Source organism: Arachis stenosperma, chromosome 5, assembly GCF_014773155.1.
Source record: "Arachis stenosperma cultivar V10309 chromosome 5, arast.V10309.gnm1.PFL2, whole genome shotgun sequence".
In the NCBI taxonomy this organism is placed as follows: domain Eukaryota; kingdom Viridiplantae; phylum Streptophyta; class Magnoliopsida; order Fabales; family Fabaceae; genus Arachis; species Arachis stenosperma.
Window position 1 is genome coordinate 65,458,536 of NC_080381.1, and position 72,089 is coordinate 65,530,624.

Genomic DNA, 72,089 nt, shown 5'->3' on the forward strand with positions numbered 1-72,089 from the left:
TGAGAGGCAAGGCTCTGGTGGCTACTGACCTCAGCATTTTGATTCCAGAAGGCAACGATTTCTTCATTTTTGTTTGGGTTAGGGTTTCAAAATTATTTTTGGTACTGATTTTTAGGGGATTTTTGTTTCTCTACAGCTCTGTTAGGGATTTTTGGGTCTTCTGTTGAAGCATTGGATTGACGTTGGTGCGGGGGTGATTGACGCCGATTACAGAGGACCGGTAGGGGTGATACTGTTTTACCAGTCGACGATCTCAAGTCTTCTTTCGTAACTTTACCCTCTCTCTCTCTCTCTCTCTCTCTCTCTCTCTCTCTCTCTCTCTCTCTCTCTCTGAACTCAGATCTTCTATTGCTTACTTCTATTAAGATGTTTCTCTGATCTCCGATCTCAGATTTCAGAAAAAATATGTCATAGCTTAGTTTCATAAAGCTTACATCCTTATTTGTGATTACTTATTAAGGTTCGGATTTTTCGTGTTTAACTTTCTATGCGTTGTTATCTTTTTAAAATTATTCTAGATTGTTTATATTTGTGCTCTGTTTATCTGAGATGGCTAAATTTCCTTCTCCTTTTTTCCCTTGCAACTCTATAACTGACTTAGTCGGCTGTTAGGAATTAATTAAAGTGGTTACAGTTAGCTAGTTAATTTGTTAGGTTCTTGGTTGGTGATGTAAGGAGTTAAGAGTGTCCTATTGCAAGTTAACTAGATGATGTTGGTGTAGTTGGCATAGCTTTTCCTCACTTAAATATGAACTTTTGGCTTCCATTTTTACTTAAATGATCTTTCAGTTCTGATTTTCCTATACTATATTAAATTGAATTTTGTATAGTTAGTAGTTACTTTGAGACACAAGGATGTATATTTATCATATTCTGAAGTGTGATGAATGAATTTTTGACGGTTTAGAATTTCACAATAAGATCTCGTTGCTAGTATAGTTTCTAAACCAACAAACAATCCTTTCATACAAAAAATTGTTTGTCACAAGTAACAAACCCCTAAAAAATAATAACCGAAGTATTCAAATCTCGGGTCATCTCTCAAAGGAATTGCAGGAAAGTGTTCTTGCTATTGGTTATGGGATGGATATTTTGGGGTTTTAAGTGAGAACCATGAATAGTAAATGATAATAAAGTAAATGAACTCAAACGTAAAAAGCTTTTGAGAACTAGAAGTCCTATCCTCATTGTCCTCCTCAATTGTGACATCAATTGTCCATTGCTCTACTTAGTCAACCTCTAACTATGAAGGAAAGTCAAGTGGAAATAATCAATTTGATTCCTCAAGTCCTAGTCAACTCCTAAGAAAAGACTAGCTTTAGTGGAATTCAAATCAACTAGCAACTTTCAATTGTTGATCAACCAAAGAGTTTGACAACTCAAGAGTCTCCAATTACTCTACCAAAGCCAAGAGGAGAAAAATCTACTCTAGCATCCTTCCAAGCATTTTTATCAAACACTTGGAAGGCTTAAAAGGAAAGTAAAATTGAATTGCAAGAAAAGTAAATCTACACTACCAATTGCAAGGAATTAACAACAACAAAGCAAATCAACAATAAAGGAACATGAATCATAAATTGCATTAAAAGAGAAATAGAAGAAACAAGAGTACATCAACATAAAAGTAAAGCATTACAAGGATTCAAATACAAAACTAGAGAGAGGAGAGGTAGAGGAACAAGAATTGATAAAGGAAAAGTAAATCAAAACATGAATTAAACCTAGATCTAAGAATTCCTAATCTACCTCTAACCTAATTCTAGAGAGATGAGAGAGCTTCTCTCTCTAGAAACTAACTAAAGCCTCAACTAAACTATAACTAACTAGATGATTAGATGATTGATCCCTCTTCAATCCTTGGGTTAAATAGCATCAGAAATGAGTTAGATTTAGGCCTGGAAAGCCCAGAAATTGCCCCCAGTGGATTCACTTTAATGAGATCACGTGCGAGCATCAACGCATACGCGTGGGTTACGCGTACGCGTCGCTTGGCAATTTTCCATCCACGCGTACGCATCATGTACGCATACATGCAACTTCAACTCTACGCGTGCGCGTCAGCTGCGCTTGCGTGTCGATATTGGCATCCCAAATCCTTGTTTTTTCATGAGTTCTGCACTTGCATGCTTTTCCTCTTCATCCCTTTGATCCATTCCTAGCCGTTCCAATCTGAATTCACTAACAAACATATTAAGGCATCTAGTGGAATCAAATGTGCATCAAAATTAATCAATTAAAGGCCTAAAAAGCATGTTTTCACACTTAAGCACAAATTAGGAGACAATCGTGAAAGCATGCTATTTCATTGAATAAATGTGGGAAAAGTGGATAAAATCCACCCAAATTAAACATAAAGTATACCACGAAATAGTGATGCATCAAAGTGACTATAGTATCTATCTTTGGGTTTTGTGTGTTTTCATAAACTATATATGAAATTAATTTTATTCTTTATGATACTTTTGGGTTCTGTGTGTTTTCTTTTTCTGGCTTCTATCTTCAACTGCTTCACAAATGCAAGTACTCTTAATTTTAGTTTCTCAGGAAAGTAGAAACCAGCTTCTCAATTTCCATGGCTCCACCCAGGTACTCTTCTCTCGACTCTTCTTTATCTTCTTTCCTCTTTAATATTGGCATTGGCAGCCATTGAGATGGCTAAAATAAATTTGAAGAGAATGTTCAGAGCTTAAGTATTTAAAGTTATATATAATTTATGAAACTAAACAACAATAACATTTCCATTACGTGAAATATGGCCCAATATCTTTCATAGTTTCATGTCAATAAAACGCCTTGATCAACTTGATTCATCTCAATCTGTTCACTACACTATTTGAGAAGAAGGAGAACCAACTATGACAGTTGCAGTTGCCAGCATTGACATCACTCTACTACTATGCTTGCATTATCAGCTACATAATTTGGATTTGTTCCACCATTCAAGACTGTATTATCTCTTGCTCTATTTTCTAATAATGTTTGTAACTGTCATACAACTTCAGTTTGCTTTCAAAATAGCTCCAATCAAGCCTCTTCATGAGTTTTTATATCCATGAGAGGGAAACAAACTGAATTATGTGATCAATAATCTGCTTAGTTTACTTAATTAATCGATGGCTTGCTATGTTATGTACATTATATAATAACAAACTAATAAGTTGGTTAACGGGTTTGCTTTGAGTATTTATGCTGGGATGGTTGTCAGAATAATTAAATCTTTGTTGGAAAATTTATTGATCAGGTAAGTGCTGTACATCTAATTTCCATAACAAGATATCTTTGTTTATTTGGCAGATATATAGTATAACTGAAGTGAAAGCTTGATTTTCAGGATCTGTTGTGCATTACTTCATTTGTCTGCAGTTTATCATGACTTATGACTTATTCCTAATCTTGATGTAATTAATTCCTCTAATCCAGGGTGGTATTACTCTTAAAAATCTCAATTTCTCTATTTGTCTCTTTGGTTCTTTTTTGGTTCTTTTAAGCAAAGTTTTATGTATCCCGAGATAAAAGAAATCGCTTTGTGATGACATGAATGATATACTACCGATGATTATTCAATTGTCAATTGACCTTCTCTTTGTGAATTCATTGCATGAAAGACAAGTGCAGACATTGTGGCCTCTCGATTGTAGAAGTTTAGGTTGCACTAAATGTTAGCTGCTTTGTGTTTGCAGAAGGAAACACCACTAGGTTTGGCCACATAATCTGCTCACCTAGGTAGCTATAAATGAGTAATCTCTGTAGTTGTTTAGCTCTGCTGCCCTTGCTCTGTTCAATGTTTTTTGTATTAACTGAACATTTATTTATTTTTATTCATTTATATCTTTTGGATAAATTCCAGAAATCAAAATATACACTTAAGGGTCCCCAATTATATGTAAGTCTTGAAAATGAGTTCGAGTCATCCGTTCTTGCTAGCAATCTGAGTTGCTCTATTCAAGGCTAGTACATATATTTTATACATGCGGTACAGCAGTAGTCATGTTAGAAATTGGAACTTAATAATTGGGACTGATCATGTCCTGTTTCACTAAGATCTTACTTATTGAGGTTTGTGCCTTTTGTATTGCATATTCATGGTAGAGGAACCAAACTTATTTTAGCAAGTGCAAGAACACCTCTAACCCTTGCACTTAGACACATTAGTGTATATTGTAGTCCTTGTTTCATTTCAGTCTCAGGTTATCAACATCAAACATGTAGTGCAGCTCTTTCCTTCTACTTCTTTTAGATTGACTATCTTGGGCTTCCTTTTGTTTATATTTATTTTGGGTCTGTCCCTACCTTGTATGTTGTATCTTATCTAACTTTTTTATTTTGTCCAAAATAAAAATTATGGAGCTTAATTTGGAATTTATATTTTTTGGGCATAACACCCAGTTGCTAAACCCAAAAAGATATCAAGGCATAGTTCAATTATTAAGCTTTTTTTTTGTGCAAAGTTCAAAACAAATATTTAGTATTCTCCTTTTTTTCTCAATTGTTAAGCTTTCTACTCTTTTTTCCAACTGTTAAGTTATTTGGAATGCTGTCTAACATTAAAAATAGAGCCCAAAACGTAAATTAAATCCAATGTATTACTAAAATAGGATAATTATTGTTATTACTAAAATAATAATAATAATAATAATAATAATAATAATAATAATAATAATAATAATAATAATAATTTATATAACTGATTTATATAAATTTATATAACTGAGCCCAAAATGTAAATTAAAAATAGGATAATTATTATTTTCTTCTTCTTATCTTCTGGCTATATAATTTGTGTTACGGATCCGGCCCACGGATCCTATGCTCCAAATGGTCCTCGGACCCGGTTACCTGGGTCCCAACCATATTGCACTTCTAGAAGGCCCGAAACCAGCCCACTAGAGCTCCTAACCAACTTTCGAATTCAAACGTCTCCCTTATCTTAGCCAAACAAGATAAGATAAGATAGCTACCATCACCTATAAATAGAGGACTCAGGTCCCTCCATGTATTGATTCATTCAACACACCTCAAACCTCTTATATCTATTCTGACTTGAGTGTCGGAGTGTCTTTGCAGGTGCCACCCCCCACTGCTCCAGTCAAATAATCCGGCATCCGCCTTGACCCGCAAGTTCCCGATCCATCTTTCAATCCGTACCAGAGATATCTCGTACATTGGCGCCGTCTGTGGGGAACTTACGTCGGTCAAGCCGTAATGGTGGACGAACTGGAAGAACACTCCATAAGCCACCAAGATAACTCCCGAACAAGAAATCCGACTCCCGAACACCAAGAAGCCGCACTCCACAGAAGGATAACCAGCACCGTCCACCGAGTTGACCCGGTGCACAACAAATCCGACGTCGTCGGACCACGACATCCCAAAAATATGGGGGACAAGGTAGCCCAAATAATCCAAGAGCTCTGCCTACGAGTGCAAGAGCTTGAGGGCAGAGTCGCTACCAAGGAAAAATACAACGCCGAAAGCGGAAGTCACGCGACCTCCAGATCAAGATCCCGCCACGGCAGGTTGCTAGATCGACAAAATAACAGGAGAAACAACCGAAGTATTTCCCGCGATCCCAGACACAGAAGATTGCCAAATCAGCGACACAGCAAGAGGCACAATCGCAGCATCACCCGAGACCCAGCCCATCAACATGACACGGATGAGGACCGACGACATCGAGAAACCAAACGCACGAGAAACGACCACATAATAATGGGGGCCACGCCTTTCACCGAAAGGATTTTAAGAGTAAAACTCCCTAAAGGTTTCGATAAACCCACCGACATGAAATACGATGGAACTAAGGATCCCCAAGAACACCTAACGGCCTTCGAGGCCAGAATGAACCCCGAAGGGGCCGCCGACGCGGTTCGATGCAGAGCTTTCCTAGTAACCCTAGCCGGGCCAGCAATCAAATGGTTCAACGCCCTCCCCAACAGGTCTGTAACCGGTTTTCACGACATCTCGCGGAAATTCATGGCCCAATTCATCACCGGGATCACTAAAGCCAAACACCCTATCAGCCTATTAGGAGTCACGCAGAAGCAAGACAAATCCACAAGAAAATACCTCGACCACTTCAACGACGAATGTCTAACAATCGACGGACTCACGGACTCCGTCGCAAGCCTCTGCATAACCAACAGACTCATGAACGAGGACTTTGGTGCACGAAATTGTGATCACTACTTTTCACAACTCAAATAATCCCCGGTAATGAATCCAAAAACTTGGTGCTCAATACCATGGTATAAACATAATTTCACAACTTCGCACAACTAACCAGCAAGTGCACTGGGTCGTCCAAGTAATAAACCTTACGCGAGTAAGGGTCGATCCCACGGAAATTGTTGGTATGAAGCAAGCTATGGTCATCTTGTAAATCTCAGTCAGGCAGACTCAAATGGTTATGGATGATATATGAATAAAACATAAAGATAAAGATAGAGATACTTATGTAATTCATTAGTGAGAATTTCAGATAAGCGTATGGAGATGCTTTGTCCCTTCCGTCTCTCTGCTTTCTTACTGTCTTCATCCAATCCTTCTTACTCATTTCCATGGCAAGCTGTATGTTGGGCATCACCGTTGTCAGTGGCTACAGTCCCGTCCTCTCAGTGAAAATGTTCAACGCACCTTGTCACGGCACGGCTAATCATCTGTTGGTCCTCAATCAGGTTGGAGTAGAATCCATTGATTCTTTTGCGTCTGTCACTAAAGCCCAGCCTTCAGGAGTTTGAAGCTCGTCACAGTCATTCAATCATTGAATCCTACTCAGAATACCACAGACAAGGTTTAGACCTTCCGGATTCTCTTGAATGCCGCCATCAATTCTAGCTTATACCACGAAGATTCTGATTAAAGAATCCAAGAGATAAACATTCAAGCCTTGTTTGCTTGTAGAACGGGAGTGGTTGTCAGGCACGCATTCATAAGTGAGAATGATAATGAGCGTCACATAATCATCACATTCATCAAGTTCTTGAGTGTGAATGAATATCTTGGAATAAGAACAAGCTGAATTGAATAGAAGAACAATAGTAATTGCATTAATACTCGAGGTACAGCAGAGCTCCACACCTTAATCTATGGTGTGTAGAAACTCCACCGTTGAAAGTACATAAGAACAAGGTTCAGGCATGACCGAATGGCCAGCCTCCCAATACATGATCAAAAGACTCAAAATGATCAAGGATCCAAAGATTCAAAGATCTAAAGATGATCTAAGATCCCAAGATGATAATACAATAGCAAAAGGTCCTATTTATAAAGAACTAGTAGCCTAAGGTTTACAAAAATGAGTAAATGACAGAAAAATCCACTTCCGGGCCCACTTGGTGTGTGCTTGGGCTGAGCATTGAAGCATTTTCGTGTAGAGACTCTTCTTGGAGTTAAACGCCGGCTTTTGTGCCAGTTTGGGCGTTTAACTCCCATTCTTGTGCCAGTTCCAGCGTTTAATGCCGGGCAGTTTTGAGCTGATTTGGAACGCCGGTTTGGGCAATCAAATCTCGAGAAAAGTATGGACTATTATACATTGCTGGAAAGCCCAGGATGTCTACTTTCCAACACCGTTGAGAGCGCGCCGATTGGGCTTCTGTAGCTCCAGAAAATCCACTTCGAGTGTAGGGAGGTCAGAATCCAACAGCATCTGCAGTCCTTTTCAATCTCTGAATCAGATTTTTGCTCAGGTCCCTCAATTTCAGCCAGAAAATACCTGAAATCACAGAAAAACACACAAACTCATAGTAAAGTCCAGAAAAGTGAATTTTAACTAAAAACTAATAAAAATATACTAAAAACTAACTAAAACATACTAAAAACATACTAAAAACAATGCCAAAAAGCGTATAAATTATCCGCTCATCAGACTTCTGCAAACACCTTACTACCAAACCAGTATGGACCATGCACAAAATCCAGAGCATCGCTAAGGACTACATAAACGACGAGGAAGTCAGCTAAGTCGTAGCTGCCAATAAGTGGCAGCACGGCAACACCCAACACGGTAACCCGATGACTCGGCATAATCCCCCACCCCGAGAAGGCCAAAAGGACCATCCCAAGCCAACAGGCACAAACCGACCACCCAGAATCGGCAAATTCTCTAACTACACACCTTTGACAGCCCCAATTATTGAAATATACCACCAAATAGCAGATCGTGGTATTATCCCGAAAGCCTGACAACTCAAAGAAAGATCTAGCGGCAACAAAACCCTATACTGCGACTACCACCGCGGTCACGGGCACAGGACACAAGACTGTTTCGACCTAAAAGATGCCCTCGAGCAAGCCATAAGAGACGGCAAGCTCCCCGAGTTTGTCAAAATCATCAGAGAACCAAAACGCACTAAAAGGAATAGGTCGCCAGAGAGAGAAGGACGTAACCCGAGAACACAAAGACAACCCCCCGGGGAAGCCTAGAAAAAGACCCGACCATAATAGTAAACATCATCACAGGCAAGGATACACCAGGCAAGTCAAAATTAACACTAAAAAAGGATCTCAAAGTCCTGGCAGTCCGGAACCAAACCCCAACCACCACTAACGCGATCACTTTCCTACCCGAGGATTGCCAACACGGCACCTCGGCTGAAGATGCCACTTTCGTCATCTCGGCAAAAATTGGAACAGGGCTAGTACGAAGGATACTAGTGGACACAGGCGCAGACTCTAACATCCTTTTTAGAGGAGCTTTTGAAAAACTCGGACTCTGCAACGACAACCTCCAAACACACTGTAACGGCGTCACGGGACTCGGAGACAACTTCTTCAAACCAGACGGCTCCATCACCCCCCCTCACCATAGGAACATGAAGCCAAAGGAAGACAATCCTATCCGAGTTTGTGGTCCTCAAAGACTCCACTGCCTACAACATCATCCTTGGAAGAAAAACAATCAACGACCTCTCTGCCGTCATCTTCACCAAATACCTCCTCATGAAGTTTATGACGGAAGATGGCTCCATCGGCACCATTCACGGTGACCGGGAAATCGCGGCAGAATGCGATAACACGCGCCTTGCTCTGCGAAAAAAGTCCCGCGATGCGGCCGGCAAATTCTTAGCCGACCTGAATGCTCGACAAGACAACCAGCCCAGGCCGAAACCAGAAGGCAACATGGAAAAACTATAAATAGGGCAAACCAAAGACGAGTACACTTTTATCAACAGGAACCTCCCGTACGACCTCAAATCAGATCTCTCCCAACTCCTAAAACAGAATAAAGACTTATTCGCATTCACACCAACCGACATGCTAGGAATAGACCCCGCACTGATGTCCCACCGGCTGGTCGTGGACCCCAAAGCCAAACCTGTGGCACAAAGAAGACGAAAAATGTCCCCTGACGGAGAAGCCGAGATCAAAAAACAAGTCAAGTCTCTACTCAAAGCAAACTTTATTCGGGAACTGCCCTACACGACATGGCTAGCGAACGTCGTACTAGTCAAAAAGTCTAACGGAAAGTGGCGAATGTGCATCGACTACACGGACCTAAACAAAGCTTGTCCAAAGGACGCGTTTCCCCTACCAAACATCGACGGATTAGTAGATGCCGCATCCGGCCACCGATACCTCAGCTTCATGAACGCATACTCCGGATACAACCAGATACCCATGCACCGACCTGACAAGGAAAAGATAGCTTTCATCACCCTCGAAGGAACGTACTGCTACACAATCATGCCCTTCGGCCTAAAAAACGCCGGAGCCACCTACCAAAGGCTCGTCAACAAGATATTCCAGAACCTATCCGGGACCAAATTAGAGGTCTACATAGACGACATGCTCGCCAAAACCGAATCTGGCGAGCAACTCGTCAGTGACCTTGAACTCATAATGAACACCCTACGAAAGCACCAAATGCGCCTTAACCCGACAAAGTGCGCCTTCGGAATGGAAGCAGGCAAGTTCCTCGGCTTCATGATCACACAGCGAGGGGAAGAGGCTAACCCCAAAAACTATCGAGCCGTCCTCAAAATGACAAGCCCAAAAAACCTCAACGACATCCAAAAGCTCACCGGCCGACTCACTGCACTATCCCGCTTCCTTGGGGCATCAGCACAAAAAGCGATCCCTTTCTTCAAGCTGATGAAGAAAGGAACCCCCTTCAGATGGGAAGAAAGTTGCGAAGAGGCATTCCAACACTTCAAAAAAGTCTTATCAGAACCACCAGTCCTTGCCAAATCCCAAACCGGGGAGACTCTTTACTTGTACCTTTCTATAATGGAAGAAGCACTCGCAGCAGCACTCATCCGTGAAAATAAAAGCCGGGAACAACAACCTATCTACTTCATAAGCAAAGTATTTCAAGAGACGGAAACTCACTATTCGCACCTAGAAAAGCTGGCCCTCACACTCCTCACGGCCTCCCGGCGCCTGCGATAATACTTCCAAGCCCACCCCGGGACGGTTCGGACCAACCAAGTGGTTAAGCAGGTACTACAAAAGCCCGATCTAGCAGGAAGAATGCTAGCATGGTCCATCAAGCTATCTCAATTCCAAATAACGTTTGAACTCCAGAACGCAATTAAAGCGCAGGCCATGGCCGACTTCATCGCCGAAATGACACCAGGAAACTACACGTCGACGGCTCATCAAACATCACTTCTGGAGGAGCCGGAGTGATACTCGAAAGTCAAAACGGGGTCATAATCGAACAATCCGTGCGCTACGATTTTCTGGTTTCAAACAACCAAGCGCAATACGAGGTCCTCCTAGCAGGCCTGACTCTAGCTAAGGAGGTCAGAGCAAAAGCCTTGGAGGTATGCACCGACTCACAGGTGGTCAGTTCCCAAATCAACGGAGATTACCAAATGCGAGACCCCCTACTCCAGCAATACTCGCCAAAATAAACAATTTAAAAGAGGAATTCGATTGCATAACCATACAACACGTCCCCAGGGAACGAAATGCTAGGGCAGACCTCCTCTCCAAACTAGCCAGCACCAAACCAGGACACGGCAACAGGTCGTTAATCCAGGAAGTCGTTAGAACACCATCCATATCAACCACAACTGACGCCGTTCTAACACTCTCAAATGAAAGATCATCAACCTACCCCATCCTACAATACCCCCTTAACGGGACGCTACCCGAGGACCCCAAAGAGGCAAAACGGACAAAAAGAGAAGCTGCTAATTACACCGTCGTCTCAGGACAACTATACAAACGAGGACTCTCGCAACCCCTCCTCAAATGCGTCGAACCCTGGGATACAGAATACATACTCCGCGAAATCCATAAAGGCTGTTGCGGCTACCACATCAGGGGCAAAACCCTAGCCCAAAAGGTCATCCGGGCCGGGTACTTCTGGCCCTCAGTTATTCGGGACTCAGTTATTCGGGACTACACATAGGCCGACCCCCTAAATCGTCATTGCTTTCCTTTTTATATTACTTTTCTTTTATTCCCTTTTGTTACAATTTTTGTTTTTACATAAGTCTCGATTCCGGGTACTCTTTCCCGCCATAAACGGAGGGTTTTAACGAGGCCCAGACATCAAATTTTTAATACACCCCCTGGTTTTCTTTATCTACTCATATATTCCCTAAACTCAGAATAAAAAATACGGCCACAACTGGGAGACTGATCACCCCCAGGGCCCAAAAAATGATTATCCACAAAAAGGAAACACACGGCGAGCCGTCCACCCAACACAAAGGATAGATAGTCAAAAACGGCTTAAAGATAGAAAAGCCCAAACGGCCGAAACCATCATGAAACAAAACTCATACAAAGTCACAAATCCACTGTCACACGGCCACACGGCCAAAAAACCATAAAAATAGAAAATTCAAAATCCAAAACAAGCAGAAACAATCATAGCTAATCAAAGGTCAACAATCTGACCGTCACGGACAGTCTTGAAAGCTCCCATCACAGACACATCAGCACCGGGTGCCAACACTAAAACCTGAGCTCTTATCGTCCCCTCGGTAGCAGCAACAACTTCCTTCACATCGGCAAGCAACACGGCCTTCTCCTCTTTCAAACCCGCGACCTCCACCTTCAGCCCGGCCACCGCATCCTTCAAAACACCAACATCAGAAAGGAGCACGGCAGCCTGAGACTCAGCGTCCAAAACCTTCCTCCGCTCCTCCCCAGGTTGAGACAGAAGAGAAGTCCCAACCTCGGAAAGGCGAAGGATTTTGGCACTAGACTCCTCGGACGCCTTCACGGCCCTCTCCCTCACCGATTCAGCATCCGCAAGCAGCCCCTTCAACCTCGTTGCCTCAGCCTGAGATTGACATAATTTCTTGTCTAGAAGACCCACCTGAGCCATCACTGGCTCAGCCTTCCGAGCAATCACAGCGAACCGGAGAAGGGAACGGTAAAGCGACTTTGCTTGGAAAGTCACGTCGCATTCACGGAAGAAATTCTCAGTACCAAGCATAAGATGCTCATCGATGAAGGCCGGAGCGTTGAAACGACGGTTCATTACAGACGGAACTGCACCCTCCCCCTCCATCACATTCTCGCTGTCAACATCCTCTGATCTCCTTCGCTTCTGGAAAACACCCTCCGGTGACACAACCACCACATCATCCTCAACTTCCGCACCCTGATCTGACCCTTGGGTGCCACCCTCAGTTAACACCAAATCCTTAGAAGCAACCCTCGTATCATCAGTAGGCCAGGAAGTCGGAGTGGAGGGAGAGCTACCAGAAGGAGTCCCTGAGACAAATGAGCCTTCAGCCTAGCCAGAGTCATCAAACCCCTAGCCATCTCAACTATAAGAAATACCATAAAAAGAAAAGAGCATAAGTATCCAACTCAAAAAAAAAGAGGGAGAAAAGGATCACACACCAACGTAAGCCCGACAAGCAACCGGGTCACCCATCACGTCCCTAGGATTAAGAGGACGCTCCCTAAACAACTGCCACAAGACAAGGGCGACGTCCCAGTCCTCCGCAGACAAAAATTCCTGCGTCACCCGAGTAAGAACAGACGGCCCCGCACCAAAATTCCAGTTGGTGGGGAACTGCCGCTCACCCTCCAACGTCAACCAAAACGGGTGATGTCCCCTGGCAGGACGAACCTTGAAATACCCACTCGTAAACCCATGAAAGAAATCTTCATACAAACCAAAGATCCGACGGTGGGGCTGGGCCCTAAACGACATGCAACCCTTCTTGTGCTTCCCCTCTTTAGTAGGCAAAGTACATAAGAAAAGGAAAAGGAAGACATTCACCGAAACTGGGAGTTCCAGAAACTCACATACAAGCTCAAAAGATCGGATCGCCGCCCAACTGTTGGGATGCAGCTGGGACGGTGCCACGGAACACTGACTCAACAACTGCTGAACGAAAGGGGAACAGGGAAGTCACACGCCGAGCCTGGTGAAGATCACCTCGTACATCCACATCCAATCCGGTACGGTCGGCAAGTCGAGATTGGTATAACAAACCCTCTTGTCAACCCCGAGAAGGGCAAACTATATTTACGCTCAGCATCCCCACCCCCACAAACTACCCCCTGATCACGGAGCAACTGAAGGTCTGCCTCCGTCAACCGCGATGGCGTCCCCCCAGACATCACTGGTTACCCAGGAATAGAGGGAGGGAACAACCACCGCTGGGACCACCGGAGCCCTAACTTCCTCGGTCCTCCGACGAGCCATACCTAAAACAATGGTGAACACCACCATTAGCCAAAAATGCGTGGCCAAACACGGTGGAGAAACACCAAACAGACACCATTACCTACTGTTAACTACACCAGTAGCGCTCGTCCCCTCAAGAAAACTAAACACACACTATCCCTAGACTTAGGACCATCACACAAACACAGCCAAAAATCTCAGCCCACACTAAAAATAGGCATGCAAACAGAAATGTAGGAAACAAATAAGAGCTAAAGTAGAAATGGGAAGAAGGAAAAATACCAACCTGGTAATACGAACGCGAAACAGAAGAGGCAGGAAAGTGAGCGGCAGGGAAAAACCAGAGAAATACTAAGGTGAGTGAAAACCACAAAGGGAAAGAAGTAGCAAATGCAAAAGCAAAATGAGGGAAGGAAACCAAGAAATCCAAAACAATTTTTCAAAAGGATGAAAAGACGCAAATACCCACAAGGATAAAACACGGCGCATGGGGGCAAAAGAGGAAAAGCAAACCAAACGTCCCCTTGCGATAAATGCTCCATTGGGAAAGTAAAACTGACAAAACACACCTCGAGAAACACAAAAGATCGCGTCAAACAAACCGACTCTAGTCTGATGCACCGACACCCATCCCTCGAGAGATGAATCCATTAAAATCCCGAGTCCAAGGAACCGACGAAGGCCACAAACGGCCCAAATCACATCCTCCAGTGGTAGAGACTGACCTCGCTCGGCCTCCCACTGCGGGGGCAATCGTTACGGATCCGGCCCACGGATCCTACGCTCCAAATGGTCCTCGGACCCAGTTACCCGGATCCCGACCATATTGCGCTTCTAGAAGGCCCGAAACCGGCCTACTAGAGCTCCTAACCAACTTTCGAATTCAAACGTCTCCCTTATCTTAGCCAAACAAGATAAGATAAGATCGCTACCATCACCTATAAATAGAGGACTCAGGTCCCTCCAGGTATTGATTCATTCCACACACTTCATACCTCTTAGATTTATTCTGACTTGAGCGTCGGAGTGTCTTTGCAGGTGCCACCCCCACTGCTCCAGTCGAATAATCCGGCATCCGCCTTGATCCGCAAGTTTCCGATCCATCATTCAATCCATACTAGAGATATCTCGTACAATTTATATTCAAAAGTATCATTGAATTCAACTTACAAATTTAATTTTTTATATATAATATTTAATTTTTTATATTTCTTTCATCGTCATCAATAGCCATTATCAATGGTTCAATCCTATTAACTTGCACTCATGTTAGTTTGTTATATATTTATATATGTGTGAGATATTTTTTAATTTATGAGCTAGCTTTTTAGATCCAGACTTTAATTAAGTTCTTAATTTCTTTAATTTTGAACAGGTAGAGAGTGGTTTTCTGGGTTCCTACCAATTAGTGCTCCAACCCCAGGTAACTTATTTCTTTCATCCAACCAGTTTAATTATTATTTAATTGATCAATTAAATAAATGACATAAAAATTATTATCATTATTATTGTTATTGTTATTGCTTTGCTCTCTTTTTAGTTAGTTAGTTAATATAATAAAAGTTTTATACGAATTTTTTTTATAAATTATAATTTGAGAATAATATATTTGCTCTATTTATTTTTTTGTCTCTTTTTATCTTATAGAAAAAAATTAATTTTCATATATACAACTACTTGAGGAGGAAAAGTTCACAAAGCCACTATTACAGCCACAAAATTATCATTTGAAAGAGGTAATTATAATTTTTTTATAATTTCTTTTAGAATACTATTTAAGTATTTGTTTGATATCTAATTTGCACATACAAGAATTTCCTTTTATACTAGTTAGTTGCCTAGTTGTATGAGAGAGACTGAGAGAGACAGAGAGATTTTTAATGAATAGATTTTTTAATATTCCTATTTGTAGTCCCTCTTAGTCATGTCAATCGATAAGTCATGGATTGGAAAACCACGGAACACGCACGAGTATAAAGATGGTCTAAACAAGTTTTTGGATTTCACTTTTGAGCATCGATCTCTCGGGGGTCGTCAGATTAAATGCCCTTCTCCGGTGTGTGGTTTTAGCAAGTGGCAAATAAGAGAGAAAGTTTTTGAACATTTAATAGTCAAGCCATTTTTAGAAAACTACAAAGTTTGGTATTGGTATGGTGAAAAAGCAGTTGGAGTTGGGTCACAAGCTCATGAAACTAGTCAATTTGTACAAGATGATTCGACATCTCAACATCCAATGGTAACAATGCTCAATGACACATTTGGAGTTGCTGGACGTGACTTGAATGAAGATGGAGATGGAGATGAAGACAACATAGAAGATGGAGATGGAGATGAAGACAACATAGAAGATGTAGAAAATAAAGAGCACAATGGAAAAAATGTAGAATTTTACAAGTTGTTGGAAGATGGTAATGAGCAATTGTATGAAGGGTGCACAAAGTATTCAAAACTGTCTTTCTTGATTAGTCTATATCACATCAAGTGCTTATACAGAATATGCAACAAAGCCATGACCGAAATCCTCAAGTTAATAAAAGATACTTTTGGAAATGCAAAGATTTCAAATATATTCTATGAGGCCAAGAAAACCATAAACAAACTAGGGCTTAATTATACCAACATATCTGCTTGCCCTAATGATTGCATGCATGTTATATTGGGGGGAGGATGAAGATTTGCAGGAATGTAAAAGATGCAAGTCATCTAAATAGAGCGATGCTAAAACGAAGAAATCAGCAAAGATCTTGCAATACATTCCACTAAAATCGAGACTTCAACGATTATTCATGTGTTCTAAGACTGCACAATCAATGCAATGGCATGCTTTGGCAGAGAAGAAAGATTCGAAGTTGAGGCATCCATCGGATTCTAAAACTTGGAAGACATTCGATTTACTTCATGATAAGTTTGTTGAAGATCCTCGAAATGTACGTCTTGGTCTTGCAGCTGATGGATTCAACCCTTTTAGAGCTATGGGTACAAACTATAGCGTTTGGCCAGTGGTGCTTATTCCATACAATCAACCTCCATGGGAGTGCATGAAGCCAACATCACTTATCTTGTCAATGATTATTCCCAGAGAGAAAATTCCAAAGAACAACATAGACGTATACTTACAACCTTTTATCAAAGAGTTAAAAGAGCTATGGCATGATGGTGTTCAAATATTAGATAGGTTCAAGAATGAAATGTTTACATTGCGAGCAACATTAATGTGGACAATTAGTGATTTTCCAGGCCTAGGTAACTTATTTGGGTAGAACGTACACTGTAAATATGCTTGTCCCACATGTAACTTCAATACTGATTCATATAGATTAAAGCATGATGAAAAATGGTGTTTTTTGGGGCATCGCCATTTCTTAGAAATGGGTCATAAGTTTAGGTTAAGTCGTACAAAATTTAATGGAAAAGATGAGTTAAAGGATTCCCCAGCAACACTAACAGGGTCAGAAATATTGGAACAACTTGAAGGCATCAATGTTTCATTCAGGAAGAAACTACAGACAAGTAAAGGTAGGAGGACTCGACAAAAAATTGTTGAAGGAGATGATGAATCGGGGATGTGGAGGAAGAAAAGCATATTTTTTTATCTTCCTTATTGGGAGTCTAACTTATTGCGCCACAATCTAGATGTTATGCATATTGAAAAGAATGTTTCCGACAATGTGTTATACACTTTGCTCAATGAGACTGGAAGGTCAAAGGATAATCTCAAAGCTCGTAAGGATCTTAAAGAAATGGGTATAAGGAAAGATTTAAGACCAGATGAAAATGGAGATATCATCCATCTTTGTTCACAATGTCTAATTCTATGAAAGATATATTCTTGCGTACTATAAAGAATATTAGAGTACCAGATGGTCTCTCGAGTAATATTTCACCTTGTGTTGACCTGGAGCAAAGAAAGCTTTCTGGATTAAAGAGCCATGATTGTCACGTCCTTATGCAGCAACTATTACCTATTGCCACATGTAATGTGCTACCAGATAAAGTTACTGCAGTGCTAATAGAGTTGTCTTCATTCTTTCAACAGCTGTGCTCTAAAAGCTTAAGTCTTACTGAATTTAAAAAGCTCCAACCTCGAATAATCGTTACCCTTTGTCATTTAGAAATGTTGTTCCCTTCTTCTTTCTTTACAATCATGGTTCATTTAACATGTCATCTAGTTGATGAAGCAAAACTTGGAGGACCAGTACACTATAGGTGGATATATCCTATTGAGAGGTAAATATCTCTTTTCAATCATTGTTCATTTAACTTGTCACTTAGTTATATCTTGCTTACTAAAGCCAATTATACAAACTAGGTATTCAGGATATTTGAAGTCCTATGTACGAAACAAAGCTAAATCAGAAGGTTCTATAGCTGAGGGATATGTGGCTGAAGAAGCTCTTACATTTTGTTCTCGATACTTAGAAGGGATTGAGATAAGATTTAATAGGCTACCACGTGTTGATGATCGTCTGGATGGTAATTACAGTACACATGTTGATTCGTTTTTTCCACAAATGGGTAACTTTAAGGGAGCTTTCACAGTATTTGAGTTGTCACCTATGGAAAAAAAAAAACAAGCACATCGTTATGTGGTTCTAAATTGTCCATATGTCAAACCGTTCATTGAGTAAGTACTTAAGGATTTGCGTACATATTTTTTATTTAGAGTTAAATAGTTATTTAGTTAGAGTTAAACTTTCATATCTAACAGTGACTTTAAAGATTTTGTACGAAGACAATCTAAGGGTAGAAGGCCTTCAAATGTAGATATAGAAAAAAGAGTCAACAAAAAATTTGTTACTTGGTTTCCTACGTAGGTAAATAGAAAAGTGATAATTTTTTGCTAATATTGAACAGTGGATATAATAACTAATATGTTGTTCTATCATAATAGCTTATGAACCCAGACATTATAAATACTGTGCATGAGGATTTGAGATACTTAGTTAGAGGTTTATCACGATATGCCATGAGGTTTTCTACATTTAGTATCAATGGGCTCTCCTTTCGAACTACCAATCGAGACAATGAGTTAAAGACCCAGAATAGTGGAGTTTTCTTAATGTCTTCAACTCCTTGTGTTGCTAGCGCTAGTGATGCTAATGTTAGGAATGTTGATTTGTCATATTATGACAAATTAGAAGATATTATAGAACTAAACTACAATGGCCGATTTTGGGTTACTTTATTCAAATGTAAATGGGCTGACACCACTAGAGAACGGGACTGTAGAAAGGATAGTTGGGGTTTTACTTCTGTTAATTTTTCACGAGTAATACACAGTGGTGACCGAGAGGAGGATGATCCATATATTGAAGCCTCACAAGCTCGAATGGTGTATTTTGTCAATAATGAAGTGAATAAAGATTGGAGTGTTGTCGTACATTTGAAGCCAAGAGACTCATATTATATGGGGAAAATGAAGATGATGAAGCATGCGAGAATAAGCCATGGTTAGAGCAAAACATGGATTCTTTATTTGAAAATGGTGATAATCTATCATTGTTAAGAGATGAGATAGATGATGAACTACTAGATGATGACATTAGAGAAGACAAACACATGTCAGAATAGTTAGTAGGTTAAATTAATTTATGGTATGAAATTTATATTTAAGTTTTCATTTAGTTACAATTCACATTTTATCTATACTTATTAATTATTTTATTTCCAACTATTATTTTGGTGTTCTTGTGAGATCAACTAATGTTAGTAGGTTACATATAGTAGTGCCTATTAATAAAATTAAATTATAGTAGCACCTGTTGATATATACTAGTTACCAGGTCTTCAAATTGAGCGATAGAGTAGGTGAGATTAAGGGGAGGATCAAACTTAGCTACAGGGTCTATTCAAGTATGCTTGAAATTTAAGATAAAAAATAAAAAGGACAGAAATGAAAATCTTGTGATTTGAAACCTGTAACTAATTTTGTTTGTAAATTTTACATAAATATGTTGTTTAGATTCATTAATCAATTTAATGGAACTACTAAGCTTTGATGCACATTTTATTCTATATTTATTAATTATTGATTTGATCTATTATGCAGATATGCTAAAACAAAAGAGGTACAAGAATCTACTTAAAGCAGCAGCATCTGCAAATTCTTCACAAGACAAGTCAATTGCAATTGCGAATTCATCCTGAGACAAGTCGGTAGCTTCAAATGCATCACAAGTCAAGTCCGCAGTAGCTACAAATTCCTCCCGAGACACATCGGCAGCTACAAATTTCTCCCGAGACAAGTTGGCAACAGCTACAAATTCCTCCCGAGACAAGTTGACAGGTTCAAATTCCTCCCGGGACAAGTTGGCAACTGCAAATTTCTTCCGAGACAAGTCAGCAGCTTCAAATTTCTCCCGAGACAAGTTGGTAGCTTCAAATTCCTCCAGAGACAAGTCGACAGCTATAAGTTCCTCCCAAGACAAGTCGGCACCAGCAGCAAGTTTATCCCGAGACAAGTCAGCAGCTTCAAATTCTTCTGAGCCATCATCAATTGCTCCAACTATATCGGAGCATCCATCCGAACCTAAACGTAAATGTGGACGTGAATCTAAACATTATTGGACTGTTGATGCCATAGGTATGTATAGATGTTTTATTATGTTATTATTATCAAATTAAGTTCATTAATTAACTAATATAACAAAAAGTTTCGTCTTTGAGCATGAAAGTCATTAATTAAACGTGCATGAAATTTCAAATATATTGCCATGAAGAAAAAGGAATAATAAGCCAAACTTTTATTTGTGCTTTCATGCCATTTCTAATGGGAAGGGAACGAAATTCTGGCTGCAATTCCCAAAAATTAAAGCATATTAACATTAACTAAACTGTATTTTACGGCTTTAGTTAAATAAGACTTTACCATTTTATTAGTACAGCTAATTTTATTTATTTTATTCTTTAGTCGCTCATTTACTCATTTATTTATACTCATTTCTCTATTTTAGATGAATATGAAGATAGTACACGCCTTCATTTATTAGTGAAGGATGTGCATAATTTGCCAGAAGGTTTGTGCATAGTTGTCAATTTTGATCAACATCATGCAGCAATAGAAGAAGCAGTTAGACTCCTTGCAGGAGCTTGTGGGCAATTGGCCACTGATTGTCTAGCATTTCCAATCAATTTTGAAAAGTGGTCAGACATTCCAGCATGCTTTTTTGAAAATCAATGGAATATTTTTTTTTCCTAGTAAGAAGATTACTCAAACTCTAAAGCTTATTTCTTTGCCATTATTTAGTTATATTTGCTGGTTAATATATATTCTTTGTTATAATATTAAAGGCTCGATTTTGCTTCAAAGTGAGTGATAACTTAGCCAAACGATTTTTGCTCCAATTGTTTGGCAAAAAATAGAGGGTGATGACAGGTCATCATATACCCATTTTTCAAGCTAAATTCACTTGTTTTATTAGCCTTTATGCACTTTCTTGCATCCTAAGTAAGTGATTTGGAGTGAAAATGCATAACTTCCTTAAATCAAACAACCACCATGAAATTAATGTTAACTCATGAGGTTTAAGCTGAATTTAATTGATTTTTAATTGATTTATAAGCCTTGTGAATTCAGTGATACTTTGAGTGGTTGTTTTGGTTTATTGTAGGTGAAGAAAGAAAGAAAAAAGGAAAGCGTGGCTTAAGAAAGCGTGGCCCAAGAGAGGAAAAGTGTGGCGCATGGAAGGGAGGAAACAAGCATTGCCCTCCACAAGGGCACACTGCCCTCTAGGAGGGCAACATAAGGAAACAAGCCTTGAGAGGCAACACTACCCTGCCCACAACAAGGGCAGATCACAAATTGGAGCCATGAATCAAGGAAATCAAAAACACTGCCCTGCCCTCCTCAAGGGCAATGTCGGGCTCACCAAAGGAAGAAATTCAAAGAAAAAGTTCACCAATGCTTGCCACAAGGATCGAACACGGCACCATGAGGAAACAAGAAACTAAGCCTTACTTTGGTGCCAAGAAAACCAAGGAAAAGTGTAGCGTGTGCATTACCCGAGCTTTGAACACGGAGCTTCAACTTTGGAAACATTGCCCTGCCCTCCGCAAGGGCAGGGCAGCATCTTGAGGTGCACGGCCAGCGCACCAGATTGGCGCACCAAGGGAAGTCTCGGCAGCACGGCACGCACGCACGGGCATCATTCTGGCGCACCAAAAATTTCTGCCCTGCCCTCCACAAGGGCAGGGCAGCATCCTGCAGCACCAACTCACACACCACGCTCGCACCAAGGCCGCACGCATCAATTCCTGCCCTGCCCTCCCCAAGGGCAGGGCAGCCTCCTGGAAGCAACTTTTCTTGGGCTGAAATTGGATTAAAAATCCAATAAAATTCATTTCTTCACCAAATCAAAAGCCCATCCAAATTTCAAAATCCAAGAATAGAAAGTGTATAAATAGGAGTTAGTTTAACGTAAAAAAAAAAAAAAAAAAAAAAAAAAAAAAAAAAAAACTTTTCTTTACTCTTGAACTTTTGGAACTTTTCCTTTGGAACTTTTGAATTTTCTCTGAGAGACTTCACTGAGATTTCTGAGAATTGGGGAGGAGAATTGATCTCTCTTCTTCCTTGTTCTTGCTTGAGCATTTTTACTTTTCTTGTTTGAGTCTTGGGTGTTAAGAATTGAGGAAATTCTGTCTCAATCTCCACTCAAGAACTCTTTAAATTCTCTTTTGCATAATTGAGTTCAATTACATTCCCTTTACTGCTTTTTCTTTAATCTCTTGTTAATTGCTTTGGGAATTTGGATCTGGGAAGGCAATTGAGATCTAGACTTTGCTATCTAGTCTCTGGAAATCCTGAGATCACATTTTCCTTTTGGTTCTTCTGTGAACCTCTGTTGCAATTCAATTTCCTTTCTATTTGAATTTTAAGTATTTCTAATTCATCATCTGATTTATTACTTGCTGCAATTTAATTTCCATTGCTTGAATTCTGAAATCCCAATCCTCAAATCCCTTTTCATTATTGCAATTTATATTTCTTGCTCTTTAAGTTACTGTAATTTACATTTCTTGCACTTTAAGTTTCAGTCATTTAATTTCTTGTTCTTTAAGATTCAGCTCTTTTACTTTCAGTTTTCTTTAATTTTTGCAATTCATCCCTCTCCCTTTACATTTTCTGCTATTTACTTACTGTTGGATACAAAATCACTCAACCAATACTTGATTCGCTTGACTAAATCAACCACCGAACTAAAATTGCTCAATCCTTCAATCCCTGTGGGATCGACCTCACTCATGTGAGTTATTATTACTTGATGCGACCCGGTACACTTGCCGGTGAGTTTTGTGTCGGATCGTTTTCCGCACATCAAGTTTTTGGCGCCGTTGCCGGGGATTGAATTAGATTGACAATGATTAAGTGAAGTGGAGGTCTAGATCAAGCACTTTTTCTTTTCTGTTTCTTTAACACACTAACTGTTTGAATTTTTGCTTAAACTAACTAAAAATTCATTCTAGCAATAGATTGAAGTTTCATTGGTTTTCTGGATCTGTGTGTTTCTTATTGTGTGTTTGTATGTCAGGTACAGGAAGAGCCTCCCCTATTCTCTCTGAAATTGACCAAAGAACTCTTCGAAGAATAAGAAGAGCTGAAAGAGGGAAGAACGTCATTGGAGAGGAAGAATCTGAGGAGGAATTCCAAGAAATGGAAGGAGATCCATCAAATCCCAATCAACCAGAAGGAGGAGCCAACAATAACCCACAACAAAGAAGAGTACTGGCTTCCTACACATTTGCAAATGCTAGACACTGTGGGAGTAGCATTCTTACCCCCAATGTCAATGCAAACAACTTTGAACTAAAGCCACAGCTCATCACACTGGTCCAAAACAACTATTCTTTTGGAGGAGGGCCATTGGAGGATCCGAATCAACATTTATCTACCTTCTTGAGAATTTGTGACACTGTCAAAACCAATGGTGTACCTCCTGATAGTTACAAGTTGCTGCTCTTTCCATTCTCTCTCAGGGACAAAGCCACTCAATGGCTAGAAATATTTCCAAAGGAAAGCATCAACACTTGGGATGATTTGGTGAGTAAGTTTCTTGCCAAATTTTATCCCCCTCAAAGGATCATAAGACTGAAGACTGAGGTGCAGACATTCACTCAAATAGAGGCTGAAAATTTATATGAAGCATGGGAAAGATATAAGGCACTGTTGAGAAAATGTCCACCAGAGATGTTTACTGAGTGGGATAAGTTACAAAACTTCTATGAAGGACTTACTCTGAAAGCTCAAGAAGCACTTGATCATTCAGCTGGAGGCTCATTACAACTCATGAAAACTACAGAGGAAGCTCAAAACCTCATTGATATGGTGGCCAACAACCAATATTTCTTTGCTCATCAAAGACAACGCCAACCATCACAAAGAAGAGGAGTAATGGAGTTGGAAGGAGTGGATTCAATTCTAGCTCAGAACAAGATGATGCAGCAGCAGATTCAACAACAGTTTGAGCAAATGGCCAAAAGAATTGATGGCCTGCAAGTAGCATCAGTGAGTGCCACAAGCCAACCATCAACTACCTGGGGGCAAAATGAAGAAACTCAAGAGGAGCAACAGCAAGAGCAAGTCCAATACATGCACAATCAAAATCCTGGAACAAATGAAGTCTATGGTGATACCTACAATCCATCTTGGAAGAACCATCCCAACTTCAGATGGGGAGACAACCACAATCAAAGCCAACAACCATGGCAAAGAAACTCAAGTCAGAACAATTGGAAAAGCACAAACCACAACCCCCAGCCAAACACTAACCAAAATACATACAGAAAACCACAAAATAATTACCCCAACTCTAACCATCACCTACCCAATAACCACCCAACTAACCAAAGCACTTACCATCATCCAACAACACCCCAAAACCAACCCATCTCACAAGAATCTCAGAGGATCACTAATCTAGAGCTGCTCATGGAGAAAATGATGAAGAACCAAGAATTGACAACAAAGAACCAAGAAGCTTCCATGAAGAACTTAGAAAGGCAAATTGGACAAATCTCCAAACAGATTTCTGTTGAAAAACCATCAAGATCACTACCAAGTGACACCATTCCTAACCCAAAGGAAGAATGCAAAGTCGTACAATTAAGGAGTGGAAAGATGTTAGTGGATGGTAACCAAGGAGCAACCAAGAAACTTATGGAGAATGACAAAGAGTCAACAGAAAAAGATGGAGCTAACAACAAGGACATAACAAGCAAGAATGTCCCAGAAAAACTCACAGAGGAAAACAACCAACCACAGAATCTCAAGAAAGGAAAGCAGATCATGGAAGAACCGAATCCAAGACAACATCAAGTGGAGAAGAGCTTAACACCACCACTATCGTATCCACAGAGATTCCAAAAAGAAGCAAAGGATCAACATTTCCACAAATTCCTTGAGACTTTCAAGAAGCTGGAAATCAACATACCTTTGGCTGAGGCATTGGTGCAAATGCCTTTATATGCCAAATTCTTAAAGGAGCTCATCAACAAGAAGAGAAGTTGGAATGAGAAGGAGACTGTAATGCTTAGTGAAGAATGCAGTGCACTCATCAAAAAGGGGCTCCCTCCCAAGCTTGAAGATCCTGGAGGTTTCTTCTTACCCTGCACTATTGGAAGCCTATTCACCAACAAGGGGATGTGTGACTTAGGAGCAAGTATAAATCTAATCCCATCTTCTCTAGTGAAAAAGCTTGGCATAGAAGAGGTGAAACCAATACAGATGTCCTTGGAATTGGTGGACCAATCAGTAGTATATCCTAAAGGGTTGATTGAAAACCTTTTAGTTAAGGTTGACAAGTTCATCTATCCGGCAGATTTTGTGATCCTAGATTCAGCAGAGAATGAGAATGACTCCATAATACTTGGTCGACCATTTTTGGCCACTGCGAGAGCCATTGTAGACATAGAGCAGGGAGAGCTAACCCTTAGGATGCATGAAGAGAGCATCACCTTAAAAGTGTTTCCAGAATCACAAAGTAAGGAAGAAACAAGCAAGACAAGTGACTATCTTCCAGGGCAAGCAATCAACAAAACAATAGAACAGAAGAGTGAGCAGGTACAAGGAGGGGAAGGAATTCAAAAAGAGGCCGGGATGATAAACAAAAAGAGAGGAATCACAACTCGAGTCACTGTCAAAGGAGACAGATCAACAAGGAAGAAAAAGAAGACAAACAAGAAGAGGGCTTACAAAGGGTGGAAGAACAAAAAAATTCCAACTGAAGGATTTTCCAAAGGTGACAAAGTACAATTAGTATGTCAACAGCTGGGAACAGAAGATCATTACACTGTCAACCAAGTACTCTCTCTTGAGCACATTGAAATAGAGCATCAAGGCACCCAGAGAAAGCTTACGGTGAGAGGGGACAAGTTGAGACATCACCAGCATCAACCACCTTAAAGGGAGTTCAATGTCAAGCTAGTGACAATAAAAGAGCGCTTGTTGGGAGGCAACCCAACCTGAGGTAGTTTTCTTTTCATAGCTTTTTCAATAAAAATGTTGAATAATTGGTATGCATCGCAAGGAGCTAAGTTTGGTGTTGCACACTAAAAGAATTTAAGGGAGAATGAAAGATTCTAAGTTTGGTGTTCCACCAAAAATCTCATTTAAAAACACATTCTCACCTTTTGCAAAGTGCTAGCTCTAAGCAATCAAACAAATTTTTCAACTATTTAATTGCTTTCTAGCTTTAATTACATAACCTTTAGCAAGGACACAGGGTTTCAAATATGGTTAACTTGTTGCATCCGAGACAGTGGCAAACAATTAAGTTTGGTATTCTTACACCAAAATAAATCCAAGAGCCACACTCAATTTATGCATACTAACCATGCACTTAAGGGCTTGAGAAGCAAGCAACTTTGAGAATTATGCAGGAAATGAGTCAACAATTAAAGATATTGTGCACCTTAACTCAAAGAAAACACAACAGAAGGAAGAATCAAAGGGCTGCAACTTCAAAGGTTGTATCTAAACTTAATCCTTGCTGCTATGTATTGTTTTCACCATGGGAACCATTATATATCCTGCTAAAATGTGTATTTAGTTGCAAGTGAAGTTGTTTGATTAAGTATGCTAATCTGCATAATGCTTGTCATCCATAACCTAGCTGAATTTTTGCTTTGTTTCCCATATGCTTGAATAAAAGAGGATTGTTTGAATTGAAAAGTAAATATCCAATGTTGCATAAGTAGAATGGAAGTTAATGGTGGTATATGTGTTTGATTAAATGCATAACTCAAGAAATAATTGCTGTATAATATCATTTTCATTGAAGTGTGAACTAGCTTGCTGTTATGAAGGTTCCTATCGATAAAGAAAAAGCCCTTGAGAACAAAAATAAAATAGAAAGAAAAGGAAGAAGAAAAAGCCAATGTGGCAAGAAAAACAAAGAATAAAGGCTGGACACCAATAGCTTGGACCCTAGGACACATGCCTGTGGTGTTCTTGTACTAGGATATGCTTGGATAAGTAAATTCTAAGGGGTATTTTAAAACCCGGTCACTTAGATCAACTGATTTGGGATGGCCAATTGAAAGTCCACAATAAAGAGCAACTTAGATATAGAATATTTAGTTATCCAAAGAGATGCTGGGCATCAATGATCCTAGGAAGAAGTAGTGAGCCATGTGTCTGTGGTGGAAAATGTTGATTGAAAAATAAAGCCAAAGGCTACTACTACAACATTAGACACCAAGCCTTCAAGAATAATAAGCTTGATAAGCAACATGAGAAAAGAAAAGTTAGCAAGGGAGCAAAGAAAGAATAAACCTTATAACAGCAAGTTTAGCAAGCCTTTGAGGAAGAATGTATATTATGTAACAGCAACAATAATTGAGTTATCATTATCTGCATAAAAACCCCATGAATCAAATTCTGCTATATGCCTAATAAGAATATGTTTTCTTTTCTTATTCATTTCATTTTCTCTTAGTTTTGATGCTTGCTTGGGGACAAGCAAGATTTAAGTTTGGTGTTGTGATGACAGGTCATCATATACTAAAATTGCTCAATCCTTCAATCCCTGTGGGATCGACCTCACTCATGTGAGTTATTATTACTTGATGCGACCCGGTACACTTGCCGGTGAGTTTTGTGTCGGATCGTTTTCCGCACATCAGAGGGAACATAGGATAAATCTTTGGAATGATTTTTATGATTTGAGGTTGAGTAAAACCGATATAAAAAATAATGCACCAGAAGATATTGCTCCTAATCAATGGCCTTTATTCGTAGAATATTGTTTGAAGTCTGAAGCTCAGGTAAGTACTTACTCTCCTAGTTAAATGTTGTCCTTTTTTATAGCCTTTGGAATATATATAATTATTAGGCATACCCACTAAAAACCTTATATGAAGCAGATATTGTTACTGCTTGCTCTTGTATTTTATTTTATATAGAGTGGGTAATGAACCAGTGATAGCTTCTCATGCAGTAGTGCTTCACTTTTTTGATCTCTTGAAACCATTATTATTATTTTCTTGGCTCTATTTTTATAAGCTTTGTTATATGTTGAATGCATGGTTGCCTCTATTTAATTATGTCCAAATTTAACTTGCAGAAATTTTGTAAGAGGAATCAAGAAATTTGGCAAAAACAAATAATTCCTCATATTTCAAGTTCTAAATCAATTGCAAGAATAAGGGTTGAATTGGTAATCAATTAATGCATGCATATCTAATCTATCTCAAATATAATACATGCATGATCTCTTAATTTTCTGTATATCTAATCTATCTCAAATAATAATTTGATGAATGATATATACATGATTGAAGTTAGTAGGCTGCTATTTTTTGATCGAGTCTTTCTACTTTTCTTAAATTTTAGACGGAAGAGACGAAAAAAGAAGTTAGTAGGGTTCAAATGTGGGACATCACTCACAAGAAAATAGATGGAAATTATGTTAATGAAAAGGCTAAAGAAATAACGGTAAGACTAAAGTGCAATAAGTAACTTGTTTGTATTTCTTTTTCTTTTTTTTATAAGATAATACTATTTTTGATTATTTCTCTTTCTTTTTATATATGTAGGAGAAGATTGAGGCACATAGCAGCCAACAACTGATGGAATCAATTGTTAATTTTCCTCTTGATGCTCTTGGAGTAATTTTTGGGAAAGAGCACCCTGGTCTTGTTTGAGGTTTAGGTATGGGAGCTGTTCCAACAATTACTTTCAAGAACAACACTACAAGGATTAGTCAAATGAATTTAGGTTCTTCAAATGATGCTGGCACATCATCTACTTGTGGTCTAAATGTGCAAGAAGAGTTAGATACCGTTAAAGCGCAATTGCAAGCGCTAGTCTCCTATATTGCTTCTAAGGAAAGAGGTAAAATTCCAATACAATTGGCTGGAATGTTCCCTACTCAACAAGTTTTACAGGTACAAATACAATTATCCTCTTGTTTTTTTCCTTTGCTTTATCTCCTTTAGTTTTTTTCTTAGGTTCATAGTAAGGAAAACTACAGTTGGAATGTTTCCTTGCAATAATTTTTTAAATATATATATATACACCATCTAATAACTAACATTATATATTCCCATAATTAAGTTATATATATATATATATATATATATATATATATATATATATATATATATATGTGTGTGTGTGTGTGTGTGTGTGTGTGTCATGGTATTAAATTATGGTTGTAGTTGTAATGCTCTGAAATAATGTTGATATAAAAAGTATTACAACAATAATATATGTAACTTCAATTTAAAACCATGATTTCTGCACTAGCTTGTGCTTAGTAACAAAAAATTCTCAGCAATATTGATGCTTGTGGGGCATGAAAATATCTTACAGTGAAGAATCATATGAATTTTTGATGAGCGGATAATTTATATGCTTTTTGGCATTGTTTTTATATAGTTTTTAGTATGATTTAGTTAGTTTTTAGTATATTTTTATTAGTTTTTAAGCAAAACTCACATTTCTGGACTTTACTTTGAGTTTGTGTGTTTTTCTGTGATTTCAGATATTTTCTGGCTGAAATTGAGGGACCTGAGCAAAAATCTGATTCAGAGGCTGACAAAGGACTGCAGATGCCGTTGGATTCTGACCTCTCTGTATTTGAAGTAGAATTTCTGGAGCTATAGAACTCCAAATGGTGCGCTCCCAATTGCGTTGGAAAGTAGACATCCAAGGCTTTTCAGCAATATATAATAGTACGTACTTTGCTCGAGTTTTAATGATGCAAACTGGCGTTCAAATGCCCCTTCTCTACCCTATTCTGAAGTCAAAACGCCAGAAATGGCATAAAGGCTGGAGTTAAACGTCCAAACTGGCACCAAAGCTGGCGTTTAACTCCAAGAGAGGTCTTTACACGTGTAAAGCTCAATGCTCAGCCCAAGCACACACCAAGTGGACCCGAAAGTGAATTTCTGCATCATTGACATATTTCTGTAAACCATAGTAGTTAGTTTCATTATAAATAGGACCTTTTACTATTGTATTTTCATCTTGGAACATCCTGGAATCTTGGTATCCATCTTTGGAATCATTGTTCACGTTTTGGGAGGCTGGCCATTCGGCCATGCCTACCTTATTTTCACTTATGTATTTTCAACGGTGGAGTTTCTACACACCATAGATTAAGTTGTGGAGCTCTGCTGTTCCTCGAGTATTAATGCAATTACTACTATTCTCTATTCGATTCATGCTTATTATTATTCTAAGATATTCACTGCACTTCAACATGATGAATGTGATGATCCGTGACACTCATCACTATTCTCAACCTATGAACGCGTGCCTGACAACCACGTCCGTTCTACCTTAGATCGAGCGTGTATCTCTTAGCCTCCATTTCGAAAGATCGGAGTCTTCGTGGTATAAGCTAGAATTATTGGCGGCCATTCCTGAGATCCGGAAAGTCTAAACCTTTTCTGTGGTATTCCGAGTAGGATCTGGGAAGGATTGACTGTGACGAGCTTCAAACTCGCGAGTGGTGGGCGTAGTGACAGACACAAAAGGATAGTAAATCCTATTCCAACATGATCAAGAACCAACAGATGATTAGCTGTGCGGTGACAGCGCATTTGGACCATTTTCATTGAGAGGACAGAAGGTAGCCATTGACGCCGGTGAAACCCAACATATAGCTTGCCATGGAAAGGAGTATGAAGGATTGGATGAAGGCATAGGAAAGCAGAGATTCAGAAGGGACAATGCATCTCCATATGCTTATCTGAAATTCTCACCAATGAATTACATAAGTATCTCTATCTTTACTTTATGTTTTATTTATCTTTTAATTATGAAAACTCGATAACCATTTGTATCCGCCTGACTAAGATTTACAAGGTGACCATAGCTTGCTTCAAGCCGACAATCTCCGTGGGATCGACCCTTACTCACGTAAGGTATTACTTAGACGACCCAGTGCACTTGCTGGTTAGTTGTGCGAAGTTGTGACAAAGAAGTGAGATTACAATTGTGCGACCAAGTTGTTGGCGCCATTGTGTATCACAATTTCGTGCACCAAGTTTTTGGCGCCGTTGCGGGGGATTGTTCGAGTTTGGACAACTGACGATTCATCTTATTGCTCAGATTTGGTAATTTTCTTTTTGTTTTAATCCTTATTTTGTTTTCAAAAAGTTTTCAAAATTCTTTCAAAATTTTTTCTTCTTTTTCGTTTTTCCAAAATTATTTTCGAAAAAAACCCAAAAAAATTCATAAAATCATAAAAACTCAAAAAATATTTCATGGTTCTTGTTTGAATCTAGGGCCAAATTTTAAGTTTGGTGACAATTGCATGATTTTAATTGTCTTGCAATTTTCGAAACACATACATTGTGTTCTTGATTATCTTCATGTCATTCTTGATGAATTGCCTTGTTTGATCTTCATGATTTATTTATTTGCACTGCATGATGTTCTACATATGCATTCTTGCATTCATATGGCCCAAACATGAGAAAGTTCTAAGTTTGGTGTCCTCCATGTTTTCTTTCATTAAGAAAACTGAGTTCTTGATGTTCATCTTGATCTTCAAGATTGTTCTTGGTGTTCATCTTGACGTTCATAATGTTCTTGCATATATCTTGTGTTTTGATCCAAGAATTATATGTTTTGACTCATTTTGTTGTTTTTCAAATTTGAAAACATATATTCTTGAATAAAGGATTTAGCAAAATGAAGATCCAAGAACATAAAGCAGAAGAATTACAGAGAAAAAGCTAGGTGTTCAAAACGCCCAGTGAAGAAGGGAAACTGGCATTTAAACGCCAGCCAGGGTACCTGGCTGGGCGTTTAAACGCCCAAACCATGCAGCAATTGGGCGTTAAACGCCCAAAACATGCAGCTCCCGGGCGTTTAATGCCAGGATCACACAGGGAGAGGAATTTTGTTTTCAAATCAAATCTTTTTCAAATCGTCATAATTTTTTCAAATCAAATCTTTTTCAAATCTTCATATTTTTTTCAAAATCAAATCTTTTTCAAATCAAATATTTTCAATCATATTTTTTTAATCATATCTTTTTCAAATCATATCTTTTTTCAAAAAAAAAATTTTTGATTTCAAAAATCTTTTCTAAATTTTCTATCTTTTCAAAAATTGATTTTCAAATCTTTTTCAACTAACTAATTGATTTTTTGTTTGTTTTACTATTTCTTATCTTTTTCAAAACCACAACCAATTTTTCAAAAATTCATTTTAAATTTTTATTCTTGTAATTTTCGAAATATTCTCCCCCTCTCTTATCTTTTTTCTATTTGACCACTAACATTCCTCCTCTATTGTCAATTCGAACTCCTTCTTCTATTCTTATTTTCCTCTGACACCTCAAGGAATCTCTGTACTGTGACATAGAGGATTCCATATTTTCTTTGTTTTCTTCTCTTTCATATGAGCAGGAATAAAATAAAGGCATACTTGTTGAAGCTGATCCTAAACCTAAAAGGACTCTGAAGAGGAAGCTAAGAGCAGCTAAAGCACAAAACTCTGAAGATGACCCCATTGAAATTTTTGAAAAGGAAGCAGCAAGAGAAACAATTATGGCCGAACCAAACAACAATGCAAGGAAGATGCTTGGTGATTTTAATACACCAACTTCCAACTTTTATGGAAGAAGCATCTCAATCCCTGCCATAGGAGCAAACAATTTTGAGCTAAAGCCTCAATTAGTTTCTCTACTGCAACAGAACTACAAGTTTCATAGACTTTCATCAGAAGACCCTTATCAGTTCTTAACTGAGTTCTTGTAGATCTGTGATACTGTTAAGACCAATGGAGTTAATCCTGAAGTCTACAAGCTTGTGCTTTTCCCTTTTGTTGTAAGAGACAGAGCTAGAACATGGTTGGACTCACAACCTAGAGATAGCCTGGACTCTTGGGATAAGCTGGTCACGGCTTTCTTAGCCAAGTTCTTTCCTTCTTAAAAGCTGAGCAAGCTTAGAGTGGATGTTCAGACCTTTAGACAAAAAGATGGTGAGTTCCTCTATGATGCTTGGGAAAGATACAAGCAGCTGACCAAAAAGTGTCCTCCTGATATGCTTTCAGAATGGACCACATTAGATATATTCTATGATGGTATGTTTGAATTTTCCAAGATGTAACTGGACCACTCTGCAGGTGGATCCATTCACCTAAAGAAAATACCTGCAGAAGCTCAGGAACTTATTGAAATGGTTGCAAATAACCAGTTCATGTATACCTCTGAGAGGAATCCTGTGAGTAATAGGACGCCTCAAAAGAGAGGAGTTCTTAAAATTGATGCTCTGAATGCCATCCTGGCTCAGAATAAAATATTGACCTAACAAGTCAATATGATTTCTTAGAGCCTAAATGGATTGCAAAATGCATCCAACAGTACTAAAGAAGCATCTTCTGAAGAAGAAGCTTATAATCCTGAGAATCCTGCAATGGCAGAGGTGAATTACATGGGTGAAGCCTTTAGCAACACCTATAATCCTTTATGGAAAAATCATCCAAATTTTTCATGGAAGGATCAACAGAAGCAAGGCTTCAATAATAACAATGGTGGAAGAAACAGGTTTAGCAATAGCAAGCATTTCCCATCATCATCTCAGCAATTGACAGAGTATTCTGAGCAGAATCCTTCTAACTTAGCAAACATAGTCTCTAATCTATCTAAGGCCACTCTTAGTTTCATGACTGAAACAAGATCCTCCATTAGAAATTTGGAGGCACAAGTGGGCCAGCTGAGTAAAAGGGTTACTGAAACTCCTCCTAGCACTCTCTCAAGCAATACAGAAAAGAACCCCAAAGGAGAGTGTAAGGCCATTGATATAATCAACATGGCCGAAACCTTAGAGGAGGAGGAGGACATGAATCCCAATGAGGAAGACCTCAAGGAATGTCTACCATTCAGTAAGGAGTACCCTAATGAGGAACCAAAGGAATCTGAGGCTCATTTAGAGACCATAGAGATTCCATTGGACTTCCTTTTACCATTCATGAGCTCTGATGATTATTTATCTTTTGAAGAAGATGAAGACATTGTTGAAGGGCAAGTTGCCCAGTATTTAGGAGCAATCATGAAGCTGAATACCAAATTATTTGGTAATGAGACTTGGGAAGGTGAACTTCCCTTGCTCACCAATGAACTGAATACATTGGTTCAGCAAACTTTACCTCAAAAGAAACAGGATCCTGGTAAATCCTTAATACCCTGTACTATAGGCACCATGACTTTTGAAAAAGCTCTGTGTGACCTGGGGTCAGAAATAAACATGATGCCACTCTCTATAATGGAGAAACTGGGAATCTATGAGGTACAGGCTGCCCAATTCTCATTGGAGATGGCAGATAAATCTATGAAAAAGGTTTATGGACTAGTAGAGGACGTGTTAGTGAAGGTTGAAGGCATTTACTTCCCTGCTGATTTTATAATCCTACACACTAAGAGGGATGAGGATGAATCCATCATCCTTGGAAGACCCTTCCTATCCACAGCAAGAGCTGAAATTTATGTTGATAGAGGAAAGTTGATCCTTCATGTGAATGAAGAATGCCTTATAGTAAAGACTCAAGGTTCTCCATCTATAACCATGGAGAGTAAGCATGAAGAGCTTCACCCAATACAGAGTCAAACAGAGCCCCCATATTCAAACTCTAAGTTTGGTGTTGGGAGGCCACAGCCAAACTATAAGTTTAGTGTTGAGAGATCTCAACCTTACTCTGATCAACAGTGAGGCTCCATGAGAGCTCACAGTCAAGCTATTGACCTTAAAGAAGCGCTTATTGGGAAGCAACCCAATTTTATTTTAATTTTATCTATATTACTTTGTTTTCTTTTAGGTTGATGATCATGTGACGTCACAAAGACAATTACAAAAATAAAGAAAAAATCAAAAACAGCATTGAAAACAACACACCATGGAGGAAGGACTTACTGGCGTTTAAACGCCAGTAAGGGTAGTAAAATGGGCATTTAAATGCCCAATCTGGCACCTTTCTAGGCATTTAAACGCCAGAATAGGGCACCAGACTGGCATTTAAATGCCAGAACAGGGCAACAAATTGGCGTTTAGACGCCAGAACAGGAAGGAAATGGCAGCAAACTGGCGTTTAAAAGCCAGAATTACACTCCAAAGCGTTGTGAACGCCCAATCGGAGCAGGGATGAAGAATTCCTTGACGCTTCAGGATCTGTGGACCCCACAGGATCCCCACTAACCTCACCTCATTCTCTCTCTTCTTCACACATTTCTACAACACTCATCCCCAAATATCCTTCACCAATCACCTCCATAACTCTTCCCCAAAAACCCCACCCACCTTCAAAATTCAAAACCATTCCCCTCCCAAACCCACCCAAACCATTCGGCCACTCTCCCTATAAATACCCCCCTTAACCCCTTCATTTTCACACATCACAAACAACTTCTTCCCCTCTTGGCCGAACCCTATACACCCTCCATCTCTCCATTTTCTTCTTCTTCTACATCTTTCTTCCTTCTTTTGCTCGGGGACGAGCAAACATTTTAAGTTTGGTGTGGTAAAAGCATTGCTTTTTGTTTTTCCATAACCATTTATGGCACCTAAGGCCGGAGAAACCTCTAGAAAGAGGAACGGAAAGACAAAAGCTTCCACCTCTGAGTCATGGGAGATGGAGAGATTCATCTCTAGGCTCCATAGCTCAGTAGTAGAGCATTGGACTGCACATCAAGAGAGCCTATTCATGGCACTCAACAAGAGCATGGGGAAGTTTCTCATCAATAAATCCTTGAGATGCCTAAAGGGATACATTTTTCTCCACACAACTATTGGGAGCAACTAAGGATAGGAGCACCAAAATCACTAGGGATGGAGCAACAAAGGCAAGGAAGAGACATAGAGGAGCTCAAGAGCACCATTGGACCTTCAAGAGGAATACGCCACCCTCACTAAGGTGGACTCATTCCTTAATCTCCTTGTCTATTTATTTTTTATTTTCGGCTTTATGTTGTATGTTCTATCTATGTTTGTGTCTTCACTACATGATCATTTGTGTCTAGTGTCTATGTCTTAAAGTTATGAATAATTCCATGAATCCTTCACCTCTCTTACATGAAAAATGTGCTTAATTACAAAAGAACAAGAAGTACTTGGATTTCAAATTTTATCTTGAAATTAGTTTAATTATTTTGATGTGGTGGCAATACTTTTTATTTTCTGAATGAATGCTTGAACAGTGCATATTTTTTATCTTGTTGTTTATGAATGTTAAAATTGTTGGCTCTTGAAAGAATGATGAACAAAGAGAAATGTTATTGATAATCTGAAAAATCATGAAATTGATTCTTGAAGCAAGAAAAAGTAGTGAAAAAAAAGAGAGAGAAAAGAAAAAAAGGCGAAAAAAGAGAGAAAGAAAAAGAAAAAGCAAGCAGAAAAAGCCAATAGCCCTTTAAACCAAAAGGCAAAGGTAAAAAGGATCCAAGGCTTTGATCATTAATGGATAGGAGGGCCCAAGGAAATAAAATCCAGGCCTAAGCAGCTAAATCAAGCTGTCCCTAACCATGTGCTTGTGGCATGCAGGTCCAAGTGAAAAACTTGAGACTGAGTGGTTAAAGTCATGATCCAAAGCAAAAGGGTGTGCTTAAGAACTCTGACACCTCTAACTGGGGTCTTTAGCAAAGCTGAGTCACAATCTGAAAAGGTTCACCCAGTTATGTGTCTGTGGCATTTATGTATCTGGTGGTAATACTGGAAAACAAAGTACTTAGGGTCACGGCCAAAACTCATAATGTAGCTGTGTTCAAGAATCAACGTACTGAACTAGGAGAATCAATAACACTATCTAGAATTCTAAAGTTCCTATAAATGCCAATCATTCTGAATTTCAAAGGAAAAAGTGAGATGCCAAAACTGTTCAGAAGCAAAAAGCTACAAGCCCCGCTCATCTAAATAGAACTAAGTTTCATTGATACTGTGGGATTCATTGTATATTCTCTTCTTTTTATTCTATTTTGTTTCCAGTTGCTTGGGGACAAGCAACAATTTAAGTTTGGTATTGTGATGAGCGGATAATTTATACACTTTTTGGCATTATTTTTATATAGTTTTTAGTATGATTTAGTTAGTTTTTAGTATATTTTTATTAGTTTTTAAGCAAAATTCACATTTCTGGACTTTACTATGAGTTTGTGTATTTTTCTATGATTTCAGGAATTTTCGGGCTAAAATTAAGGGACCTGAGTAAAAATCTTATTCAGAGGCTGACAAAGGACTGCAGATGCTGTTGGATTCTGACCTCCCTACATTCAAAGAGGATTTTCTGGAGCTACAAAACTCCAAATGGCGCGCTCCCAATTGCGTTGGAAAGTAGACATCCAGGGCTTTCCAGCAATATTAATAGTCCATACTTTGTTCGAGTTTTGATGATGCAAACTGGCGTTCAAACACCCCTTCTCTACCCTATTCTGAAGTCAAAATGCCAGAACTGGCATAAAAGCTGGAGTTAAATGCCCAAACTGGCACCAAAGCTGGCGTTTAACTCCAAGAGAGGTCTTTACATGTGTAAAGCTCAATGCTCAGCCCAAGCACACACCAAGTGGGCCCGGAAGTGGATTTCTACATTATCGACCTATTTCTGTAAACCCTACTAGCTAGTTTCATTATAAATAGGACCTTTTACTATTGTATTTTCATCTTGGAACATCCTGGAATCTTGGTATCCATCTTTGGAACCATTGTTCATGTTTTGGGAGGCTGGCCATTCGGCCATGCCTACCCTATTTTCACTTATGTATTTTCAACGGTGGAGTTTCTACACACCATAGATTAAGGTATGGAGCTCTGCTATTCCTCGAGTATTAATGCAATTACTACTGTTCTCTATTCAATTCGTGCTTATTCTTATTCTAAGATATTCACTGCACTTCAACATGATGAATGTGATGATCCGTGACACTCATCACTATTCTCAACCTATGAACGCGTGCCTGACAACCACGTCCGTTCTACCTTAGATCAAACGTGTATCTCTTAGCCTCCATTTCGAAAGATCAGAGTCTTCGTGGTATAAGCTATATTTATTGGCGGCCATTCCTGATATCCAGAAAGTCTAAACCTTGTCTGTGGTATTCCGAGTAGGATCTGGGAAGGGATGACGAGCTTCAAACTTGTGAGTATTGGGCGTAGTGACAGATGCAAAAGGATAGTAAATCCTATTCCAACATGATTGAGAACCGGCAGATGATTAGCCATGCGGTGACAGCGCATTTGGACCATTGTGTATCACAATTTCGTGCACCAATTTTCTTCAGAGATCAGAATTAATTAGCATGTATGTGTGTCTGTATTAAATGAAGGAAATTTAAATGCTTCATTACTGAACTAATATGTAATCCTCGGTTATTATTAAGGACATAATTAAAGTGTTTGAAATCTTTCTCATATTTAATTTGCTCTTATATGTGAAATTTTTTAGATGAATTCAAATTCATAATTATCCACTTATTATTAATATATGCCTTTTTCTTGTATTTCTTGTGCTCATAATAATTATATTTTTGTTGTAGGGATTGGATCAGGAGAGTGAGATTCCATCACCAAAAGAGTTAGGAAGTAGGTCTTCTGGAGCAAGCAACAAGGAAGCATGACCTTTGGTGCACGAAATTGTAAATCACACTTTTCAGAAAGTGCACTGGGTCGTCCAAGTAATACCTTATGTAAGTAAGGGTCGATCTCACGGAGATTGTCGGCTTGAAGCAAGCTTTGGTTACCTTATTATTCTTAGTCAGGATATCAATAATGGTTCTTAGTTTTAATTGCGAGAAACAAAAGAACCTGAAATAAATACTTGTTATGCAGTAATAGAGAGTGGGTTGGAGTTTTGGAGATGCTCTGTCTTCTGAATCTCTGCTTTCCTACTGTCTTCTTCTTCACACAAGCAAGGCTCCTTCTATGGCAAGCTGTATGTTGGTGGATCACCGTTGTCAATGGCTACCATCCGTCCTTTCAGTGAAAAAGGTCCATTGACATGGCTAATCATCTGTCGGTTCTCACTTGTGCTGGAATAGGATCCAGTGATCTTTTTGCATCTATCACTACGCCCAACGTTCATGAGTTTGAAGCTCTTCACAGTCATCCCATCCCAGATCCTACTCGTAATACCATAGACAATGTTTAGACTTTCCAGATCTGAAGAATACTGCCAATTGATTCTAGCTTATACCACGAAGACTCTGGTCTCATCGATTGAATGCTCTATTATTAGGAGAAGCAGTCAAACTCATGAACCAGGAACCCAAGAGATAAACACTCAATCTAAGGTAGAATAGAAGTGGTTGTCAGGCACGCGTTCATAGGTTGAGAATGGTGATGAGTGTCACGGATCATCACATTCATCATGTTTAAGTGCGAGTGAATATATTAGAATAGAATCAAGCGTGATTGAATAGAAAACAGAAGTAATTGCATTAATCCATCGAGACACAGTAGAGCTCCTCACCCCCAACCATGGGGTTTAGAGACTCATGCCGTAGAAGATACAAATTCAAATGTAAAATGTCATGAGGTGTCAAATGAATCTCTAAAAGTAATTTTTATACTAAACTAGTAACCTAGGTTTACAGAAAATGAGTAAACTAAGATAGATAGTGCAGAAATCCACTTCCGGGGCCCACTTGGTGTGTGTTTGGGCTGAGCAATGAAGATTTCGCGTGCATAGGCTATTACTGGTGTTTAACTCTAGCTTTTGTGCCAGTTTGGACGTTTAACTTCAGCTTGTATCCTGTTTCTGGGGTTTAATGCCAGAATAGGGTAGAAAGTTGGTGTTAACTCTTATATATTGCTGGAAAGATCAGGATGTCTACTTTCCAACGCAATTGAGAGCGCGCCAATTGGGCCTCTGTAGCTCCAGAAAATCCATTTCGAGTGCAGGGAGGTCAGAATCCAACAGCATCTGTAGTCCTTTTTCAGCCTCTGAATCAAATTTTTGCTCAGGTCCCTCAATTTCAGCCAGAAAATACCTGAAATCATAGAAAAACACACAAACTCATAGCAAAGTCTAAAAATGTGATTTTTGCATAAAAACTAATAAAAATATACTAAAAAGTAGTAGATCCTACTAAAAACTATATGAAAATACCCCCAAAAAGCGTATAAAATATCCGCTCATCACAACACCAAACTTAAACTATTTCTTTTCCTCAAGCAACTAGATAAATAAATAGGATAAATAGAAGATCAAGAGGTAATACATCTCAGAGTTTTAAGTGAAGCTTATATTCTAATTAGATGAGCGGGGCTAGTAGCTTTTTGCTTCTGAACAGTTTTGGCGTCTCAATTCATCCTTTGAAGCTCAAAATGATTGGCATCTATAGGAACTCAGAATTTTAGATAGTGTCATTGTTTCTCCTAGTTTAGTATGTTGATTTTTGAACACATCTACTTTATGAGTCTTGGCCGTGACCCTAAGCACTTTGTCTTCCAGTATTACCATCGGATACATAAATGCCACAGACACATAACTGGGTAAACATTTTCAATTTGTGACTCAGTTTTGCTAATGTCCCCAGTTAGAGGTGTCCAGAGTTCTTAAGCACACTCTTTTTGCTTTGAATCATGACTTTAACCACTCGGTCTCAAGCTTTTCACTTGGACCTTCATGCCACAAGCACATGGTTAGCGACAGCTTGATTTAGCCGCTTAGGCCAGGATTTTATTCCACTACAAAAAAAAAGGTCTATGGTCATGGTGAAAAACCGTGACCATAGCTAGTGAAAAGGGTGACCATAGACCTATGGTCACGGTTTTTGACCTATGGTCACGGTTTTTCCGCCGTGGCCTATTCTCTCGTGGTCATAGGTCTATGGTCACGGTTTCTTTATCTATGGTCACAGTTGTAATGTTCAAATTCGGGCACTTTAGGCCATGCTTTTTTACCGTGACCATAGGTTAATCTATGGTCACGCAATAAAACCGTGACCATAGCCTATCTATGGTCACGGTTTTGGCCGTGACCATAGCCTCTATAGTCACCCCTTCCCAAAACCGTGACCATAGATAAAGCTATGGTCACGGTTTTGGCCGTGACCATAGCCTCTATGGTCACTCCACCCAAAACCGTGACCATAGCCATATCTATGGTCACAGTTTTGACCGTGATAATAGCCTCTATGGTCACCCCTTCCCAAAACCGTGACCATAGCCTTATCTATGGTCACGATTTTGGCCGTGACCATAGCCTCTATGGTCACTCCACCAAAAACCGTGACCATAGCCATATCTATGGTCACGGTTTTCACAGTGACCATAGACTCTATGGTCACCCCACCTAAAACCGTGACCATAGCCCTATCTATGGTCACGGTTTTTCACCGTAACCATAGCCTCTATGGTCACCCCCCCTTAAAACCGTGACCATAGCCTTATCTATGGTCACGGTTTTTTAAAATGGTGACTATAGCTTGTTGTTGTTTATGAGATTCAATTTTTTTAAATTATAATCACATCCCAAAATGATAATAATCACAAAATAAATCTAGAAATAATAAATTCAACAAATCTAAATCATAAAAGTTTCATTATAAGATAGACATGTTTAATTTTTAGTCTAAACAACACAAATCAAAATAGAGTATAATTTTTCCAATTACATGTATCTCAAAAAGTACATAACACATCAAAATATTACATTTACATAACTAAGGTCATTGTAAGACCCATTCCATGTGATATTTGTATGGAACATTTTTTCTTCATCACATCATGTCTTCCTGCAAGCAAAAAAACATAAGCATGTTAGAACAGAGCAAAAATGCTTTTAATAATGCAGTACATATGCAGCAAAAGAAGGGAAACATTCATCCACAGCAACACTCAAGAATTATTCACAACCATTATTTTAATATGCTGAATTTTCTTCTGAGTCAAACTCCTTTTTCTTTATTCGAATTCATTTTTCACTTCCATTCCAAGTTCGAATTATGTGCTAATCAATGATCACTAAATACTATTAATTTAATAATTAGTTGGCACATAAAAGGTGGGATTCAGTTTTAAATAATGTTACAAATCACCAGCAAGTAAACCTTGGCAAATATTCATATAGAGATAGTTGTTATAATAACTGACAATTAAGTTCTCAAAAAAATACCAAGTGACAAGCAATTGAGACATCATGAGTAAAAAGTGTGGGTACCTAGGAAGCTTTAAGCTCAATAAAAATAGAACAACACATGATTCTTTGGCAATGAAGGTTTTCAGCAAAGGTAAAATACTTAAAAAACTACATCCCCTCTACTGCACATATATTAACTTATTCCAACTTCTTTTGTTTGCATAAGAGTGATGCTAAAGTATATGTATTTAAGTCCATGACAGGTATAGAAGTCCTAAAGTATAACAAGCACAGAATCCACAAGACCACAACAATGGCTTTAATTAACAATTTCAGAATAATGTAATACGTAATACCTGCAGAGCCCCACCATTTGTAATAATTAATCTGATAACCTTTGATTGCTTTAGCTTTGGTAAAATTTGATCCAGGTAAAAGTCTGGAGAAGCAGAACTTGTAGTCTTAAATGAAGGAATTTCATTTTTTCTTCTCCTTTCCATTAGACCTTCTGGCAGAACTTAGATTGCTTTAGGCTATGAACTGATCAACATTATAGATATAGGAAAAGCTATTGAACTTAGAGCTGAAAAAATAGTAAAAAAACATAAATTGTGTATATGAATATATTATTAAGAAAATATTAATATATAAATCCCAACGGCATGGTAATGAATGCAGATACTTAGCCACATATACCTAATTCCTTTTGAGTGAGTACTTTCTTGAATTTCAGGAATTATGTGAGTTGCATTTAAAAACCTAGCAACAGCAACCAGATCACAGATCTACAAAACCAAGAAAAATGTCAATGGTAGAAATGATCAATTAATCTATTCTTCATTAACAAGAAGATCAATATTAACTATACACAATTAATTAATTAATCAATTCTCTGTAGCATATGAACATGATAGGATCAAAGAACAAATTAAGGCAGGTAAATTTAGAAAAGAGTGATGAGAATGGAGAGAAGAAGAGCATCATAAAATTTTCATTAATTCTGGTTCAGGAGTATGAGTCCCCATAAAATTTTCCTTAAGGATTTTCATGAGAGGAAGACTTAACTTGGATTTTTTGGAATATTCAACAGAAAAATCAGTTAATAACACTAAGATTATATTCACAGAACTGCATAAATTGTAGAAGTATTGTATATGAACATGATTTATGACAAAGTATAATGGTGTTGTTTAACAAAGAGGAAAATATCATTGACAAATATCACCTAAATTAAGAATAAATCAAAACCAAATACAAGTAATAATTTGAAGTTTCAATAATCCTAAATTACTAATCAGAACAAGTAAAAAAAAACAAGTAACCTGGCGATGACAACGGTAACAATGCTGAAAATAACAACTTCAAGTTTTAACTTATAGGAACTTTATTATATACAAAGGTAACAATGCTGCATAGTTTCAAACAAATTTACATAAAAACTAGCTTTGTGTACAATAAGCAACATGAGCTGATAGTCCAATCAATTTGAGCTACTTAATCATGCTGAAAATAACAACTTCAAGTTTTAACTTCTAACAAAAATGAGGATCTATAAAGAAATACCTTCTCAGCAACAGAACTCATATGCATTTCTATTCCCTATAGCAAAGTTCCACACCCCCATCCCAATCAACAAAGAAACTACCTTATTCTCTTCAGTGGCCCCAGTCGCAAAAGTTTCAAGTGTATTTATTCTTGATTGGTACTTCTCCTCACGAGCCTTGAAAATATTGTTTTACTTCATATATGCAACATAGTAAAACAGTCATTCTTCAAGGATAACTAAAAAACTTGAATTCTCTAGGGAAGCAATGAACATATAAAGTTAATTTTACATTTTTTATGCTTAAATTAAAAACCATTTAAATTAAACCCCCTACCTCGATGTCGCAATCGCATAATTTGAACAAGACAGCCCCCATTTCGTTTCTAATTTCAGCAGTGATAATCCTACTGCAACCAAGAACAGTGGCAGCCGCATCAACTGGAACAACAACAGCGTCAATTCTAACGCAATCCGGAACGGTGGCAGCGGCACCAACTTTGATTATGCCTGTAGCAGTGACAATTTCAACCATTTAAGCAGAACTCAGCGATACTAAGACAGAGGTGCTTACTAATGGAACCAAAATAAGAATGCAGAGATAAACAAAATGCAGCAAAATTAAGGGTAGAGAACATTACAGGTTTTCGAATGACGGAATTGGAATCAAAATGGAGAGTGGCGCTGTTGATGGTAGCTTCAATGGCAGAAAACCCCAAAACAAAAACTGCAGTAGCCAACTCTCACAGAACAGGAATGGAATTGGAAGAATATAGTGGTATTAGCGGCACAGGAAAAGGCAGAACGGTGACAGCGATCGCGGCTCCAATGAAGGTGACGGCGGCTTTTCCTCCTCGTCGCAGTCCTTGGCTCGCGTCTCCCTCATCTCCATCTCGGGCTTCTCTCAGTGACACAGAACGATGACCTCGAAGCACAACGGCGACGCGAAGGCGGCTCCAAGGACGGGACGGCAGTGATGGCAGCTCCTCCTTCTGACCTCCATCGCGTCTCTCTCTCGACGCCTCTCCTTCATCCCTGTTCAACCGGGACCAAGGCGGACTCCACGAAACGGCGGCGACGGGCGGGCAAGGCGCGGCGACGGGCGGGCAAGGCGCGACGACTCCCTTCCCCTCCACTTCTCTTCTTCTTCCCGTTTCCCCTCTGCTTCTCGTCGTTTCTTTCCTTTTCTCTGAACGTATGCATTGTGTGTTTTGTGAAATTAGGGTATCAATTAGGACTTTTGTGATAGTAGGGTAATGTTAAGTTGTGATTTGGGAATTTAGTATTAGAATAAAATATATATGAGTAATATAATAATTTTATAAAATATTTAAGATAGATTAATAATTTAGAATTTAAATATAATATTTTAAAAATTAATTTTAAAACATATAATTTTATTTATTAATATATTATTGAGTTTAAATAATTATTTTTAATTTAAATTATAAAATAAATCTACTAATCACAACTTATAAAATACTGTTTAAATTCGAAGATATTAATTTAAAATTTTTAATTATTAAAATTTTTAAATTTAAATTAATTTAAATTCAAATTATCAAAACTTAGTTTAGTTATAAAAATATTCTTAAATAGTAATTAGGCTTAAAGTTAGAGTTAGAATTAAAGTAATGTAAAAAATTTAATAAAATTAAAAAGTAGAATAATAATTAAAAATCAATCATAATTTATTTAAATTATTTTAAAAATATAATATTTTTTGTCAACTATTACTTAGTTTTATGTTTTAAATAATTTTTAATTTAAAATTAATAGTATTCAACTTAATTTTTTATTTAAAAAATTAAATTTAAAATTTTAATATTTAAAATAAATTATATAAAATTATTATTAGTTTTTATTATTAAAATTTTAAAAGATAAAATATTTAAAATTATAAAAATACATAAAAATCTTCATTAATTTAAACTCAAATGATTAAAACTGTGACCATAAACCCCTTTAGGTCACTCTCCAAAATCGTGACCATAGATCCTTTTAGGCCACCCTTTTGAAAAACTGTGACCATAGACACTTTTTGGTCACTGTAAAAAACCGTGACCATAGACACCTTTTGGTCACCCCAAAACTGTGACCATAGACCCTTTTAGGCCACCCCTCAAAACCGTGACCATAGACCCTTTTAGGTCACCTTTTTTTAAAAACCGTGACCATAGCCCTTTTTTGGTCACTGTAAAAAATCGTGACCATAGACCCCTTTAGGTCACCCCTAAAACCGTGACCATAAACCCTTTTAGGCCACCCCCCAAAACTGTGACCATAACCCCTTTAGGCCACCCCCCAAAACCGTGACCATAGACCCTTTTAGGCCACCCCCAAAACTGTGACCATAGACCCCTTTAGGTCACCCCCCAAAACCGTGACCATAGACCCTTTTAGGTCAACCTTTTTTGAAAAACCGTGACCATAGCCCCTTTTTGGTCACTGTAAAAAATCGTGACCATAGACCCTTTTAGGTCACCCCCAAAATAGTGACCATAGACCTTTTTAAGCCACCCCCAAAACTGTGACCATAGACCCCTTTAGGCCACCCCCCAAACCATGACCATAGACCCTTTTAGGTCACCCTTTTTTGAAAAACCGTGACCATAGACCCTTTTTGGTCACTGTAAAAAACCGTGACCATAGACCCCTTTAGGTCACCCCTCAAAACCGTGACCGTAGACCCTTTTAGGCCACCCTTTTTAAAAAACCGTGACCATAGGTACTCTATAGTCACCCTTTCTAAAAAATGACCATAGCTTTTTTTTTTTTGGGTCACCCTAAAAAATTGTGACCATAGAGGGTCACGGTTTTTTACCGTGACCAAAAAAACCGTGGCCATAGACCCAAAATGTTGTAGTGTTCCTTTGGGCCCCCCTATCCATTAGTGCTCAAAGTCTTGGATCCTTTTTACCCTTGCCTTTTGGTTTAAAGGGCTATTGGCTTTTTCTGCTTGCTTCTTCTTTTTCTTTCTTTCTCTTTTTCGACATTTTTTTCACTACTTTTTCTTGCTTCAAGAATCAATTTCATGATTCTTTAGATTATCATTAACATTTCTCTTTGTTCATCATTCTTTCAAGAGCCAACAATTTTAACATTCATAAACTTCACTATAAAAAATATGCACTGTTCAAGCATTCATTCAAAAAACAAAAAGTGTTTCCACCACATAAAAATAATTAGAATTTTCCTTATTGAAAACTTGAAATAATTGCCTCCTTACTCTAAAGAGAATCTACTATTTTATTCATGTTTAGTGATGATGAGAGGAACAAATTATAGCTTACTTGGAGATAATAAAAAAAGATAAAAAAAATAAAAATAAGGACCCTAATTACTAATACTCATATAATTCTTAAGATAGGTTTCTAATAATAAAAGTTATCACAGATTTAATATTAGGACTCAACAACCTTTATTTTGGGAGATGGATGCTCCTTCAATCTGTGGGGTGTCTGGTCCCTCAAGGGAGAGCTTCTGGCGCTTCAGCACCTGTAGCTCATACCCTTGCTTTTCTTGTTCCTTAAGCAATTTGCAAAGCATGCTATTTTGATTTTGCTGTTCTTCCTTAAGTTGATCCATAGCTTCTTGCAGCTTGGTGACAGATGCTTCTAGGCGATCCAGTAGTCAATCTGAGGGATTTCTGGGAGGAACTCCTATGCCCTCCTTTTGATGGAGTTATCTTGCACTTGTTGTCCTTCCATTGACTTTTTGGTGATTGGGTGCTCGACTGAGATATACTCATCCACTCCCATCTTTACCCCAATATCTTTACATAGCTGAAAGATTAAGCTTGGGTAAGCCAATTTGGCATCAGTGGAGTTCTTGTTTGCAATTGTGTAAAGCTCACAAGAAATCAGATGATGAATCTCCACTTCGTTTTCTAGCATAATGCAATGGATCATCACTGCTCTTTTGACAGTGACTTCAGAGCGGTTGCTGGTGGGCAGCATAGAATGTCCAATGAAGTCCAGCCAGCCTCTAGCGACTGGTTTGAGATCTCCTCTCTTGAGTTGATTTGGGATACCCTTTGTGTTGGTTATCCACTTGGTTTCAGGGAGGCATATGTCCTCTAGAACTTGATCCAAACGCTTATCTAATCTCACCATTCTCCTATTAAAGGATTCTGAATCATCGTGTAGTTGAGGGAGCTTGAAAACCTCTCTTATTCTGTCTAGGTCGAAGTAAATAATCTTCCCTCTGACCATAGTTCGAAAGGTATAGAAGGCGGTTCCAGTCATTCTCTGCTTATCTGTTTGCCACAGATTTGAGTAGAATTCCTGAACCATGTTTCTACCCACCTTTGTCTCAGGATTAGCTAGAATTCCCAGCCCCTGTTTCGAATCTGCTCTTGGATCTCCGGATATTCGTCTTCTTTCAGATCAAATTTAACTTCCGGGATCACTAACCTTAGACCCATTATTTTGTGGTAATGGTCTGCATGTTCTTTGGTTAAGAACCTCTCTTGATTCCAAAGTGGTTTTGGAGTGTTCTCTTTCTTGCCTCTTGGAGTGGTTTGTTTTCCCTTAGGAACCATGATATTGGTGAATCTTAGCCCAGTGATCATGAAAAACACACCAAACTTAGAGGTTTGCTTGTCCTCAAGAAAAAGAAAGGAAAGGAGAGGAATAGGAGGAGAGTCAAATTTGAGTGGTGGAGGAGAGGGGGAGGCCGAATGTGAATTTAAAAGGGAGGGGTGGGCAAAAATTTTAAAAAAGATATGATAGAAGATATGATTTATAAAAGATAAGTATGATATGCAAAAGATGTAATTTTAAAATTGAAAAGATATGAGAGAGTTTTGAAAAAGATAAATCTAAATATGAAAAGATAGTATGATGAGTTGAAAAAGATTTGAAAAGATATTAGAAAGATAGATGAGTTTTGAAAAAGATTTGAAAAGAAATTAAAAAAGATATATGAATTTTGAAAAAGATTTGAAAAGAAGTTGAAGAAAGATTTTTTTAGGATTAAGATTTTTTTGAAATTAAAATTAAAAAATGAGAATTTGTAACATGTTCATGCAAGAAAGTATGGATGAAAACATGAAAATCTGAAAAAAAAATTGAGTTGGAAATAAAACTTCCTCCCCTTCACATTCCTGGCATTTAACGCCCAGAATGGCAACCATTCTAGCGTTTAATACCCAATTGTTGCTTGTTTTGGGTGTTTAACGTCCAGCCAGGTACCCTAGCTGGCGTTAAACGCCAGAAGGCCTTTATCACTGGGCGTTTTTCTAAACGCCTAGGATGCTGCAATTCTAGCATTAAACGCCCAGAATGGTACCCATTCTGGTGTTTAACGCCCAGAAAGGTATCTTCACTGGCGTTAAACGCCCAGAATGGTGCCCATTCTGACGTTTAACGCCCAAAATACCCCTTACTGGCATTTTTGTGCCAGTGAGCTCTTTTTTTCTCTGCTTTATGCTCTGAATCCTTCTGTAACTCTGTGATCTTCTGTAATTGAGAATCAATGGTTAAAGATAATTTATATCAAACTCCTATAATTATTATTTAAATAATAAATAAACTATGCCAATGGCTGGGTTGCCTCCCAGCAAGCGCTTCTTTATTGTCTTTAGCTGGACCTTACTGTGCTTTAATCTAGTCTCAGTTTTGAGCATTTTTGCTCAACATTGCTTTAAAGATAATGCTTGACTCTCTGTCCATTATCAATGAACTTTTTGTCATAGTTAATATCCTGAAGCTCTACATATCCATATGGTGACACACCTGTAATCACATATGGTCCTATCCACCGGGATTTTAATTTCCCAAGGAATAGTATGAGCCTAGAGTTAAACAGCAGAACCTTTTATCCTGGCTCAAAGACTCTGGGTGACAGTTTTTTTGGCATGCCATCTTTTTGCTTTCTCCTTGTAAATTTTTTCATTTTTGAAAGCAATGAGTCTGAATTCCTCTAGCTCATTCAGCTGGAGCAATCTTTTCTCTCCAGCTAATTTGGCATCAAGGTTTAGGAATCTGGTTGCCCAGTAGGCTTTATGCTCCAGTTCCATGGGCAGGTGATAGGCCTTCCCATACACAAGCTGGTACGAAGAAGTTCCTATAGGGGTCTTGAATGCTGTTTTGTATGCCCAGAGAGCATCATCCAAGCTGCTTGCCCAATCCTTTCTACGGGCAATTACAGTCCATTCCAGGATTCTTTTTAGTTCTCTATTAGAGACTTCAGCTTGCCCATTTGTCTGTGGATGATATGGAGTTGCCACCTTGTGGCTAATTCTGTATCTGACCATAGCAGAGTAAAGCTGTCTATTGCAGAAGTGAGTGCCTCCATCACTAATTAGTGCTCTAGGGACACCAAATCTGCTAAAGATATATTTCTGGAGGAACTTCAGCATTGTCTTAGTATCATTAGTGGGTGTTGCAATTGCCTCTACCCATTTAGATACATAGCTTACAGCCACAAGAATATAAGTGTTTGAGTATGATGGTGGAAAAGGCCCCATGAAGTCAATACTCCACACATCAAACAACTCAATCTCTAAGATCCCTTGTTTAGGCATGGTGTAACCTTGAGGTAGATTACCAGCTCTTTGGCAACTATCACATTTACGTACAAACTCTCGGGAGTCTCTATAGAGGGTAGGCCAGAAGAAGCCACATTGGAGGATTTTTGTGGCTGTTCGCTCACTTCCGAAATGTCCTCCATATTGTGATCTATGACAATGTCATAGGATCTTCTGTGCTTCTTCTCTAGGCACATATCTATGGATTATTCCGTCTCCACATCTCTTAAAGAGATATGTCTCATCCCACAAGTAGTACTTTGCATTAGAGATCAATTTTTTCATTTGCTGCCTGCTGAACTCCTTGGGTATGAATCTCACAGCCTTATAGTTTGCAATGTCTGTAAACCATGGCACTTCCTGAATGGCAAAGAGTTGCTCATCGAGGAAGGTTTCAGAGATCTCAGTGGAAGGGAGGGATGTTCCTGCCACTGGTTCTATCCGAGACAAGTGATCAACCACTTGGTTCTCTGTCCCTTTTCTGTCTCTTATTTCTATATCAAACTCTTGCAGAAGCAGCACCCATCTTATGAGCCTGCGTTTTGACTCCTGCTTTGTGAGTAAATATTTGGGAGCAACATGGTCAATGTACACAATCACTTTTGATCCTACTAAATAGGATCTATACTTGTCAATGGCATAAACCACTACAAGCAGTTCCTTTTGTGGTTGTGTAGTTCTTCTATGCGTCATTTAGAACACGGCTGGCATAGTAAATGACATGCAGAAGCTTGTTATAACTCTGTCCCAATACTACACCAATAGCATGATCACTGGCATCACACATTAGTTTGAATGATGATGTCCAGTCTGGTGCAGAAATGACAGGCGCTGTGACCAACTTAGCCTTCAGAGTCTCAAAGGCCTACAAACACTCTGTGACAAAGACAAATGGTGTATCAGCAGCTAGCAGGTTACTTAAAGGTTTTGTGATTTTTGAAAAATCCTTTATAAATCTCCTGTAGAATCCTGCATGTCCTAGAAAACTTCTAATTGCCTTAATATTGGTGGGTGGTGGTAATTTTTCAATTACCTCTACCTTAGCTTGATCTACCTCTATTCCTCTGTTCGAAATTTTATGCCCAAAGAAAATTCCTTCAGTCACCATAAAGTGACATTTTTCCCAGTTTAAAACCAGGTTAGTCTCTTGGCACCTTTTTAGAACAAGTGCTAGATGATCATGACAGGAACTGAATGAGTCTCCAAATACTGAGAAGTCATCCATGAAGACTTCTAAAAATTTTTCCACCATATCAGAGAAGATATAGAGCATGCATCTCTGAAAGGTTGCTGGTGCATTGCACAGACCAAAAGGCATCCTTCTATAGGCAAATACTCCAGATGGACATGTGACTGTTGTTTTCTCTTGATCCTGAGGATCTACTGCAATTTGGTTATAACCTGAATAGCCATCCAAAAAGCAGTAATAGTCATGACCTGCTAGTCTTTCTAGCATCTGGTCTATGAATGGTAAAGGAAAATGATCCTTTCTGGTGGCTGTATTGAGCCTTCTATAGTCAATACACATACACCACCCTGTAACTGTTCTCGTAGGAACCAGTTCATTCTTTTCATTATAAACCACTGTCATGCCTCCCTTTTTGGGTACAACTTGGACATGGCTCACCTAGGGGCTATCAGAAATAGGATAAATAATCCCAGCCTCTAGTAATTTAGTGACCTCTTTCTGCACCACCTCCTTCATGGTTGGATTCAGCCGCCTTTGTGGTTGAACCACTGGCTTGGCATTATCCTCCAGTAGGATTTTGTGCATGCATCTAACTGGGCTAATGCCCTTAAGATCACTAATGGACCACCCAAGAGCTATCTTGTGTGTCCTTAGCACCTAAATCAGTGCTTTCTCTTCCTGTGGCTCTAAAGCAGAGCTTATGATTACAGGAACAGTGTTACCTTCTCCCAGAAACACATATTTCAGGGATGGTGGTAATGGTTTGAGCTCGGGTTTAGGAGGTTTCTCCTCTTCCTGAGGAGTTTTCAGAGGTTCTTTTATTTCCTCTGGTACCTCTAGATCAGGCTGAACATCTTTAAAGATGTCTTCTAGCTCTGATTCGAGACTCTCAGCCATACTGATCTCCTTTACCAGGGAGTCAATAATATTAACTCTCATGCAGTCCTTTGATGTGTCTGGATGCTTCATTGCTTCAACAACATTCAGCCTAAACTCATCTTTGTTGACTCTCAGGGTCACTTCCCCTTTTTGGACGTCAATGAGGATTCGTCCAGTTGCTAGGAAAGGTCTTCCTAGAATGAGGGTTGCACTCTTGTGCTCCTTCATTTCCAGTACTACAAAGTTAGTGGGAAAGGCAAATGGCCCAACTGTGACAATCATGTCCTCAATTATGTCTGATGGATATTTAATGGAGCCATCAGCAAGTTGAAGACAAATCCAGGTTGGTTTAACCTCTTCAGTCAAGCAAAGCTTTCTAATAGTGGATGCAGGGGTTAGGTTGATACTTGCCCCAAGATCACATAGATCTGTCTTGGTACAAGTACCCTCCAATGTGCATGGTATCATAAAGCTCCCAGGATCCTTAAGCTTCTCTGGTAAGCTCTTCAAGATGACTGCACTGCATTCTTTAGTGAGAAAGACTTTTTTAGTTTCTCTCTAATCCTTCTTATGACTTAAGATCTCTTTCATGAACTTAGCATAAGCAGGTATTTGCTCAAGTGCATATGCAAACGGGATCTTGATTTCAAAAGTCCTGAGATAGTCTGCGAAGCGGGCAAATTATTTATCCTGTTCTGCTTGGTGGAGTTTCTGAGAATAAGGCATTTTAGCCTTGTATTCTTCAATCTTGGTTGCTGCAGGTTTATTTCCTACAGAGGCAGGTTGAGAAGCCTTCTTGAGGGAGTTATTATCAGCACTTCTAGGTGTCTGACCCCTCATTGGCGTTTGAACGCCAGGATAGGGGGAGGAATGGACGTTTAACGCCAGATTCCTACCTTTTTTGGCATTTGAACGCCAGAACTGGACATGGGTTGGGCGTTTAACGCCAACTTTTCACCCTTTTCTGGCGTTTAAACGCCAGAACTAGGCATCCACTAGGCGTTTAATGCCAGTTTTTCACCCTTTTCTGGCGTTTGAACGATAGAATCATTTCTCTCTAGGCTCTTACTATTCTCAGAGGGATTTTGGGTGGCAGTTTGCTCATCCTCTGTCAGTTGTTCTTTTCTTGGCTTTCTGCTACTTTGAGTTGAGGTTTTTAATGTTTTTCCACTTCTTAATTGAACTGCTTGGCACTCTTCTGTTATCTATTTTGATAACTACTGTTTTGTCTGATTCAATTGTGATTCCATATCCTTATTAGCATATTTGGTTTCTTGTAGCATCTCCTTAAATTCTGCTAACTGTTTTGTTATAGAAGATAGTTGCTGATTGTGTTCTGCAACTTGTTCCTGAGGACTAAAGTCAGTTGATACTACCTTAGCTTCTTCTTTCATGGAGGACTCACTATTTAAGTACAGATGCTAATTTCTAGCAACCGTATCTATAAGCTCTTGAGCCTCTTTAATCGTATTTCTCATGTGTATAGATTTACCAACTGAATGGTCTAGAGATATCTGAACTTTTTCTGTAAACCCGTAGTAGAAGATGTCTAACTGCACCCACTCTGAAAATATTTCAGAGGGGCATTTCCTTAGCATCTCTCTGTACCTCTCCCAGGCATCATAACGAGATTCATTACTCTCTTGTTTAAAGCCTTGGATGTCCAGCCTTAGCTGTGTCATCCTCTTTGGAGGGAAATATTGATTAAGGAATTTGTCTAACAACTATTTCCATGTTCTTATGCTGGCTTTGGGTTGGTTATTTAACCACCTCTTAGCTTGGTCTTTTACAGAAAATGGAAACAGTAATAATCTGTAGACATCCTGATCCATTTCTTTATCACATACTGTGTCAGCAATTTGTAATAATTGTTCCAGAAACTCTGTAGGTTCTTCCTGTGGAAGACCGAAATACTGCAATTTTGCTGCACCATGATAATGAGCTGAGGGTTCAGCTCAAAGGTATTGGCTCTTATGGGGGGTATACAGATACTATTCCCATATGAAGCAGTAGTGGGGTTAGCATATGACCCCAGAGTCCTTTTGGACTGTTCATTTCCACTTAGGTCCATGATGGAATAAGGGAGATGATGTGGATAAAAATTTTATTTTTTATTTATTTATTTATTTATATATTTTTTTCGAAATAATAAAATAAAAAAAGACTAAAATAAAAAAAAGATTTGAAAATGTTTTATGAGGATTTTTGAAAAAGTGAGGAGAGAGAAAGTGGTTAGAAAGTTTTTGAAAAAGATATGATTTTAAAAATCTTAAAAAGATATGATTTGAAAAATTTTGACCAAGTCAACCCAAGGGATTCAAAAATTAATGAGTAAATAAAGGAAAAGATGTATGTTTGAACTTAATGAGGAAAGAGAAAAACACACAGAAGACACAAGACTTAAAACTTTTAGACCTAGCTCCCTTATTTTTCAAAAATTTTGGAGGAAAACACTAAGGGACACCAAACTTAAAAATTTTAAGATCAAAACACATACAAGACTCAAGAACACGAGGAACATAAAAAGGAACACCAAACTTAAAATTTTTAGAAAACCAAAATAAAATTTTCAAAAATCACATGAAAAATAACCAGAAAACACTAAACTTAAAAATTGAAGCAAGATTTAAACAAAGAGAAATTATTTTCAAAAAGATTTTAGAAAGGAAGACTCAAAGGAGCAACTATTCACAAGAACATAGACACATTCAACAAATGCAAGGATTAAACAGAGAAAAACTATTTTTGAAAAAGGTTTTAATTATTATATTTTTTTAGATGACAAAAACACAAAGGACACCAAACTTAAAACATGCAACTAGACTCAATGAAAAACTAACAATTAATAAAGAAAAATAATATTTTTGAAGAAATTTTTTTTGAAAAGAAAGTAAAAGACTCTAAACCAAAAAGATACATTTTTTTCCTAATCTAAATAACAAAATAAACCGTCAGTTGTTCAAACTCGAACAATCTCCGACAACGGCGCCAAAAACTTGGTGCACGAAATTGTAAATCACACTTTTCACAACTCGTACAACTAACCAGCAAGTGCACTAGGTCGTCCAAGTAATACCTTACGTGAGTAAGGGTCGATCCCACGGAGATTGTCGGCTTGAAGCAAGCTATGGTTATCTTATTATTCTTAGTCAGGATATCAATAATGGTTCTTAGTTTTAATTGCGAGAAATAAAAGAACATGAAATAAATACTTGTTATGCAGTAATGGAGAGTGGGTTGGAGTTTTGGAGATGCTCTGTCTTCTGAATCTCTGCTTTCCTACTGTCTTCTTCTTCACGCACGCAAGGCTTCTTTCATGGCAAGTTGTATGTTGGTGGATCACCGTTGTCAATGGCTACCATCTGTCCTTTCAGTGAAAAAAGTCCATGTACATGGCTAATCATCTATTGGTTCTCACTTGTGCTGGAATAGGATCCAGTGATCCTTTTGCGTCTATCACTACACCCAACGTTCATAAGTTTGAAGCTCTTCGCAGTTATCCCATCCCAGATCCTACTCGGAATACAACAGACAAGATTTAGACTTTCTGGATCTCAAGAATACTGCCAATTGATTCTAGCTTATACCACGAAGACTCTGGTCTCACGGATTGAACGCTCTGTTGTCAGGAGAAGCAGTCAAACTCGTGAACCAAGAACCCAAGAGATAAACACTCAATCTAAGGTAGAACGGAAGTGGTTGTCAGGCACGTGTTCATAGGTTGAGAATGGTGATGAGTGTCACAGATCATCACATTCATCATGTTTAAGTGCGATTGAATATCTTAGAATAGAATCAAGCGTGATTGAATAGAAAATAGAAGTAATTGTATTAATCCATCGAGACACAGCAGAACTTCTCACCCCCAACCATGGGGTTTAGAGACTCATGCCGTAGAAGATACAAATTCAGATGTAAAATACCATGAGGTGTCAAATGAATCTCTAAAAGTAGTTTTTATACTAAACTAGTAACCTAGGTTTACAGAAAATGAGTAAACTAAGATAGATAGTGCAGAAATCCACTTCCGGATCCCAGTTGGTGTGTGTTTGGGCTGAGCAATGAAGCTCTCACGTGCATAGGCTATTCTTGGCATTTAACTCCTGCTTTTGTGCCAGTTTGTGCGTTTAACTCCAGCTTGTATCTTGTTTCTGGCGTTTAACGCCAGAATAGGGTAGAAAGTTAGCGTTAAACGCCAGTTTGCATCATCAAAACTCGGGCAAAGTATGGACTATTCTATATTTCTGGAAAGCTCAGGATGTCTACTTTCCAACGCAATTGAGAGCGCGCCAATTGAGCTTCTGTAGCTCCAGAAAATCCATTTCGAGTGCAGGGAGGTCAGAATCCAACCACATCTGCAGTCCTTTTTCAGCCTCTGAATCAAATTTTTGCTCAGGTCCCTCAATTTCAGTCAGAAAATACCTGAAATCACAGAAAAACACACAAACTCGTAGCAAAGTCCAGAAATGTGATTTTGCATAAAAACTAATAAAAATATACTAAAAAGTAGCTAGATCCTACTAAAAACTATATGAAAATATCCCCTAAAAGCGTATAAAATATCCGCTCATCAACCTTGCTTGATATGTTAAGACGTATATTAAGGATTATATGTTAAGACTTATTATTGAAAAATGTTACTTTGATACTTTGTTTTTGGATTATGACATTTCAATTATGACTTGGATTATGACTTTTGGATCATGTATGAATTAAAAATCATCTTATGATGTCTGATTTATGGCTATGCCTTTTGGTTATTATGAGATTTTTAAGTGAGTTTCAAAAATATCACTTTAAATTGGTGGTTTCAATCTTATTTTAAAAAGCATAAAATTGTCATCATAATTAGGTACAAACGGCGGTTAGAAACTCCAATTTTGAATGAAACGATGCCATTATACGTTGGTAAAAACAGCGGTTAAAAACTGCCATTTTAAACAAAAATGATGCCATTATAACCTGGTAAAAATGACAGTTATAATGGTAAAAACGGTGGTTAGAAACCACCATTTTAAACAGAAATGATGGCATAACATCCTGGTAAAAACGGCGGTTATAGCCGCCACTTTAAACAATTCAAAAACCGCCATTTTATGCGGAAATAATGGCGGTTACAAACTACCATTTTAACCCTAAAAAAATCACCGTATTATCCACTGGTTATTACGGCGGTTTTCAAAAAACCGCCGTAATAACCAAAATGACGTCCAGAATAATGGCGTTTCTTGGAGACGCCATTTTTTGTATTAATGGCGGTTCTAACCGCCGTAATTTAAAAAAATAACCGCCGTTTTAACCCTGTTTTTTTGTAGTGGGATAACGCGTGCGCGTGGCCGTGAATCCTCCAAATGCTCATTTTTTTATGAATTCTCTATTTTGCATGCTTTTCTCGTCACTTCTTCCATCCAATACTTGCCATATGAATTTAAAATCACTCAACAAACATATCAAGGCATCGAATGGATTTAAAATGAATTAAATTTAGCTAATTAAAGGCATAAAAAATATGTTTTCACTCTTAAGCACAAATTTAGAGAGAATTACAAAAGCATACTATTTTATTAAATAAATGTGAGATAAGTTAATAAAATCCTCTAAATTAAGCGCAAGATAAACCACAAAATTAGAATTTTTTAATATCTACCCTCTTAATTAAGTAGTCACTAATATTTTTATATTTTCTATTAGTCAACAATTGATTTGTCACAAAAATAAAATATCAGAAAACGTTGGAAAAAATAATTCTTTTTGTGTGTATTTAAAATATTATTAAGATAAAAAAAAAACAAAACAAATGGAACTTCATACTTACCCGAAGTGGGAAGTGGGAAGTGGGAAGTGGGAAGCATACCGTAAACTGAAACATTGTGCTTGGACGTCAGATCCATGCGCCAATTACTAGTACAGTCAAACGGCGATTCGCGTGTGGGACCCTGGTTGTCACCATCAGATTCCCCATCCTACTTCGACACGGGATAATGGTATGAAGATGTCTATAGCAATAGAATAGCATGCTCATTGCTCAATACTAGATATTCCCATAGTTAAAAATGTGGTTTGAAGTTTGAACTTTGAATCGGTTTAACAAAACAAAAATAAAAATAAAACTGATCTCAATTACTGTTTTAATTTCTTCATCTTTTATTTTATTTTATTTTAATCTTGCCCGTATATTTTTTAGTAAATTTTAATCTTTTAATTTATTGAAAGGGTTATTATGAAATTTTAAGAATCAGTTTAAAAATAATGAAAATAAATGCAACGTTTAAAAAATAGGTGAATGGCAATATCAAAGAAACTTCTAAAAACTTAAGATATGGAAATATTCTGTATAAATTATCGATTAGTTGCAAGCACACAGAACTCAGAAAAATCACCTATAAATCAAGTATATGTCCTTGAAAAATAGTGTAATAATATCTGCATCCAGAAAAGTGAATTTATATCCTTTTACTAATTTTTTGAGTTTAATAAAACAAAACAAGATATAAAAATTCTACAGACATACGTTTCAAAAATTATTCTTCCAAGGCAGATTGACCTCTCTTGTTCTTTTAATTAATTTTATAATATATATATACATATTAAAAAAATAAATTTTTAATAAATTTTATTATAAGATAATTAGATCTTCAAAAGAGATGTTTTAACACAAATTATTCTTCTTCAAATTATACAGATTTAACCAGTCATACAAAAGTAAATCTAAAAAATTTTTAAAAATAAAAAATTTATTAAGACAAAAATGTTCCATCCAAAATTTTTTAGAATCAATTTTAGACATTTATTCTATAAATAATTTCTCCTCTATAAAATACAAGGTTCAAGTCTGTTTCATGTGAAATATATGAACTGTTCTAATCTAGTAATCTTAGCTGGTATTTATCATTATTATATTGTTATTATTTACTTTCTTTTATTTTCTTTTTAACTTTCCCTTTCCCTTTCTCTTTATTTATGCTGAGTGGTGATGCCAATCCCGTTACTGTGTCTCTTTTCATGTGAACATTCATTGATTGCTGCTAATTGCTGATGGGAAAGAACCTCATGAGGATTAAAGAATAGGAATCTCTTGTACATTTTTTATTATTTGAGATTTGACACGTCTCACTCCTCACACTGGATCCTTCACATCCCTTTCCCGTTACACCATCATCATCATCATTTGAATATTAAAACAGAAAAGAAGATCACTGTTTGGTCCCCCAGAAAATTTATATAAGCCTCCAAGATTTATCACTGTGTGTGTGTGTGTGTGTGGGAAGGAAGGAATCATCTCAGATCTTCCAAATATTGCTCCCGCCCCAGCTTCATATGATCGGTAAGAGATTTTTCCTCGTTTGATTTTTTCCTTTCAACTGTTGGTGATTTTTTTCTATCTTGGTACTTTCAAAGTTTAGTTTTTTTATCCCACTTTTGTGCCCCAAGTTAAATTCCTTATTTAGCAACTTTTGGTGGGTCGTCTTCATTAATTATAACCCCGAAACGCGTTTTCCAGTGTTCGTGTGTGATCTTGCATTGCATTTACGTGAAGCTAGATCCCACATCATTAACACCTTGTACCGGTTTAGTTAATCATTATTCTCTTTCATTCATGTTTCGTCCTTTTGTCTTGTCTTTGTCTTCTATTAACATAGTACTACACAAAATGCATAAGCATTTTCCCAGTGGAAACATTTATTACAAATGGAGCTTAAACTCTGATTCTATTCAACAGATCTGAAGCTTGCTTTGACATTTTTCTTGAACCGTATGATTCAGACTAATAATTAATTCCTTCATGGCGATAATGATTCAAAGTGACTTGATATGATTCACTGAAGCTTACTTTCTTTCCTTGGAGTATCCAAGTTGTTAAATTTTGCAGATTGAAAGCTAAATACATCTGGCTACTTTTGTCTTGAGATCTTTATTCTTGATCTTGATATTGGATGATGTAGTACCTAACCTTGGGGTTTTGCACCTCTTATAAATTCAATTTTTTATTGAGTTTTGAGTCAGGATTGATTATTTATTTTATTTCAGGTTCTAAATGGCAAAACCAAGTGCAGCTGATAATAGGACTAGAAGTTCTGTGCAGGTCTTTATAGTAGTTGGTCTGTGCTGTTTCTTCTATATATTGGGTGCGTGGCAGAGAAGCGGTTTCGGAAAGGGAGATAGCATAGCATTGGAGATCACCAAGAAAGGCGAAGAGTGTGACACAGTTCCAAATTTAAGTTTTGACTCTCACCATGCTGGTGAGGTTAGCAGGATCGATGAGGTCGATTCAGAAGCTAAGAAATTTGAGCCGTGTGCTGCTAGATACACGGATTACACTCCGTGCCAAGATCAGCAGCGTGCAATGACATTTCCAAGAGAAAACATGAACTATCGAGAGAGGCACTGTCCCCCTGAGGGAGAGAAGCTACACTGTATGATTCCAGCACCCAAGGGGTATGTCACTCCATTTCCATGGCCAAAGAGCCGTGACTACGTTCCTTATGCAAATGCACCGTATAAGAGCCTTACAGTTGAGAAGGCTATTCAGAACTGGATCCAGTATGAAGGATCAGTGTTTAGGTTCCCCGGTGGTGGCACCCAATTTCCTCAAGGTGCAGATAAATATATCGACCAACTTGCTTCCGTGATCCCTATAAATGATGGGACAGTTAGGACAGCTCTCGACACTGGTTGTGGGGTATGTTCCTCATCAAATTCATAGAACATAAAACCAATTTCAGTCCTTCTATTACATGTTAATCGATAAAACAGCATTATTAGTTTCTTTAAGCTCTAATGTAAGGTCTTATTTCCCAGGTTGCTAGTTGGGGTGCTTATCTTTGGAGCAGAAATGTTATTGCAATGTCATTTGCGCCAAGGGACTCTCATGAAGCACAAGTACAGTTTGCTCTTGAAAGAGGTGTACCTGCTGTCATTGGTGTTCTTGGAACCATAAAAACGCCTTATCCTTCTGCGGCCTTCGACATGGCTCATTGTTCTCGTTGCTTAATTCCTTGGGGAGCAAATGGTGAGAATTTTGCATTCAGAAAGATTACTCTGAAATATTTGCTGTAACTTAGGCAGGGCAATAATTTTTGGGTTCTTAACTTCTTATTCTGTTTGATCTGGTTTTTTTATACCCTATTTATGATAACAATCGTAATTTTGCATTATTCATTTGCAGATGGAATTTATATGATTGAAGTAGACCGAGTTCTAAGACCTGGTGGTTATTGGGTACTTTCAGGACCTCCCATCAACTGGAAGGCAAATTATAGAAACTGGCAGAGACCTAAGGAGGAACTCGAGGAAGAACAAAGAAAGATTGAAGACGTTGCTAAGCTCCTTTGCTGGGAGAAGAAGTCAGAGGAGGCTGAAATTGCCATTTGGCAAAAAACTATGGACACTGAATCATGCCGTAGCAGACAAGAAGAATCTGGCGTGAACTTTTGTGAAACAACCGATGTTAATGATGTCTGGTAAGAAATCTTCCTGTTTAAACAATTTGTATATTTTTGCAGTGCATTATTATTTTTCCCGTTGTTTCTTTCTATAAGCCATGTGCAAGGATGTAGACATGTGCATTATGCATTGAGCTAAAGATATTTGGGAAAATAATAGTGATATTTTCATGTATAATTCTAAAAATGCTTTTCCAGTTTCCAAAGTATCTTGATGGTTAGGAGGATGTTCTCTTAACCATAGTGACCTTGGATTGAAACTGGCAATAAGAAGCAGATGAAAACATCTTTGAAGTATCTGTGACTGCTTATTTCCTTGTCATCTTTCCAATTTATCATTGTTTTATATCATATGAACTCTTTCAATAGTCAGTCCATAATACTATTGTCAAAATCATTCTTTGATATGATTTCAAGTCTCTGTTTGGTTTTGATCCTTCGAAAATTATGAGGTGTCATGTCTTTGTGTCTACAGGTATAAGAAAATGGAGGCCTGTGTTACCCGCACACCTAAAGTTTCTGGTGAACTCAAGCCATTTCCGGAGAGGCTATTTGCAACCCCTCCTAGAATTGCTAATGGTGCAGTTCCTGGAGTTAGTGTTGAGACATTCGTGGAGGATAACAATAAGTGGAAAAGGCATGTAAATGCTTATAAGAAAATTAATAGCCTCCTGGATACTGGAAGGTATCGCAACATTATGGACATGAATGCTGGTTTAGGCAGTTTTGCCGCAGCTATTCAATCTCCCAAGTTATGGGTCATGAATGTTGTGCCTACTATTGCTGAGAAAAGTACACTGGGTGTCATATATGAACGAGGACTTATTGGCATCTATCATGATTGGTATGGTTTTCTTACTCAGTCATGATGATACTAATCTCGTGCCATTACCTATTAGTGAAATGAATTATCAATTTTCTCATCTTTCATGGCTTTCCCCCTTATTTGTTCATACATCGGGCCCTTATAATCCACAGGTGTGAAGCCTTCTCCACATATCCAAGGACCTACGATCTCATTCATAGCGATGGTCTTTTTAGTCTGTACAAGGACAAGTAAGCGATCCTTTGATTAAATTTTCATGTTTTATAATTCTTATTTATATCAGTTCTTGATCAAAATGCTTCTCTATCTAATGTGCCTAACAACTTGTTTAGCATTCAAACTTTTGTGCCTATTTGATTTGCTTGTGGAAGTCTGAACATGCCTTTTTAAAGAGCTATGGTTCAGTAACCCTCACCCAAATGTAGAGCTTGTGTAACATTTGGATCTAGACCAGCATAACCACTTGATTTTAGAAGATAGGTTCATCCATGTAACCTTAAAAATCTTGTCTCACATTAAATGCAGCTGTAACATAGAAGACATTCTTCTCGAGATGGACCGGATTTTGCGGCCAGAAGGAGCAGTCATCATCCGTGACGAAGTTGACATCTTAATTAAGGTCAAGAAAATCGTCGGAGGAATGAGATGGAACACCAAAATGGTTGACCATGAGGATGGTCCACTTGTTCCCGAAAAGGTATTGATTGCCGTCAAGCAGTATTGGGTTGTCGGGTCAAATTCCACTTCATCCTAATAAAGCACCCGGTGCAAGTTGAAAGGTCATTAATGGCTTTTAGCCCCTTGGGGTTCAACTAGATCCTAACAGAGTTCATTTGGGTTTTGATATGAGCATTTTTGGCTTGCATGATCAACCACAAAATTTGGCACAAATTAGGGCCATTACAAGAGTTATGCTGAATTGCTGATTGCAATTTGCAATAGGTTTCGTATCTAGTTAATTTATCATTTATTAATGAACAAATTTGGGAAGCTACTATGCTCAGGGTTTAAGATATTAGCCGTTTTTTTTTTCATCAATCAAGTATCCTGTTACACGATATTACATTCAAAAATCAAGGAAATATTGGTCTCTTCTCTTTTTTCTTTGGTCCCAATAGTTTTATATTTACTGAATTACAAAAGTTTGAGCTGCTTCGCCTAAATTTTGTAACAAAGAATAGTAGTGTATGGTACAATCTTTGTAGCTGTAACTTCATTTGCAAGTTACACTCAAATATGAATTTTGAAGTGCTTCCTGATTATTCACCTTTATCTTTTGGTTAGGTTAGAAGATATGCCTATGATTTGATTGTAAATGATTGTGAAAATTTTGGATGTTAGTTTTTTGCTAAAAACGAGAATGTTACTGCATCCAAATACAATAGAAGAGATGCTACTATCTTAGGAATTTTGGCTACCTATCATGGCTACAAACCAATTTCTCGGAAGTTTTAGGATTCAGGTTAACAATAATTAGTTAAGAAAATAACTTTTTTTTACCCCTTGACTAATTGTTTTTCGAAGTACCTATATTTTCCCATTTGTGACAATTCAGTATATGAGATTCTACAAAATGTATGACTCTTCTGGAAGCAGCCTAGAATGGAACTACTTGTATGTGCCATGTGCGTAAGGGTTTTGAAAATTTTCTTAATAATATATATGTAATATCCGCCCTTTCATTTTATTAAGTTCAACCCTATATTAATATTGTGTTTTCCCTATCTTCCTAAAATTTATGGATCCTTCGTTACTTCCAAAATTTTTGGTATATCTGATTATCTGTTACTCTAACTAGAGATTATTGGTAAAGGGAAAATTAGTAACGCCAACGTGTAGTGGGGGAGGATACGAACACTTTTATCGGATTAAATTTTTTATTGGAGTTACGGATCGTAAGAAATCGAAGCCAGAATTTTGGGGGGAGTTACGATTTTCTTCCATGCAACCTTCGGACTTTCTCTTTCTTATTTCCTTTCTTTGGTTTCGGTAGTAACAATAAAGAAGTCAAGAATGATGAAAGGTGATCAATGGAGTAAAAGATATATGTGTCACATTATATATATATAGGGAAAGTCTAGGGGGCCAGCAGATTTATTAAAATCTGGCCAGCACTTAGCCAGCAAAAGGAAAATGTGTGATTTTCCACCATTAAATAAAATCTCACACCATTAAATACACTATTGATGGCTAATTGATGACTACAACTCACAAAATCTGCTGGCCCCTAGCACTCCTCATATATAATAATAATAATAATAATAATAATAATAATAATAATAATAATAATAATAATAATAATAATATTATTATTATTATTATTATTATTATTATTATTATTATTATTTATAAAATCAATGTAAATTTTGGCTACTAAAATATTTTTTAATAAATAATTCAAACTAATAGAATAAGTCATAAGTAAATTATACTTCAAAAATTTTAAAATTTAATTTAAATATTTTTGTTAAAAATAATTTTTCTTAAAAACAAAATCTCAATGAATATAATAACTCATAAATAACTAATCATTTAATTTTTAAAAATTTGGGGCCTTACATCCTACCCCACTTATAAAAATTTTCGTCCTCGAAAATTGATACAACATGAAAGAAACTTAAATTGGCGTTTCCTTTGTACATATTTAGGAAAAAAAAACAAATTTTTTGTATATGTAGTTTTCAAATATAAGGAACTCGTATGATTCGAATATAAGAAAAAATGTGATATGTAGTAGAAATTACAAGCTGATTTGAGGACCATTTTGTTGTGCTTAGAATAAATTCAAGATCATATCAAAGAGTACAAGATTCATGAAAAGAACTATAAAAAACAACAAAAAGAGATAGTCGAGAAGAGTCAAGCAGACATTTAAAAACAGGATCGAGCAAGGATACATTCGGACAAAGGAATAGGATTGGAAAGATTAAGCAAATCTCTTTTCATGAAAGAAATCCGAACAAAGGACTTCAATGCAGTTATAAAAGAACGGATGGTGTACCAAGTCATAGGATTCAAATAGGAATTGCGATTCAAGATTGAGTTAATCGTGAAAATAACCTCAAACGTTCCCAGAAACCGTTATTTGCATCACCTTTTAATTCTATCTCGTCTATGATAATCCATTAGCGTTTCCGTATACATAAATTATCAGTATTAAGTTGGCCAGACCTAATACCATGAGAAATGCAACATCGACTAACAGTATTAATCAATAGACAATCATGCATATGAAAGTCAAACTTTTGTCATTAAGACAAGTCCTATTGCATGACAGACACTCAAAGTATGCAGTAAAGCATAGTCAATCCATTCCTAAGGCTCTAACAGGAACGAACTACTCTGATACCATAATGTAACACCCTAACTTTAAACACCTCACGATCGTACTAAAAGTTCGAGCGCTACTTACCTCTATTCCTTTAATTATATACTATGTTTATTTAATATTGAGCCTTTGCGAGTACGAACTGAAACTCTTATTAGGAAAATGAAGATTCTTTATTTTAAACCACTTAACCACAAAGATATATATATATATATATATATATATATATATATATATATATATATATATATATTCGCTAAATACATAGACTTATTTCAAGATTCTCAAAAACAAATCCTACCCCTCTAAATAAAACTCTAACTAGCAAGGCAAGGGAAAAATAAATTCTAACAACTCAACTCGTAAACATATTCCTTTGTGCTCCCGCAGCTTTGCAATAAGCCTTCGCACCTGTAGCTGAAAGGGGGTGGAGATAGGGTGTAAGAACTGGGGAGTTCTTAGTAGGGTCGGGGTATAGAGTTTTATTCATTATCCAAAATTTAAAACTCATATTTTTCTTATAAAAATTTCACGCAAAATGACATTTCATATATTTTACCACTTACTAAGAATCCATTTTAACCAAAGCTTACCACTGATCCTTCCAGTCACGGCCTTTGGCCCAAATCAATTCAACTCGGCCTACGGTCCAATTCAACACAAATCACCATCAAAACTCAATCATAGGTACAAACAATGCAAGACAAACACAAATCAAAGAGCAATTATAGAATGTAGAATCCAGTCACAAGCACACACAATTATAGAAAACACATTCACAACAAGTATGCGCAAACAAGTATGATGTATGTCTAGTCCTATACAGGCAATGAGTTCATGTGTCGATTTGTTGCCCGATTCTCGACACTGGTCCTGAGATAAGCGTTTCGTACCGCCGTCCTTATCTCAGGCAACGTCCCCTCCATGAGCGTTACGTATTGCCGTCCTCATGGGGGAACCTTCCTTTCGGTCTCCAATGAGCGTTACGCATCACTGTCCTCACTGAGCTATAACCTTCCGTTTGATCTCCAGTGAGCGTTATGCATCGCCGTCCCTATTGAGCCGTCCTTATAGTGTCAAGTGAGCGTTACACATTGCCGTCCCCACTAGACACTTGGCACTAAGGAACAATGATAGGAGAATTAGTGTCGGCCTAGAATTTCTCAATAGAAAATCATGTCATAGTATAGTCCTAGACCAACAAATAATCATTTTGATCAAATTTTGATATGGTTGTCACAAACTCAACCCCAATAAAAAGTAACCGAGAGTATTAGTCTCGGACTGTCCTCAAGAGAATGGGCAAACATGTGCATCAATATTGGCTAGAATTTTGGGGTTAGGAGTCATGAACAAGAATTTAAACTACTAAAGCTTAGCATGCAAGAATCTTAAGTGCAAGAAAATAAATCAAGTAAGTAAAGCACAGTAAAAGTAAATACAATCTAACAATGGAACATATAAATCTGTTTCTACTCTAGAACTAAGTAAACAACTAAACTAACTATAACAAAAACCAAGCAATTGGAATTTTCGAGTTTCAAATATGAATTATAAAAAGGACTCTTGGCTAAGGCATAGGAATTGGGATCACCATCCTTGTCTAATAACCATATCTTGACAATTATGAGGAACCAAGCCCATTAAGTCTACTTCTACAAGTGAAGTATTTCAAATTGCTTGGTCAATTTCAACTCATAAGTCCTAATCTATCTACTAATTGGCTTAGTAGTAGATTAGTGTCAATGGGTATCAATTTGGCCACTAAGAGTTCTTAAATCGCCAATTCAATTAGACTCAGTGACTCAACATCACCCAATTCCCTCAACCTAGGCCAAGAGCATAGAAAACTACTCCATACTCAAAGGAAACATTTCATCAAACACATGGTATGCACTAACTAAAGACATATTTAAATTGCAAAATTAATTGGAAATTACAAGTACCCACTAACAATTATCATTAGAAAGCAACTCAAATAACACTATCAATCATAGAAAACATCAATGCACTAAGAGAAATTCAAAATCCACAAAGTTCATAAAATGGGAAGAAAAGGGGAAATAACAAGAAAACACAATTCCAACACAAGATCTAAACAAAATTATAACTAGAGAACTCAAATTAAGTAATTGAAACTAGAATTAACAAGCCCAATTAAGAAATTCAACAAAGGAAGATCAAAACAAACTATATCTAGAGAGAAGTAAGAGTTTTCTCTCTCTAGAAAACAAGAACCTAAAACTAGCTAAAATTATGTGTATGGTGTGAATGAGTGAATCCTCCTTTCCCCCTTAGTTCTTTGGGTCTTTTCCAAGCATAATTCAGCTTAGATTGGGCCTGGAGCCTTGCAGAAATCGCTAGTCACAATTTCATTAATGAGGTCACGTGCTGAGCATCACGCGTGCGCGTCAGCCACGCATGCGCGTCATATGAACTCCTCAGCCACGCGTACGCGTCGGTCATGCGTACGCATTGGTGGGATTTCGCATTACCACACGAGTGTGCCAACTTATGTGCGCCAGTCTTAGCTACACACGGCCATGCGTGCGCGTCGCCACCAAATTTCCAAAGCTTTATTCTTCATGTTCCTTCCACTTGTGCATACTTCGTTTCCATATTTTAGGCCATTCTTGCCCTATAAATTCTGAATCTACTTAACAAACACATCACGGTATCGAATGGTAATAGAAGAGGATTTAAAATTGGCATTTTTAGGGTTAAAGAAGCATGTTTTAAACCATGAAGCAAAATTAGAAAGAAAACACAAAACCATGCAATTTATGAGTAAGTGTGAAAAATACTGATAAAACCCCCTAAATTCTGCACAAGATAAACCATAAAATTGGAATTTATCAAACCTCCCCACACTTAAACTAAGCATGTCCTCATGGTAAAAACAAAAGACCAAAGAACATAGGAGAATGAGGTTTATGAAATGTAATTTACCTACATGGATGCAACAAATGCAAATGCTTCTATCTACTTGGTCAAAAGTGAATCAACTTCCAAGAACATATATGAACACATAGGGCCAAGGTGAAAAGATGATTCATGAACTCTACCAATTCAAATATCAGAATGGAGTGTAAACAACTTGCAAGAAGAAAGCTTGTGAAAGCAGGGAATAAGGAGTTGAGCATTGAACCCTCACCGGAAGTGTATCCGCTCTAGTCGCTCAATTGTATAGGGTTGATCACTCAATTCTCCTCTAATCATGCTTTCTAAAATTTGTTTTTTATCTAACAATCAATAGTTATTTAGTGCATGCTTACATTTATCATGGGGGCTTATCTTTAGGTTGTAATGGGGTTAGGGTAAGGGTAATGATGCATATATGGCCATGTGAGCTTGAAATTTACATCTTTAATTAGCCTAAGCTCTCACCAAACACATATAACAACCTATACAATTCTAATACACAACCTAACTACTCATTTGTTCACTTTTTACACACTCATGCATTCTCTTTTGATTCACAAACCATATGCATTGGTTATTATTGGCTTTACCTTGGGGCATTTTGTCCCCTTTTTATTGCTTTCTTTTTCTATATATATATCTTTTTTTTCTTTATTTTTTCTTTTCTTTTCTTTTTTCCTTTTGATGAATTATATACAACGGTACTAATGCATATGGTTTAAACATTCAATACATGAGTGTGTTCTCAATTTCCAATATTTTCACTAAACATACAAAACACACTTTTACCTGTACAAATGTTCCTAAGCTTCCCCCCGCTTAAATGACACACCCTCACTAGCCTAAGCTAATTAAAGATCCAAATTAGAGGACATTTATTATTTTTCACTTAGGGGTAGTGATGTGCTAAATTAAAGAACAAAAGGGGGTTTAACAAGGGCTCAAAATTGGCTAACAATGGTAGATAAAAGGTAAGGCAATTTGGGTAAGCGAGCTATTGAAATGACGGCCTAAATCATATAAATGCATTCATGCACAAAATAATGGACATAGAGAATCAAACAAATCAAGGATTGCAATCATAGAAAGAGAACAACACACATAAGAATGGAAATAAGTGGTTATATGATGTAACCACATAATTGGGCTCAAAACTCACATGCTTATGTGTTCTTAGCTCAAAAATCATGTTCCAAAATTAATTCCTTCAAGCAAGTTCAACACAATTTTTTTTTCAATTTGGTAGGGTGCCCTAAAAACAGTTTCTTGGAAAAGTATCGTTACTCTCACCCAGTAGTTCTGAAACAAAACAACTACCATGCAAAAAGTGTTTAAATGCAAAACTATCCATGCAATTTAGATTATCTTAATTGACAAAAGAAAGTTAAGATTTGGGTGTTAAAAAGAAGGGTTGTTACTACGGAAGTTGGTAAACGACCTCCCCACACTTAGAAATTTGCACGGTACTCCATGCTATCAATGATAAACGGAGTGGGTTCGGGAGTGTCACTCTCAATAGCCATAGGATGGTGAAACAAGGACGTCTCCATGTTCCCCTTTTGATTACTTCTTTGCCATGATCCAAAGTGGACTCCAGAGTGTCAGTTTTCGCCGTCGGTGGGTTGGTGAATCTTGCGGGAACTTCCTTTTCTGCCTCATCAGTGCGGCTAGAGTTCTTCAACCGCTTAGCAAGTGGCTTGGCCTTTGAGGAAGTTGGCACTGATAAACCCTATTTTTAGGGTTTATCGTGTGTTGAATTTAGAGAATTTTATCAATTTTTTCCACATTTATTCACTAAAATAGCATGCTTTTGTAAATTCTCCTTTATTTGTGTTTAAGTGTGAAAACATGCTTTTTAGGTCTTAAAATAGCTAAATTTAATTCACCTTAATTCCATTCAATGCCTTGATATGTTTGTTAATTGATTCCATGTTTAGAAGGCAAAGATTGGATTGAGGGAATAAAGAAAAAGCATGTAAAAATGGAGAACTCATGAAGAAATGAAGGAATTGCTAAGCTGTCAATCCTGATCTCTTCGAACTAAATCGATAATAACTTGAGCTACAGAGGTTCAAATGAGGAGATTTTAGTTGCATTGGAAAGCTAACATCCGGGACTTCAGAATGATATAAAATTTATCATAGTTGCCTGGCGTTTAGATGATGCGCACGCGTCGCCCATGCGTGCGCATCACAGGATCAGCGTGGGCCATTGTTAACAACTCGTGGCCTGCGATTTCTAGCTCATTTTGGGCCCAATAAAACTCATTTATGATGCTATTAAACCCAAGGATTGAAGGGGGATGAACCAAGTAGTGTTAGTTTGAGTTTTCATCATGTTTTAGGTTAGAATTCTAGAGAGAGGAGCTCTCTCTTCTCTCTAGAATTAGGTTAGGGTTCTTAGGTTAGATTAGATTCAAATCTCTTCTTAGATCTAGATTTTGATTCTTGTTTTCATCTACTTTTCCTTTCAATTTCTTGTTGCTACATCGTTACTCTCTTAGTTCTTCTTGTTAATTTCTTCTATTTTTGCTATTTTCATGTCTATGAGAACTTTGTTGATTTTAATTTCCTTTAATGCAATTTCATGTTTTATGTTCCTTTATTATTTAATTACTTTGTTATTGTTATTTCCTTGCAATTGGTAGTTGTTAGATTTTATCTTTCCTTGGCATTTATTATGCTTTCCTTTTATGCCTTCCAAGTGTTTGATAAAATGCTTGGAGGGATGTTAGAGTAGATTTTTGTGTTCTTGGCTTGGGATGGTAACTTAGGTGAACTTGAGTTGCTAATGTCCAAGTGATTGATGATTGGTATCCATTGACACTAGCTTCCACTAAGTTAATTAGTGAGGTGGCTAGGACTTATGAATTGGGATTGATAAAGCCCATTTGACTTTCCTTCACTTGTTAGAGAATGACATAATGAGATTGATCCTTGCAATTATCATGTTGTGGTTAGTAACAAGGATAAAGATCCTTAACCATCAACCCTTGCCAAGACCTTTTTATCATTTGAGTTTCATTTACTTTTCTTGTCTCTTATTCGAAAACCCCAAAAACACTTATCCATAATCAATAATTGAGCACACTTTCCTGTAATTTCTTGAGAGACGACCAGAGTTTTAAATACTTCGGTTATTTTTATTGGGATTTGTACTTGTGACAAACAAATTAAATTTTGATGTGAGGATTGTTTGTTGGTTTAGGACTATACTTGCGATGAAATTTCGTTGAGAAATTCTATACCGACAATTTTCTCACATCAGGCACCTTAGTGGTCGCTTTTTGAGTTGCTCTCTTTGTAGAT

At 37.8% G+C, this 72,089-nt stretch overlaps 3 protein-coding genes and 1 non-coding gene across 5 annotated transcripts; 3 read left to right on the forward strand and 1 right to left on the reverse strand.

Moving 5' to 3' along the window:
* The first annotated feature begins 10,765 nt into the window (after window positions 1-10,765).
* LOC130980853 (uncharacterized) lies at window positions 10,766-11,356 on the forward strand. Its single transcript, XM_057904494.1, has one exon. It carries the CDS (start codon window positions 10,766-10,768, stop codon window positions 11,354-11,356), a length of 591 nt encoding a protein of 196 aa, XP_057760477.1.
* A 5,615-nt stretch (window positions 11,357-16,971) lies between these two features.
* LOC130980854 (uncharacterized) lies at window positions 16,972-19,058 on the forward strand. The gene is made up of 4 exons (XM_057904495.1): window positions 16,972-17,407; window positions 17,593-17,830; window positions 17,913-18,141; window positions 18,495-19,058. The coding sequence occupies exons 1-4, from the start codon at window positions 16,972-16,974 to the stop codon at window positions 19,056-19,058; spliced, it is 1,467 nt and encodes a 488-aa protein (XP_057760478.1).
* Window positions 19,059-32,998: 13,940 nt separating this feature from the next.
* Window positions 32,999-33,106, reverse strand: LOC130984580 (small nucleolar RNA R71). The gene has a single exon (XR_009088500.1). It is a non-coding gene; the product is annotated as a small nucleolar RNA R71 (small nucleolar RNA).
* A 26,160-nt stretch (window positions 33,107-59,266) lies between these two features.
* On the forward strand, window positions 59,267-63,799 carry LOC130982794 (probable methyltransferase PMT2). 2 transcript variants are annotated; one of them, XM_057906890.1, is made up of 7 exons: window positions 59,267-60,015; window positions 60,291-60,942; window positions 61,062-61,272; window positions 61,429-61,723; window positions 62,181-62,549; window positions 62,684-62,761; window positions 63,057-63,799. In XM_057906890.1, exons 2-7 carry the CDS (start codon window positions 60,298-60,300, stop codon window positions 63,283-63,285), a joined length of 1,827 nt encoding a protein of 608 aa, XP_057762873.1. In that variant the 5' UTR covers window positions 59,267-60,015; window positions 60,291-60,297; the 3' UTR covers window positions 63,286-63,799. The 2 variants fall into 2 exon arrangements, with proteins under 2 accessions (XP_057762873.1, XP_057762872.1); XM_057906889.1 differs by having other exon boundaries at window positions 59,267-59,586.
* The last annotated feature ends 8,290 nt before the right edge of the window (window positions 63,800-72,089 follow it).

Bases quoted from the DNA above. Each gene is read 5' to 3' on its own strand.
- LOC130980854 (XM_057904495.1), top strand. From the start codon at position 16,972: ATGGGTCATAAGTTTAGGTTAAGTCGTACAAAATTTAATGGAAAAGAT. The intron at 17,408-17,592 runs GTCTAATTCTAT...ATGTGCTACCAG, and splicing joins CATCCATCTTTGTTCACAAT to ATAAAGTTACTGCAGTGCTA. The intron at 18,142-18,494 runs GTATTTGAGTTG...CTATCATAATAG, and splicing joins ACTTTAAGGGAGCTTTCACA to CTTATGAACCCAGACATTAT.
- LOC130982794 (XM_057906890.1), top strand. From the start codon at position 60,298: ATGGCAAAACCAAGTGCAGCTGATAATAGGACTAGAAGTTCTGTGCAG. The intron at 61,273-61,428 runs GTGAGAATTTTG...ATTCATTTGCAG, and splicing joins AATTCCTTGGGGAGCAAATG to ATGGAATTTATATGATTGAA. The intron at 62,550-62,683 runs GTATGGTTTTCT...TATAATCCACAG, and splicing joins ATTGGCATCTATCATGATTG to GTGTGAAGCCTTCTCCACAT.
- LOC130980853 (XM_057904494.1), top strand. From the start codon at position 10,766: ATGCACCGACTCACAGGTGGTCAGTTCCCAAATCAACGGAGATTACCA.